The sequence below is a fragment of the Neolamprologus brichardi genome, chromosome 17 (genome assembly GCF_056152115.1).
Source record: "Neolamprologus brichardi isolate AB-2024 chromosome 17, ASM5615211v1, whole genome shotgun sequence".
NCBI lineage: Eukaryota > Metazoa > Chordata > Actinopteri > Cichliformes > Cichlidae > Neolamprologus > Neolamprologus brichardi.
Window position 1 is genome coordinate 22,895,532 of NC_142120.1, and position 60,948 is coordinate 22,956,479.

The window sequence follows — 60,948 nt, forward strand, 5'->3', positions numbered from 1 at the left end:
GTGCAAATGAGAACATTGTGCAGTAGTCAGCTTTATGAATTTGTCTCAGTGTACTGTTTTTCATTTTGTGGCTATATATAAATGATTTTTCTTTTTAGAAGTCTTTAAACACATGAAGCTGTGTTTTTTATTTCATGTTTAAAGAAAATGCAAAATTTATTGCACATCATCATAGATGGTTCTTTTTTTAAAAAAAAACATCATGTTTATGTTTTGGAAGGACATTAAATCCAGAAACAGGATTAAGTTAAATACATATTACATACATATTTGCAGATCTATCAGTAGAACCTCATGTCTGACTGGAAATTAAATCAGTAAAAAAAAAAAATCTCAGCGATGTCATTAAACACGTGAAGAATAGACACAAAACTTTGACGTGCGAAAAAGGTTTTTAATTTCAGTTAATTCCAGTTTAAATCCCCGTCACTTTTAATTTTAAAGAAGAATAACATGTTTTTTCAAACAGAAATGAAAGCACAAATAAACATATGAATCACATATTATCAATAACAATGTCAAAAACAGATTCAGTTAACTGTAAATTGGTCTTTGAAAATAAAAGGAAATAATAAAATAATAAAGGACAGTGTGACACGAGGTTTTGTGAACTCCATGAAAAATCTTTCAGTTTGGGAATTTTATTTTAAATTCCTAAATGTAAGTATCTGATATATAACAAATATATTAACTTCTTTGGTCAGATTGTGGCTTTTTAATGAATTCGGCAGATATTTTATAAACGTTATTTTCTTTTTTTATTAATAAAAAATATCTTGTATCTATAAAATTACCTTTGGTTTAAGCTAATGCTGTGTGTTAGGAAACGTTGCTCGATGCTATGGTACGCTGAACCTAATTCAATACTTTGTTTTTGAGGTTTCCTCGTGGATTTATTAATCAAGAATATTGATCAGTAAAGTGGAACGCTCTGCGAGGCTTCTTACCGAATTTCGGCGTACATTTACGTCGCCAGAAATCATCTTATCAGAAGCAATCTGCATAAAATCTGTTTTCCCTCAAAGTTAATTTTATCCGGGGTATAAACGCACGCCGAATTTAAGATCAATGACTAACCAATCCTTCCACGCAAATAGATCCCATAATTAACCACCATCTAAGCAAATTTTAGATTGTATTACCATAAAAAAAAAATTGAACGCAACGTGATTAGCAAAGACTTTGGTTCCGCCTGCTTGTTTCCACCCGAGCACAAAAACATAGAGCAGTTGAAAGGTAGTTGTACAGCTGACACAAAGGACTAGTTTAATGATGTGGAACTGCTTATTTTTATGAGCTAATTAGTCGGGTTTCGGTGAAATGGACCCGGCGCACAGAGCTGTCCTCCGAAAACACCGACTGGAGCTGTCCGGCCAGCTTCTGGTCAGCGAAACCATCGTTCCGTTTCTGTACCAGGAGGAGATTTTAACGGACGCGCAGGTGGAGGACATCGAGTCCCGATCCACGGAGAGACAGAAGACCCTCCGGCTCCTGGACCTCCTGCCGAGCCGCGGGCCCCGGGCCTTCCAATCCTTCCTGGGGTCCCTGCAGGACTTCAGTTGGGTCCGGGACCGACTGCTGCAGGAGCTCCAGACCCCACCTGAACCCGGACCCAAAGGTAAAACCAATCAGGGTGCGGGGGAATCATACCTCACTACATAAACCCGGGAGTCTTGTTGGCAGGTACTTTAGCCTGTTTGCTGACATCAGACCAGATCCAGGACACAGATCAGCCTCTGGGGCCTTTGTTTTAGGATCAGACGAGGGTCAGAGGTCACTGATGTTTGTCCGAGGAGACTACATCCAGTGTGACCAGGTCCAGATGTAAGACCACTTCTCTTGGACCTCTGTAACGTGGACTACATCAAAGACTCTGACCACTGTGAGTGGGTCACATTTAGTTCAACCAAACCTCGTGGAAGTATTGTCTGATTTGAGGACTGAACCATGAAATAATTTCCAGAAAATTCAAATTTTTGAAAATCGACAGTTTATTGACAAATTTATTTTAATTAATTAATTACATTTCAGTTTTCATATATGACTTTTAATTTGTATCACATCTGCTGCATTTGGCTTTTTTAATTGCTTAAAAATGGATAGTGCTATTTATTTTTAGGGGGGAAATCACACTGATGAAATCATCAGTGTGATTTCCCCCCTAAAAATAAATAGCAAGTCTAAAAACCCCCACAAAAAATATATGTAGCAAATATGATACACTATTTAACATTTATCAAAATCAGAGGAGTCAAAGTGTTCGGCAGAACAAATTCCCTACTTAGAAAAATGGGAGGAGACTGATCTGCTCCAAGGAGGTTTGGGATTATGCAGAATCAGCATCATGTGAATGTGATCCCAAACATCTGGCTGGGAAGCTGCTGCCAGGTTCCTGGAAACCAAGAGGGAGGTAATAAAAGGAGGAGGTGGACGAGGGAGGCCTGGGCAGGAAAACAAGCTCTTCCTCTTCCTCCTCCTCCTCTGAATGGAGGGTTTTCAGCCTCTCAGAATCCCCTTGTTTTATTTTTATCTGAGTTTAGTTTCCCAGAATTTTCCTGCTGCAGCCGTTCTCGGATTCCCTGATTTTGACTGTTTTTTCCAGGAAAGTCCCACGTCGTGCTGACAAAGTATTGATGCAGAATCCTGACCGTCTAATCCTGTCATCTCTGTCCTAATCTAAACTAAAATGTAAAGACTCAGATGTTTAGTGTTAAATGTAACTTTCTCTCTGTTTGCTCAATCCTCAAATACAAATCTTAGATTTGTATAGTTCACACTAATCTCATAACTTGGATTCATAAAATTCACAATTTTGTCACTTTTAATCCAGAAATTGTAAACTTCAGACACATGAGGTTGGAATTTTAAATTTGTTTTGACTTTAATTTGAAAATGTGGATTTTTTTTATTTATAAAATGAATCCAAATGAATCGTGCAGGACTTCCTGTAGGTTGAAGTCATCCCGTGAGCTGGAAGTCTGAACACGGAGCATTAGTCTTAACGAGCCTCCTGACTTTGATTAAAGCCCGAGAGGAAGACTGTCCTCTTCCTTCAGTCTAACCCGAAGCACATCTTCATCACGGGACTGTGGATGCTTTCAGTTTAAAGTTAATGAAACAAATAATCTGCAGCTTCCATCAGATGCTGAGTAAAAACCAACAGCAGTCATTTATTAATACAATAATGTGATCAACAGTTATCCACCTAACCCAACGTTTGTGGATTTGATACTCCATCATTGTCACAGCTGACGGTAAACTGTGTTTTGGACAAAATGAAGCTCTTTCAGTGATCAGACGGACAGACGGATGCCAACAGATGTTCTATTTTTGATCTGTAGGCGTCTGAGTCGTCTCACTACCCCTCAGACAGTCAGAGTTTGGCCATCACTAGTTACCTGGTGTGGGGTCGGTCTGATCAGCGGCAGCAGAGAAGCCTTCTCACACCTGTGGAGCACCTTCTTAACCTCCTAAGACTCGAACTCTTCCATGGCATGCATTTTTAATTTCTCTTTGATGCTTGGGCTGATTGGGACCCGATGAATGTAAAAACAAAGAATTACCAGATTTTTGATTTTTTACCTGATTTTTGTTTCTGAGAAAAATTAGAGCCACATATGAGGATATTCGTTTAGATTTTTGATAGAACAGTGGCAGTATAATGTCCTCGTAAGTGGATATCAGGCCCTTGTAGAGCAAAATTTAGTATTTTGGTCTAGACAACCCAAAATCTGATGTCCACATATGTGGAGGTCAGGTCCTAGGAGGTTACAGCAGCAGCAAACAAGTCTGGATTTTAAAGGTAAATTACAGGTTTTTTTAAATAGATTTTGGTGGGCTCACGCCTGCCGTGCATGGATTCAGTGATGTCGGCATTTGAAGCAGAAAAAGGCAAAAACATTCTACACTTGTTTGTGTTCTGGCCGTTTGAATAAACTTTATTTGTTCTGCTGTCACTGGTTTTTGCTGTAACTTCAGTTCTCAGTATTTTAACGTAGGTGGGCGGTGGTGGGAGGGCTGTGCCGTTTGGTCTTCATTCATTGGACGGCAGCATCAACAACAACAACAGAAAAAATACTATGAGCTGTTGGCGTCATGTTTTCCTGTGAGGTCACAGTAACCACGCTTCACTGTTTGTTCGACCCCCGGAAAGTTTGAATTGCTCAACCAGCTGAGGTTACAAACAAACGGCACCCTGCAGAGCACCAACGGGCTCGGAGAATCCAAACAGCCATTCACTTCTGTTTGTCCTTATGAGGGTGTTAAACTGAAAACGTCACAATCCTGACATTACAAACCAAACATTCAAACATTTGGAGATAACATTTAAAATAAAATGTTTACAAACCAAAGCAATGCTCAGATTTAAAACAGTATAAACTGGAAATCTGTTAGGTGAATTTGATATTATGAAATAAACCTGAAGAGGTCAAATGTAAATCAGTTGATCAAAGTCTGCTTTTTTTCTTCTTGAAATGTGAAAATTTAGTCCAGATTTTAAATAAGTCTGAATTTGTGATATTTCAGAATGACAAACTCAAAATTCAATAATTAGTTTAAAGAAACTTTCAGAATTTTAAAATTGAAATAAACATGTAGTCTAAGAATAAATTTAAAAGTAATTATTAGAAATTCTATTTAAAAAATCTTCAGTTAAACCAGAATAAGCAAATGTTTTGTTTTGTTTTTTTAAATGAAAGATTTTGATAAAAAAAAAACAAAACATAAAAGTACATATTCTGAGGTTAAACATGATTTTTTTATTATTATTATTATTTGTGACAGTTTTGGTTTTCGAGAGAAGTCTAAAAAAAAGTTTTAAACTGAATGTCAAAGAAACTTTTTTTTAAAGAAGTGTTATTGTTCATGTTATTGTTAGAAATTTGAACTCAAAGTTGATTAAAATCCACATTTTGAAATAAAAATTACAAAACCTGTGAAATAGAAATAAAAGTCAGGATTAAATCCAGAATCTGAAATTAGAACTGAGGTTCTAGTTCTGAGATGATAATGACATTATGATAATAAAAGAAGGTAAACAATGAATTTTTTTATATAGGTGAAAGTTTACAAAATTATTTTCTTTGACCTTCCTGTTCTCCGTCCGTCTGCAGACGCCTGTTGGCTCCCGGAATCGGTTCTACAGCGGGTTCCCTCAGATCGAGAGTTGTCCCAGCTGGCGTTGCGGCTCGGTGCCGAGTGGGAATCGGTGCTATTGGATCTGGGTCTGTCGGCAGAGGTGCTGTTTCGATGCCGGTCCGATCACAGCCTTAGTTCTCAGGCGGCGGCACTCGCTGGGCTGGTGCAGTGGAGGCGGGCTGAAGGGAAGCGAGCGACAGTGGAGAGGCTACTGCAGAGTCTGCAGAGCGCTGGCATCCATTCAGCAGTCCTGGAAGACGTTCTGAACGTTTCTTCGTAATGCAGAGAGACGCATTTCAAATGACGAAAAAGACTGAAATCTGAAATATAATATTAGGGAAAAATATACATTTTTACACTTTTGTTCAAGTTTTGAAGTGTTTTCAGGATATAAATCAGAAAAATCAAATTTAGAACAAACTGAAGCAGCCAAAGACTAAAATGTGCCTTTATTGCTTGTGTCTGTGGGGTTTTAAACTTTTTACATAAAACTGATGTGTGATGCTAGAATCCTTTTATTAAACTTTATATCCAGAGAACACATCTTTAGATGAATACTTTGTAGAAAATCAACAATATGAAACAAAAAGAGTAAATTTGTGGCATAAATATCAACTCATGACAGGGATTAAAGTTCAGTCTGAGATTAGATTATGTTTGAAGATAAAAAGTCTGGATTCTGAGGGACTTCATTTCAAATGTGGAAGCAGAAAGTCTGACAGAAAGAGCAGAAATGTAAAGACAGAACTTGAGACTTAAATCCTGAGTTTGTTCTGAAGTGTGTAAAGTGACAGGATGATGTTTCTTCATGGAGCTGAATCATCAGCATACAGGAGCATCCTCACCTGCTCTGCTTCATGCTTCACTCATTGTTGCAGAGGCCCAGGATCAGAGACGGAAGGATTACTGTGAAATGTGAGTCATGCTGAGCTGGTCTGTCAGCTGGAAGTGAACAGAATAAGTTACTGTGATGAAGCAATGCACTATCCCTATAAATCCTGATCAAATAAAGTTGGACTGAACTTTTTCCTGAGAAATTAAATCAAATGTTTCCTGTAAAAACTGTGTGTGCAGTGTTTGTGTTTCTTCCTCCACCACCTCCTCCTTCCTGGAAGACAACCCAGATTTGTTTCAAGAAAATCAATTTTAGTCCGAGGAAAACCTTCAGAGAGCCCTTTGTGCCTCCAAACACAGGCACGCGCGCACACACAGTAACGCACTCTTTAATACACGCATGTAATAAAACAGTGTGACTCAGCCACACACACTAACACAGTAATACACTCTAAAAGGCGTGTAATAAAACATTGTGACACACACAGGAAGCTGTTCATTAATTCCTCAACAGCCTGCAGAGGGACGGCTTTCTGAGTTTTTAAGGTGGACTGAAGAGTTTAACTTTGTTTCCACAGTGACCGTCTGAAAAAAGTGGTTGAAACCACGAAAAGTTCACATTTCTTTAGTTACTGAACTTTAGTGAATTTGCTTTTTCTAACAGTTTTTAAAAGACTTTAAAAAGTGAAACCAGATCCCGGGTTAACCTTTAACCTTTGAACTGGTGGTTCTGAGGAATGTTTACATGGGTTTAAACTCAGTATTTTCACCAAGCAGTGGAAATTTTCAGATTGAAAACTTTGATTAAAGTTAAAATGTTTCAAATGCGTGTGAGAGTTAAACATCTCACAACAAAATCATATATTTGTAGGATTTTCAGAAAAATACATAAGAAATCTGGGAAATGAAGTCAGAATTCTGGGTGTCTGAATGGAATAGAATAGAATAGCCCTTTATTCTAGATAGTGGCTGCACAGGTTCATCGTCATCTCACTGAAAATAACTTGTACGAACAATTTCAGTCCGGCTTACATTCATGTCACAGTACAAAAACAGCTCTAGTAAAAATCACCAATGATCTTCTGCTTGCAGCTGACTCAGGACTTATCTCCAGCCTCATTCTCCTTGACCTCACAGCAGCTTTTGATACTATCTCCCAGTGCATCCTCCTTCACAGATTAGCATCTATTGGCTTTACTTTTTATCATTTATCTCCTACCCCTAGGTTATATTTTTAGGAAGCATAACATCCAGTCTCACTGCTACGCAGATGACACCCAGCTCTACCTATCCTCCAAACCCACAGCTACTCTCCCACCCACATCCATTTCTGACTGTTTAAGTGAAATCAAGGTCTGGTTTATTCACAACTTTCTTAAACTTAATGGCAACAAAACAGAATTCATTTTAATAGGCACCAGATCAAAACTGACTACAGTTACAACCAGTCTTTCGTTATCCATTGATAACTCTGATGTCACACCCTCCCCTCAGGTTAAGAGTCTTGATGTCATCCTCGATAGCACTCTGTCTTTCACAGCACACATAGATAATATCACTCGGTCTTCCTACTTTCATCTCCGTAATATTAACCGTCTTCCTCCCTCACTCACACCACACAGTACCACCATACTTGTCAATGCTCTTGTCACATCTCGTCTGGATTACTGTAATTCTCTTCTCTATGACCTACCTCATAAATCCCTCCATAAATTGCAGTTAGTTGAAAATACAGCTGCTCGTATTATTTCCAGACCTAGATCCACTGAACATATAACACCTGTTCTTAAACAGCTCCATTGGCTTCCAGTTCACCTCCGTGTCAATTTCAAGATCCTGCTTCTCACTTTCAAAGCACTTCATAACCTCGCTCCTCCATATCTATCCGATCTTCTCCATATATACTCATCCCTTCGTACACTCCGCTTCTTCAGCTTCCCTTCTGTCTCTTCCACCTGCTCGCCTGACTACCATTGGACTCAGAGCCTTTAGTTGTTCTGCCCCGAGACTTTGGAATGCACTTCCACTTGTTCTCCGGACCACGCACTGTCTCACCACTTTTAAATCACGTCTCAAAACTCATCTATTTAGAATTGCATACACCTGATCTGTCTTAGTCCATTTTTACCTTGCTCAGTTTTTATACTTGTCTTTATACTTTTATGACTGTTTATGTCTAAATTTTATTTTACCATGTTTATTATATATACATAATTTTTTTTAATGTTTTTTATGCTATTGTTCACGTGTTCTTGTAAGGTGACCTTGAGGGTCTGAAAGGCGCCGATAAATAAAATGTATCATTATTATTATTATTATTATCATTGTACATGTATAACGAAATTATGGGTGCTCCACACCAACTGTGCAGGAATAAAATAGAAATAGTGGACAGGGGGAATATTTACAGAACAATAGAAAAGCACACATTAGAGAACAAAGTGCTTGAAAGTAGTGCAAAAAACTTTGTCTGAATAGAGTCTGTGTGTGAGTGACCTGAGTGATGGGGGTTACTCAGACCATGGTTCATATTTGTGGGTGGGGTGTGGGGGGATAGGGTTTGCTAACCGTCTGAATGGCCAAGGGGAAGAAGCTGTTAGTGAATCTGATGGGGTGGGACCTGTGAACAGAGGGCAGGGGGAAACCGGCAGGGTGCGAGGAGACACCTGTGACGGCCCTGGTTTACCTGAGACAGGAGGATCTGGCGATGGCCTGCAGGGGTGGCAGAGGGCAGCCAATGATTTTTTGAACGGTGTTAATAACCCTCTGTGCAGCCTTCCTGTTCTCAGTCGTGGCTCATGGGTACCGAACACCCGGGCAGGAGGAGGGCACACTCTCCACTGAAGAGCAGTAGAAGGCCAGCAGCAGCTTCTGGTCCAGGTTATTCTTCCTCAGAACACAGAGAAAGTGCAGCCACAGCTGGGCCTTCTTTACCAGGGCAATGGTGTTGTGGGTCCAGGTGATGTGAGTGCCCAGAAACCTAAAGGTGGAGACAGAGTCCACCCTTCTCCATTTATAATGAGAAGGCACCTGTCTGTGCCTCCTGAAGTCCATTATGAGTTCTTTTGTTTTAAAGATGTTCAGCTTCACTGTATTTATACCGTATGCTGTCTCATCTCCTTCAGAGATGAGCCACGGTGGTGTCATTGGCATACTTGATGGTGACATTGATTGGGTGGGTTGTGTTTAGTCACCCCTACTGTGTACAGGGTGCACAGTAGGGGTGCGGTGCTGAGTTGGAGGGTGAGGTGGGGGCTGAGTCAGACTGATTAAGGCCGGTTTGGTAGGAAGTCTTTAATCCAGGAGCAGATGGCACAGGGGATCTGAAGGTGAGGATGTCTGGGATTATGGTATTGAACACTGAGCTGTGCTCCACCAAGAGCATCCTCACTAGCTCTTCCTAGTCTCCAGATGGCTCAGCGCTCTGTGAAGGGTGATGGCTTCTGCTGTGAACTGATTTGCTCTTGATGCAAACTGGTGGGGGTCAATGGAGGAGGTAGGCAGTCTCTGATGTGCTGAGACACTATCTGCACGAAACACTGCAGGACTACATATGTGAGGTCTGTAGTCATTGAGGCTGTGGTCATGTTTTCTGGATCTTTGCTGAATGTTTGTTGGATGTTTTCTAGATGTTTATCGGATGTGGTGACAGCAGATGAAGCAGCAGTCTGGTAATGTGGGGTTTCCACCAGCAGGGGGTGGAGCAGGCTCATGATGCATCTTCAGGTCGTGAAGGCAGACTTTCACCTGAAGCAGACAAAGCTTCCAGTTCCCGTTGCTGTTTCAGGATCATGATGACTGTTTGCAACTTTTGGAAAAAGAATTTCTCCCTTTCAAATTAAAAATTATTTTCAGTCGCTTCAGCGTCATGGAGAAGGAAACAGCAGTGACACAAACAGCTGATCAAAGTCCGGTTGATCTGAAAGTAAGAGCTGTGTTTTTTTTTACTTTCCCTCACATATAGGGCTTTGGAGTTGACATCACGCCGCAATGCATTGTGGGAGCACGCCACCATTTTAGCAGGTCACAAATCAAAACAAACACACTGTGTTGGAAGAAAGTTTGCTATGAACCATACTTAAAAGCAGGTCCAAAGAAAAAGGACGATATAGAGACAGACTGCGTCCGGATGCAAAGAGACGGTACTTGCAAAAAATAGCGTGCATTGGAAATGTGGACCCGTATGAAATAACGCCAGTGGAGTAGAAACCCTGAAGACCAACCGCTATTGACGTAGCCTGATATATTTTCGTACCTGTGGAGTCTGCGCGTACACAGCGAACCAATTTCGCAATTATACATGTCTGAAAGCGCACATCCAATTCACCAACGGTTGGGTACAAGATTTGACTATTTTTAAGCCTCCACGTCGTGAATACGTCATCATTCAAACAAAGGTAAGTCAGCTTGAGTGCTGCGAGTAAAATGCGTTTGATTTCCCTCCAAACATTCACATTAGTGCAGCATAAATTCATTCATGAGGGGGAATTACAACTGCGGTCAAGTGAGCCCTCACTTACGAAGTCAAGTGAGGGCTCACTTGACCGCAGTGAATTACTGTGAGAACATGTGGAGGCTGTTAGAGGGATAACATAGTGAGTTCAGTGCACTGATGTGACATTGTCCCCAAGGATTTAGTCATTCTCTATGGTTAAAGAAATTGCACTAATTAATTCATATTTATTATAAATAATCCTTATTACACATCTTCTACACATTCTATTTTAGTTTTATACATTGATTCATGACCTGCAGAATCTCCTTATCACATTAGGTGATTCATAATTGTCACTTAAAGTCGAACTTTATGCTTTCTCCCTCTTGAAAGTGATTACATCCTTGCATTACATACTTTAGGTTCATTTTTTGCTGGCAGATTTAAAAAAAAAACAACAAAACAGGCAGATTTAGAATATAACATGCAGCGTTCTTTAGATGGATACATAAAAAGATAAAAAAAATTACATGTGCCAACTTTCTAAACACTTTGTTACATTTATGATAAAGTAGATAAAACACGTTTGTGTCGGCCTTGGCTCATAGTTCTTGTCTTTAAATTAACTTTGTCTGTGTGTGTTTCAGGTACTGCACTCTCAAAGACTGAATGAACCAGCATTGCAGCCATGGGTCACTGTGAGCATCACAGGGAAGGTTAAAGCCGCCCACTGCACCTGTATGGCCGGAGTCGCGGAGACCTGCACCCACGTCACTGCTCTTCTGTTTAATGTAGAAGCAACAGTGCGGATCCGTGGCACAAGGACTGTTACAGATGAACCTGCATGCTGGGTTTTGCTGGGTAATGTGACCAAGATATAGTCAGAGGTTGGCCATAAGATAGACTTCTCCTCTTCAGCTGCCCCAAAAAAGGCTCTCAATCAAAACATAAACAGACCATCCGTAGTGACGGGTAAAAGAAGTTCCACCTGCTACCGTGGAGGAGTTGTCTAAACTGATGGGAAAATATTTCTCCAAGCATAGTTCTGTTCTGAATAACCCATAATGTTGTATTTAGCGGTCCACATTTATGCCTGTAGTGCACTGCCATGTAAATAATTTGCATTTACTGAGCATGTACTTACTAATTACTACTGTTCAAAAGTTGAATAAAGAAACAAAGTAATGTTTGCCTCTTTTATTTTTTAAATTAAAAGCACTTTGTAGAACATCACATCAGTAGAATCAATGTCATGTATAGTTTACAAATGACAAAATGTTTACATAAAATCATGACAGCATTTAAATAATATCACCCACTACTAGCATTCTGTAATTTACTGTCTCTTTTGAAAACTTATAACTACATAAACAGCACAAGACTTAAGAGTATTTAACAAGAGCATTTTCCCTGGTTTTACTACCACACTGGGGCACATGTTCACCAAAATGCAGCAAACCTTCACCATCTTATCCAGGAGGGTCAGCTCTTCACCCTCACATGGAAGAAGTCATTGATTGGCATGGTGGTATGCAGCATGTAGTTTGAAGCAGGGATTTCGTAGTGCCGCATGTGTAGCGTTGGAACCCAGTCAGGATTTGTTTCATTCATTTCATGGGCTGGTTTGCCTGCATAATGAAAAAAAATTAGCAACTCTATAAATAGAACGTAAATCTACAAAATCACTCATTAGGATGTTTGTTCTAATTTGCTATGACTTCAGAGCGCATTGAAAATAAAACTAATAGGCTATAAAGAGTGATATGAAATTATGTAGAACTTACCCGAATGAAAATGTCTGGAGCACCAACAGATATCTGTGGATGGTAGAGAACTGGATATCAGCTCGTCTCACAGCTGCTATCCAGGCTAGACACCTTCTTTTGGTAACATCTGATACATGAGCTCCCTCATGTTGCTTCCAGGTGGGGAAAGAATAAAAAGAGAGCCAATTTTCCAGCTTGTTCCCTTCCCGATCGTGCGATCTAACATTACAACTGACAACACAGCAAGGATGAACCATTACTGATGCTTTCGCTCCTTTTGCCCTTTGTTTGGCCTGCTAAAATGGCGCCTCGGCAGCCTCTATGACATCACCGAGATCCCAAATGAGACAGTGTGTGAAAAACACAGTGTTTGGCTTGGTCTGCAACCTCCTCAGGAACAGGACACACGTGATCAGCTAAACTTTCACCCACAGATGCTGTCAGAGGGATAACCTGGATTTCTCATCAGTCTTCGCTGTCTCTGGTTCTAAGGACGCTGCCCTTAAAGCATTTATTCAGCTAGGCTTTATTAGTGTAGACCACGGCAGGTTGTCACGTTGTTTGTTACTGCCACAGGAGAGGGCGCTGTGGAGCTCCTCTGGTATCACACGTTTCACCTGACAGTGTGGTCAGTTTGTGGACATCCACAGAACTCTTAGGGGAGGAGCTATTTTGTGATGGGTCTTTGGTAGGTAACAGTTATTTTTCATCATGATCTTGTTTTTATATTGGAAGCTCTCACAGTGTTGGTCGTTAACAATGTTCCCTCTAAGCTGCGCGCATGAGCAATTGCGCACTGCTGGGACGTTTCTGCGCACAGAAAATCTGCCTTGCACACAGAAAAAAAAAAATCAAACCTGAATTGAAATTAAAATTAATACTTTAACAATTCTGATTTGCAGTGTTGATCAGTAAGTAACTGGCTGCTCCCGTATGGGATTAGAACGATGCCACCTTATCCCATAGTCCAGCCAATAATGCAATTCACATTCGTATATGCGCAGCTAATGAACGTCCTTGACAGGCTATGACAGCGTCTTTATGTGCCAACACCGGTGTTTTAGCTGGCAAAGCAGCGTGGCTGATATGGAGAGAAGTGTACAACCATTGGAGATGTGAGCAGGACAGATGGAACAATTGAGGGGAAAAGTGTGGACCTTATACCAGTTTTTAAATTGTGTTGATAATCCACGTAAAACCAGAGTTATGATTAAAAATATATGCAATGTTTGATTTTCTTCCTGAATACTATGGTTGTTTATAAACTCTCTCAGCCTGTGAGGAAAAACAAAACCAAAAAACCCCCACCCTTTCCTATTGGTGGAAAAATGTAACATGTCAATCAATCAAAAAATGATTTGGCAACATGGTATTTAGTTGTTTAGGAAGGGGGGAAGTTTTAGGAGGGACAGCTGTGTTTTGAGATGTGAGAGATTTGTGACGTTTAGCGCAAATCTTGTGTAGTTAGTGTGTTGTGTAGTCACTAGTTTTGTTGTGTGTGTCAGAACAATGAGGCGACTGCTAAATGTTACAGGTGTTACAGGAGTGATACATCTCCTGTTGTCAGGCCTGATCAGGCTGTTGTTCTCCTTTATCTCATAGTGGACAGCAATTTTTTTTTGGAGTGGCACAAATAATTTGTGTGGCATCAAATTTGATGCAGAACAGCTGATTGTTCTGTAAATGTTTATTTAAAAAAACGCCTTGGCTGCATTTTTAGGTAAACAGCTGCAAATAACGTTGTTGTTTGCATAACTGCATTGCATACTTTTTTGAAGAAGTAACTATATAATTATTGCCCAACATTGGTCATTATTTACTGTATTTTGCAGACAGAGAGTTACAGGACTCTCTCCCAGACCACAGACTCATAATACAACTCAGAGCTTTATAAAAAAAAAAAAAAAGGAAAAAAAAAAAGAAAGTTGTGTTTTCAAAATTGGAGTTCAAGTTATTTTTACTTCCTATAGTGTTAACATACTACACAGGTCATGAACAAGATTTCTTTTACATTTTCATTGTAAGTGGGCTAAAGCAGTTAATTAAAAGTAGTCTAACATAAATGTAAATGCTGTAATTTGATTATTTTAATAAACCATGTAACTTGGATGGATTCGATGCTGGCGTGACCACAGTGCACATGCCTGCTGTTGCTCACAGTGCTCCAAGGGTCCGCTCAGGGAGTTTGTGTGTTCGCTCAGACACATGAAAAATTAGAGGGAACATTGGTCGTTAAAAACGGTCATGGGGCCATGCGTGAGAGATGTTCTCCAGCTTCTAAAGACATACGTGTTTTTGTCTCTGTGCTTGCACAGTGGTTTGTGTGAGGACGCCTGGCTTCCATGTGGAGACAGCCAGACATGCTGGCTCTTTACTTTAAGTTACAGTTACTCTTGAGTTACAGTTGCTTAATCTGAGTTACAGTTACTTACTGTGAGTTATTGTTACTCTGAGCTAGTTACTCTGAGTTACAGTTACTCTGAGCTCTGATGCAGTGAAGAGTGATCACTGCGTCAGTGAGCAGCAGAGCGATGTGATTTTAATGTGTGATGTGACGTCACGTGACGGTTGTGTTTTCTTCCTTGTGTTTTTTATGTTTGCGGTGAAATAAAGTTTGGAGACAGGATGTTGTGAGTAATTTCAGTCTGAGCGCCTCTCAGAGGGAGCTGATGAAGAGGAGGAGGAGCGGCTGCGGGGCGCAGGGCGGGGCGTCGGCGCGCAGCAGCAGCAGCAGCTCCATCACCGACACCGTCACCGATCTGCTGGCGTCTGCGGGCTGCGGCATGGACCCCGCTGCCCGGCCTGTCTGTGAATGTGGGCCGGTCCGGTGCTGCTTCCCGCGGTTCTGATGGTGAAGGCGGTGCGCGCTCAGAGAAGCGGAGCGGACACAGACTTGTGCGCGCGGCGCGGCTCGCGCTCCGATGCAGCAGCAGCAGGAGGAGGCGCCATTGTTTGGATGCGCAGCAGATTGAGAGGAAGAAGGCCAGGGATCGCGCGCGCTGACCGGGACACGCGCACCATGCTGCACCTGCTGTTCCTCGCGCTCCACCTGCTCTGCTTCACCCAGGTAAGGAGCCGCACTTCCGGCCGCAGCGGCTTTGTTTGACCGCAGGAACCGGGGAAGGGGAGGAGGGAGGTGTGTGTGTGTGTGCGCGCGCGCGCGGCGGACACGCGACAGCCAGCAGCTCGATGTGTCTGCGGAAAGTGGGTCAGTCGGCTGCAGCATCACACACACACATACTCAGACTCACACACTCAGTCTCACACGCACACCACACAAATACAGACGGACTCACACACAAACCCCCCATACACACACAGACTATCACATTCAGTCTCACACGCACACCGCACACACATGCGCAAATACAGACTCACACAAAGACACTTACACACACAGTCTCACACACACATCACACACATATATACAAACTCACTCTTAGCTGGTGCATCTGGGTAAATCTACTTTACACTTACAGATATTAGGAGCAATGCCTTTATTACTGCCCTCCTGCACATGCTCAGTCTGTTCTTTGTAAAGTGACTGAGTGGTCATGTGTGAAGCCAGATGTTCCTGATGTTTCTGCTGAAGCCAGAGGTTACTATAGCACCCCCTGTGGGTGTAGTCCATCAGCTGTTGACAGCATCACACAGACACGTCCATTTGTGCTTGCTGTGTGTTGTTTTTGTGGGCACAGTAACACAAGTGAGGTTACAAAAACAGAGAGGTGCCTGACCAGTGGTGATGATGTCACTTTTGTCATGCAGCGCTATTCACCGGGGTGAAGATGACAAGATGATAATGGCCCTGTGACATGCCACCTGTGGACGCTTATAAAGTACCCGTCGGTTTCACGGTTAAAGTCAGCCTGTTGTGAAGGACCAGCGAGTGTTGCGCTGATGCTGGACGACTTCCTGTCTGCGAGTTTCTGTTTCCTGTCCCTGTAAAATCATCTGGAAGCTGCAGACTTTTATTTCCTGTTCAGTGTCGAGATAGTTGTGAAGTAACGTGGCGGGTTTAGAGTGTAACGGGTTCCCCTCCACCTCGTTATCCTCGCTATCCGCATGTGGCGTTAATATCCTGCTCTGAGCGCTATCTGATGCTCCAAGCTTCCAATTTCCTGTCCTCTGACAGCTGCTCTGATTCGAGGCGCTGAATGTAAAGAGTATGAAGAAGAAGAATTTATGAAGCATTTCCTGTTTCACTGACATCAGCATCTTAAGTTTTGGACTTTTATTTGGACATAACACGACGCACATTTTAACAAATGTAACCGTGTGAGGAACTTTTATTTTGAAGAATAAATGTTTTATCCAAATCCAGATTTGTTTTTATCCAAATCTGCTGCTTTGTCTCTAAAATGTCAGGTTTAACAGCAGCGTACTACATTGCCCACAATCCTGAGGAAGACGCTGAAATCACTGATATGTTTCAGCTGTTAGTAAAACATATTTAAAATCAGTGCCATCTTTAGACTGAATTTAAAGTCAGTGATTAGTTGGTCTGCTGAAATGCACCATGGGAGTCAGTGTTTATCAACTCAGTTCTTCACTGTTTGTACAAACAGTTCTGTGATTGGCTGATGGGACATTTAACTGTTTAGCAGTAACTCACCTCCTTGATTTGTTAGCAGGACTGCCCAGAAGGTGTCTGGATCCAAGAGTAGGAGATAGTCACTCAGCCAGGTCTGGTACTCCTGGGTCTTTTCGGTCTCCTGCATCCAGGGCCTCGGATGCCGTCATTCCCAAACTGTGGCAGTGGGCTGAAGACCTTGGGAAGATTTTATATGGCCCGTGATGAACAAAGACTGTTCATCCACTGCACCCATCCACTGTTCATGTTGTACGGTAGAATGAGACAAGCCTGAATCTCCTCAGTGCAGGTGTAATTTCAGGTCTGAACAGGAACTTTAACAGCTAAGTTAGCTAAGCGCCATGAGGTGGCACATTGAAATTCACTGTGCCACTGTGGCCACGCCCCCCAGTGAAACCTATGTCTCAGAGGTCCTTCAGATGAAGCTAACCAAAAATGGAGGCGACCTGATGAAATGTTGAGTTTGGCACCTTAAAACTTCAGAGAACTTCCTGTTTAGCTGTTACTTATGTATTCTGGCTTCCTACCACAGTCCAAAGACATGCAGTTAGGCTACGTCTACACTAGCCCGGATAAAATTGAAAACGGCGTATACGTCTAAAAACACTCCGCGTCCACACTATTGTTTTCATTTGTTTTCACAGAGTTGTTCATCCACATTGAAACGCAATACAGGAAACACGTTCCTGTATTGCCTATGCGTGAAAAGCAAGACGATTCGACCTGCCTCATTTCTGTCTGCTGTTTATTTACTTTCCGGCTCTTTGAAATGTCGCGGCAAAATGTTGAGGAAAAGCACAGACTTTTTTTTAAAACAATGAGGTGGAGTTGTTGCTGTGAGTAACACAAAAGTACAAAGTTGCAAAAGCGAGTGAGAGTTAAAGAATTTGAAGAAAAGCTATCTGGAGCATGTACAAACTGATATTAATCTTTAATAGGGCTGTCAAAATTGAGAGCAAACAAAACAACTGCTGTGTAATGCCCTCCACTCTCTTAGTTTAATTGGTCACATGACTGCATCACATGACTAAAATGTGTCATAGTTTTCGAAAAGGCTCCGGGTTCGCTGTCCACACTGCGATGCCAATATGGCGTTTTCAAATGTATCTGCTTTGGAGAGCATTTTCAAAACCCTCAGTTTTCCTTGATCGTCTCAGTGTGGACAGAAGGCCAAAACGGAGAGAAAAGATGTGTTTTCAAACGAAAACGTATTAGTGTGGACATGGCCTTAGTGGGGTAAGGTTATTTGGAAACTCTAAATTCCAGACAGCTGGGATAGGCTCCAGCGCCCCCGCGATCCTGAAAAGGATAAGCGGCAGAGAATGGATGGATGGATGGATGACTTTTGTACATGCGGGTGTAGAGGTGGGAATAGGGGGCGTGCTGTGGGTCCTATTAGTGTTTGGATGAGCTTGGAGTTCAGAGTTCAGAGGTTAGATAATAAGTTTTTTGTATTTTTAGGAAATTGTTTAATGTCAATCAGCTGTTCTCATTATTGTGGCTGTGACATCATCAGTGAGATTTATGGGTGATGCGTGAGCCATCACGTCCTCAGATCTGCATCATGGTTCTGGGGTCACTTCTGGACTGTAAGCCCACAGTAACCGTGTGGCGCCGGCTGTGACTCAGAGATCTGTTTAAGTCGGCGCTCCACACGGTCTCTGAATATTCACACATTCGTGACTTTAATGTGCGTCTTGGATTACGTTGGAGGGTTTATCCCTGTATGTGACAGAGGGCGATAATGTGAGGACATAATCAGAGCGGCGGAGGGTTAACAGAGGCCCGATTAGAATTTAATCAGAGTTAGATCTGCAGAGCAAACACTGAGCTTCTTCTTTGAGCCGCCACGTCGCCCATGTTCGATGGCTAAATGGGCGATTCAGCTGCAGCCGAGTGGAATAACAACGAGAACAACCTCAGACACCCAGAACAGAGGCTGGACGGGCTTCTTTAGGTCAAAGGTTTATAAAGAGCAAGTGCCAGAATGATCCAGAGCCAATCACCACACACGACCAGCCTTCATCCTTCCTTATCCTCTCTGTAGAACATGGAAGGTTCTTCCTGCTTCAGCCTCTCTTTCAGAATAACAGTTATCACAGCTCGACTTTGGTTTTTTATCTCCCTACTGATGGGAGCGTTTATTTTGAAAGATCTTATAAATAAGATATGCTTCCTGTTGGCTTTGATTGTGTAATCAGCTGTTGGACCTTTTACGTGTTGTTAGTCACATGATGATGGTTATGGTGAGCTGATGAAGAGAAGGTGGTTCGCCACTTTTCCTGCTGAGCTCTAATGAAACGTTTAGGAAGGTCACTAAAGAAGCTCCTCCACCTCCAGCTCCACCACCGTGATGAAGGACTGAAAATGATCAACTTCACCCTGAAGCTCTGTCTCATTTCAGAATCCAGACGGTGAGAACAGAAAGCCCCCATGGAGGGATGCATTGTCATTGATTGGTCCACAGTTTCACATGGGGCCATCTGATTGGTTGAATTGGTTGAAATATATATGGAGCTGCAGATCCTTCTGGATCTTTTCTAGTGACAGGCGATGAAAATGAGGTTCACTGAACCCCTCAGTCCACATTTAAGGTCAAGAAAAACATCACTTACAGTAACGTGTTGAATTTAATTCCAGAAGTTAACTTTTAGTTTCCTTCCTCGTGTTCTTTACCAGAGTGTCTTCACATGAGTTAAGACAAACTTCCCTAATGGACATTAGAGGAACTGCAGCTTTTGGAGTTGATACTTACTTACAAGAAGTTTCTTCTCCATTTTTTGATTACAGCAATGAGCCCCAGCCCTAAATGTTGGACATTTTACCTTATTGTGGTCACATTACCTCATTAGTCTTGTTATAGTACTTGAAATAATCAACCAATCAAGTCCCTGTTCCAGCTTCTTAAGTGTGGGAAAAACATTTTCAGTCTCTTTCAGTTTTTTCACAGACCTTGAGAGCCGTAAACTCGTTTCCCGGCGTTTGTACCTCTGCGTTCCGCTTCATTCGGTTTGGTTGTTGCAGCAGCTTCTTCTGTGGGAACCTGCTTTGGAGAGCTCGTTGGAAAGGTTCTCATTGTTCTGTGAATGAGGCAGAGAGCTGTCAGCCATCTTTTGTTATTCCGGTGAAAGGAAGCACCGCATGAAAAGACCTCTGAGCCTCACCAGGCTCCATAAAGAAAAGTGGAGATTTTAGTGTAACACTCTTGTAAGAGAGAGGCCAGAAACATGATGGAGGAAAGGCCTCAGATTGGATTTCATCAGAAAAAAACAACAAGCTGAACTTTTCCACACAGGAAAAATAGAGTCAAGAGGAATCTGCAGAAGTTGTGAGGCTCAGGTTGTTTTTAGAGTTATGAAATTTACCCTCACCAGACTACATTCAAAAAAGGGAAGATTTACTCTGCTCTAATCAAGCCAAAAAAAAAAGTCTGAGGTGAGCCATAAAAGTTTGAAAAAAGCCCACCCAGAACCCCCACCTGCCTCCACACAGCTTTGCAGGTTTGCATGATAATGCTGGCAGCTGCCTGAGGGTGAAGCCTCCCGACCCCTGGCTCCACCCCCTGTTGGCTGTCCGTCTGCAGCCATTCACAGGGTCACATTCATTCACTTACTCAGAATCACTTCCCCCTCATGAAAGGATGAGCTGGTGTCCTGACACAACACTGAGGATTCAGTGTTTTTAGTTTTTGTTTCTACGCTCTGTTTGCTTCTTTCAGTTCATTTTTATTATTTAGAAATTTTAGTTTTACTTTAATTTTGATCTTCAGAACTAGTTTTACAATAGAAACACTCATCAGGACCTGATCATTAACACAGTTTAATACAGGGGTGTCCAACTCCAGGCCTCAAGGGCCGGTGTTCTGCAGCTTTTAGACGTGTCCTTGATGCAACACAGCTGATTTAAATGACTAAATTACCTCCTCAACATGTCTTGAAGTTCTCCAAAGGCCTGGTAATGAACTAATCATTTAATTCAGGTGTGTTGACCCAGGGTGATATCTAAAACCTGCTGGACCTACTTGAGGCCTGGAGTTTGACACCCCTGGTTTAATAGAAGCCAAAACCTGCAGTTCCTCTAGTGCCCAGCAGAGGCTAAAGCAGTGAGTCAGTCTCCATAGACTGTAATGTTAAAAATTTTACAGCAGAAATAAACATGTTTACGGCCTGATACAGAAGTGTTGGGGTTTCTATAGATAATTTCCCCCTTCATTATACCTGTACCAAACTTTTGTTAAGGAATAAAGATAAGAGTAAGTAAAAGAGAGGAATGAGAAGAAAAGCGCCTCTATACACAGATGACACAGTTCTATATACAGGAGAAGAAGGAGACTTAACAGTTTATCTGGGGTTTATATCAGGAGTTAGAGACACAAACAACTGCACAAGGGGAGAATATTATTGTAAGTCACCTTATTAACTTGCATTAGAGCTTAAAGTTTGCATTATTAGAAGTGTGACCTCTACCTGCAACCTGCCTTATGTCAACTAATTTGAGTCTCTTAACTGGACCTCTGGACCATATTTGTGCTGTTGGAGCCTTTGGGAGCATTTTTAATTACTTTATCAGACCAATAATATGGCTGCTGTGAGATTACTGTACTAACAGGCTATCCAGGAAGTCTGAGCACCAGTTTTAGGAATTTATTTGGATGTTACTGATTAGCAGGCATCAGCGTCTGTATGTTGTTCCCATACAGTCTTTTCTAAGATGAGTCCAAAAACCAGTGACTGCTTCCATCTTTTATTTACAGTGTGTCGTTACAGACATTGAAAAATTGATCAGTGCTGACAGATCATTGATGTTGTTTTGTTCCTGTCTGAGTATGTACGGCAGTGCTTGACCCTCAGAAAGTCTGTGATCTGCAGAGAAATCGAAAACATTTCTCTTTGGAAAAGTGTAAGCGGTGCTGAGTGTGTAGCTCTTGGAGCTGTAGGCTCATTTGGACAGTTAATGAGTGAACAGTGGGTGAAACTAAAGATAACCTGAGGAAATGTGTTGCAGGTTTTGATGTTCAGGCTCTCAGAGGATCTTCTTATTGACCAAACTCGCTGATCAGTGAAACAGCTGGGGTCATGTGATTCTGGCCCGATGTGGGGGCTGGGGGTACATTAGTAGCATTGAGCCCCCATGCTCTGCAGCGTCTCCGTGGTAATCCTGCTGCGCCGCCACCCACCCTAAACGTGGTGCTCCTTTCATCACTGTTGCCATGGTGACAGCAGAGCAGTGGAGCCTTGAATGAGTCAGTGTGGATTTTCTCTTCCACTCTCACTCAGGCTGATGTCGATGGTTGCAATGTGGCGACAGCTCGGGTTGTCACGATACTTGAATTTCTAACTCATCACTGATCCCCAAGAGAGTATTGCATATATGGGAATACTGCAGTACCACAGGAAAAATTAGAGGCTTTGGTGTTTTTCTTTTAAATAAAGACTGGAACAATACAAACAACAACAGAAGTAACAACAGTAACTATGTGACCGGTACTTTAAGGTTGTTTCTGTGCAGCTTCTGGTCGACTTTTCTGCTTCGGTGATAAAGACAAACCGGTCTGTCCACTGACCTCTGAACTTCCTCCTGAAGCTGTGCTTAGTGTTAGTGATGGGACGGGTTCTTTCAACTCAGAATAACTGTCTGATCTGATTGTAATTTAAGTACTGATTAATATCTGAGTATCAATTTTTGCCATCTAAAATAAGTTTTCAGAACTTGATTGTGTGAAGCTGACATATACATTCAGCTCATTTTGAAACTTATTTTTACTCTTGGAATTTGAACTGGATATTGGTGCAGCCCCTTAATTGGTCCTCTGAAACAAGCTGTTTTAGCTTCTCCCTGAAAGCACACTATCTTCTGATTGACTAACTTCACGGGCATGCAGAAGGGCAGCACCCAGAGGTTATGAGGTGTACTACAGTGAAACAATATATCCATGACAGATAATAAGAAAATAAAGAATAGGTACCCTTTAATTTAGAAAGTAGAAAGCGGCTTGTGGATTGTGATTAAATATGTTCTGGAGGTTCGTGTTCCCATTAGGATCAGCTCATCTACCGCCTCCATCAGGTTATTGATTAAGCTCTAAACAATGAGAGCCATGCTCCACATATGAATCAAATCAAAACAAAATGACATAATAATAAATTAATTCTAAGGGAAAAAAAAGTTTTGTTTTTCAAAATAAGGGCAACCTCCACTAGGTTGTAGATAGCTAAGACTCTCCACATTTTAAGAACTAAAGAAACCTCTTGAATAAGAGGTGAAATGCCTTCAAGAAATTTAAAGGAGTCCACCTGCCACCTGCTTTCTTTCCAAGCTCCTTAGATTATTGTGACCTTAATGACAGAAAACCTAGAAAGACAGAAGAACAATTTCATTTTGAGGGATTTTAAAAATAAAAATAATCCTTTTTTTCACCACCGCCAGTGTTAGCTTTGAAGATGCCTACATGTTTTCCTCTTTTGTTTTTCTGGAGCAGATGTATAAACCTGTCAAGCATCATAATTTTTGTAGTTTTTGCCAAATTAAAATAAAAAAAAATCTTTAACACATGGATGTTCTCTATGAATCAGATTGAATTAAATCTAAAAAAAAATCTAGTTTGGGCTCAGAGCAAGTCAGAAATGATGACAGAAACCATGTTAGCCTTGCAGGATTAACAGACCACAGATTCAGCATTAAAGTCCCAAAGTGTTTAATTTTTGGTTGTTTTTACAGTATATTTCTTTTTAAGGATCCAACATCCTCCAAATACCCCGACTTCCAGCTTCAGGGAAGCAAAGAGGTACAGTTGAGTATCACCTGCATACAGGAAAAAGCTCAGTTAGATGTACTGTTGATGTAAGTACAGAAAAGAGGAGGACCCAGGATCGAGCCATGAGGTGCACCACACAGTCAGTTTTCTTTCTACAAACAAAGCTATGTTCTTCCTTTTTCTTTATCTAACTCCACAAATAGACCTCAGTACCTCCTCCCCCACCTCCCTTCCCATCTTTATGGACCTGCTCTGTCCAAATACCACAGCAGTCATTAAGCCAGAGTGCCGGCCTGGCATTTTAAAAGGCCAAACCAGAGTGGGCCGAGCTTTTATTTGCCTCCTTTCTATAGAGAGCGAGAGAGAGATTTATCTTCTACAGTCTAATGTGGAGGCGTGCTGTTAGAGGAGGTGAAGCTTCGTAGGCGGAGGTCGTTCACAGAGAGTTTTAACAGCAGTTGAAGGAAAATACAAAAGTTTTATATCAGGCACAGCAATGACAAAGATGGCTCTTTGATAAAACTGATAGTTTTATTTGATTCTGCATACATCATACAGAACATTTCCCTCATCTCTCTAATGGCTTTTTGAGAGAATTTGTGTGAAACACTGAATGATAACAGTTTTATCATTTTTAGATCATATATATTTACACAGTGTGTTTTTATGTTCTTTAAATAGAATTCAATTGATGTTTTCAACCTGAGGGTTTTTTTTTTACAGCGATCCAAATGTCTGTAAAGTCTAGATTGAGGTTTCACTGTATTCTTATTAAGCACAGTAGGGCTGTTCGATATAACGATATATATCGGATGGCTATCGTTTGTTTCGTAGTGTCGCAAAATAAACTGTTTACGGCAATATTTTTTCATAATTTTGATGGTCACTGTAGTGTCTATATTAATTTCTTAAAGTTCTCTCTTTCTCTTATATATAATATAACCATACTACAGACAGACAAGCGCCTGTTTTTATGCGTTGTCGTTAGCAACAACAACGGTAAAACCGCGGCGTGTCCGCTTGTTTATTTTCCACATAAACCTTTCGCAATAAAGCTCAAGATCCTGTTGAGACTTTTCAAAATAAACTGAATCACGTGAAAGATGCAGAGTATTTACGGATGAGAATAATTTATTGTGAGTATTTATAAAATAAATACTCACAAAGAAAACGGCGGCCGTTATGTCTATGTCTAAAAATGTATAGTTTCATGCATCGGTTAAAACACTTGACTCTAGGTCCATGACGTCCAGCTGGAAACACTTCCCGCAAGTCGAGCTGCTGGAGATTCACAGAATTTACAGAAAATGTTACATTTTTGTGATTTATATCGTTATCGGACGATAGATGTCTTAATATCGGGATATGAGATTTTGGTCATATTGCACAGCCCGAAAGCACAGTGCTAAAAAGACAATAAAACCAGAGCCTGTGTCCTGCATGGAGGAGCTGGGATAATGGCTGTTCTCAGTTGACAGATTCAGAAATGTTTCCTTCCTGGATGTAGGTCAGCTCCTGCTACACTTTACATTTACTAACATTTAACCCGCTTCGCTTTCTCTGTTTGTCGCTGAATATTTAACGTCCTCACGGCGTCAGGGTAGATTCCATCATGCCTCGGTGCAGCACACGTTCGTGACTGTTTGAAATGTGGGTCAGGTTCTGTGCGGATGGATAATCTGCTGCTCCGCAGTCACAGCAGGTCGCAGTGCTTTCATGAAGCTGCTGTAGGCAATCGTGTCACTGAGCTGCTGCTGATCCACAAACAGGAAACGCTCCAACCGACCAATCCAACCTCAGCCGGAGCGCAGCCGCTCCTAGATAAGATACATGGAAACTGATGGCATAATAAATACACAAAACCAAAACACACGAATCCAAGAATTAGTTTGACACTTCTGTATGGTTTTATCATCAGGAAAAAAAAAACTTTAAGGTGGAATTAGCTGACATCTCCTGTTTCAGACCAGGAACCAATCAGTGACCAGTATCAAATAGTGGGTTGTAACTGAATGAAATGTGTGGTGCTGTGATCATGTGATTCAATCAGCAGCGTGACCTTTATGCACACGGATGGTGCTTGGCGGGGAGTCGACCTCCTGATGTCAGATTTAATGAAGGCAGACCAGCCTGCTCAGCTCAGGACAGGAGAGACAGGAACACAAATCATCTTTGCGCTCAGAAAGAAGAGAATAGAATAAAACAGGCCGAGATTACGGGAACTCCGATGCTCAGTCTGAGGCTTCTCTTCACCCAGTCAAACGTGTTTAATATTGGTCCTTAATTGATCACCAGCCAATGGGAGCCCTCTCTGCATCCTCAGTGTTGTGTCTTCTCTTTCTTTTTGGCCTGATTCTTAGAGCTCTGGGGCCAAAGCATGATGGGAAATCATATTCATGGACACTGAGACTGCAGGGGGTAAAACTGACAGCTGGCTGTTGGCAAGTGTGAGAGGCTGTGCAGCTTTTCAGCTGTTTTCACTTTTGATTTCTTAACTTTCAGAAATAAATCGTGTTCTGTTCCATGTTTCTTCCTGGACTCCACCAGAGTTGCTCTGCATTATTCACAGTTAATAATAATCCTTCTTTATCTAAACAAAGCTGTCTCTTTAATAACCCCTTTCCTAGAGCCCATTTTCTTCCGATTGGCCTATTCTGGGAAGCCTGTTGAGGGGCAGGATCCAGTGCGTTTGGGCCTCACCAGAGCTCAGCGGATCAGAGTGAAAGGAGCTGCTTCATCTAAGCTGAAATAAATGTTAACCTCTTTGTTTGCTCACATTTTTCTTTTTCAGAGCACGACGGCGTTCCAGGCGACCGTAAACGACGAAGGTTTGATTGTGGCGACTTTGGATAGCTCAGACCTGCAGGAGAACGTCACGGCGTATGCGGTACAGATCTCCGGAGAACCTCGAACCATCCTGATCCAGTTCGTGAACACCAGCGAGCCTCTGCTGTACAACGCCTCCTTCCACGGCCTCTGCTACACGGTGGGGCTGCTGCTCAGACGGGGACAGGCTTGGTCCCGCCCCATGAAGACCGTTGCCGTGCTCACGAGTAAAAACCTCTCCAATCACAGGGTTGGGGGGGTGGGGGGTTCAAAATCACTGATTCTGATATTACAGGATCGCACCATGTTTAGCTGCTGGCCTTTACAGGAAATAAACCTGAGAGTCACTGCTTTCCATTTTTAATAACCTGAAACATCACTTTGGACATTTCCTCTGTTTTCTGATGTTTTTAAAACCAGTTAAACGATCAACTGAAATAATCAGCAGACTATTTTTACCTTCAAATTCTGTTAGCTTGATCATCATCGGTGACTGCAGAAGTCAACGCTGTAAAAGTCTGATTTATCTGGATTATTCTGTAGATTTAAGCTTTAAAAGTGGTTGAGGTTAGTTTAATTGATTATGTTTAATACAGGAGCATATATGAAGGAGAATTATCCTCAACATGAGGATAATTCTCCTTAAAAAAACCTGTTGTTGCAAGGATTAGGAAAATGTTATTATTTTTAAAATTTTGCATTGTTGACATGTAGTTCAAATAAAGGGCTTACATCTCTGTTCTGTAGTTCTGTGATTGTGATTTCGACTCAGTTTCGTTTGTCTCCTCAGAGCCGCTTCCTGTCCGCAGTGCTCAGATATTGGACTATAAGGAGGCTCCAGAGACTGGCGTGGTGTTTGAAATCGATCCTCCGACCAGAAACGTCTTTAGCAGAGTCAACATCAGCTACGCTGAAGGACAGGAGCGCCGATCGATGCTCTATAAAGGTAAAACATTTCATTCTGTTTGTATGAGTGGGTGCTATTTAGTGTAATTTAGTGTGTTTCGTAAACCAATATGAGCCTTCTGCCTGAATGTGAGGACAGTTATTGTAGTTCACAGTCTGACTGGCAGGTGGAGGCACCTGAGTAGCGATAGAGGAATGTGTCTGTCTGAATAAATGCCTGGCCCCTCCAAACTGAAGATTCTGATTGGGTAGAAATCCTCCGGGGAACTCTGGGGCGCCCTTGCCTTTCTCTGATGGAAAGCATTTCTGAAAGCACGTTATTCCACTTAAAGCGGCTTGAGACAACTGATATTGTGATTTGGTGTTATATATAAATAAAACTAAATTGAGCTGAACCAAGTTATTTCAAGTTTACTTGCACACACCTCAGTGGAGGCAAATATAAAGGAAAGAGGACCCAGGATCGACCCCTGAGGAACTCCATTTCAATTCAGTTCAATTCAATTCAATTTTATTTATAAAGCACCGCAACAACAGTCGCCTCAAGGGGCTTCATATTGTAAGGTAGACCCTACAATAATACACACAGAGAAAAACCTAGCAATCATATGACCCCCTATAAGCAAGCACTTTGGCGACAATGGGAAGGAAAAACTCCCTTTTAACAGGAAGAAACCTCTGACAGAACCAGGCTCAGGGAGCTGCGACCGGTTGGGGAGAGAGAAGGATGACAGTATAAAAGACATGCTGTGGAAGAGAGCCAGAGATTAATAACAAGTATGATTCAGTGCTGAGGGGTCTATTAACACATAGTGAGTGAGAAAGACCAGACCTGATTTCAGCTGCTTTGGTGTTCATGTCCTGACTGCTGACAGATGTTAACACAGCTCCAGAAATAAAGAGAGTGTTTTTGTGTTTCTTTCTGCTTGTTGTTTGTAGATTTCTACAGAGGGAAGACAGTGTTTAAGCACTGGTTACCGGGGATGTGTTACCGAAACATCACCTTCCAGCTGATCTCAGAGGCCACCGTGTACCAAACTGCACTGGTGACCCACAGTGACATCACTCACACACCGCTGCATCATCGGACAGGTGAGGCCCCTCCCACTGTGAGAGTCCAGTGCTTGCTCTGTACTGAGTAGATTAGATCGGCTCTGAGGCAGACCTTCCTGCATGAAGCTCTAAGTTCTGCTTTCAGGAATCATTGCCTTAGTAAATACAGTGATCAGGTCTGGAGAACATGGTGGCCCGGTTCAGAGGCCTCCAGCGAGGACCTGCTGCCTCATTTTTTTAAACAGTGATGTATGGTGAGACGGGAGGAGCTTCGTCTGGCGAGCTGACTAGCCATTTCCTGCTCAGAATAATTCACTCCCCTCTCTCCCCCCAGTGCCCCACCCTCCCCTCAACATCTCCTATAAGATCATCCATTTGAGCCAGAGGGCAGCTCCAGGTCAGCTCCCCGACATGCTCCCACATGATAGTGGGCAGCGATCCCCCCGCCAGGCCCGGGATGTCCCACTGATGGAGGAGCGGGAGGAGGAGGAGACCCAGGCTGAGGAGAACACCTCAGATGAGGTAATAGGAGTCACTTACGCCCCCTCCACAAAAGTGTTGACGGTGAGCGCCCCCATTGATGTGAACAACAGCCGCACGGAGGAGGCAGAGCCTTCGAGCTACTGGCTGGAACCGACGGAGCCATCTCCCACCGACAAGGATGAGGAGTTCGTTAATGGCGTGCTGCCCGAGTATGAAGACTCCAACGAGCCGGGCTCGGCCATGGCACTCCCTGCCGAGCCTTCTGTCCTGCCCACCAGGCTTCCTCCAATCCTTTTGGAACTGCGCTGGCTGCCGCCGCGCCCACCCACCAGCTACGACGGTTTCAACGTCTACATCTACAGAGATGGTAAGCAGGAAGCAGCTGAATAAAGAACATCTCAGATGTTCCCGTGTTGGCTTCTGAACCTCTCGCTCTGCTCCTCAGGTAACTCGACAGAAACAGCGACGGTGGACGAAAGCACTCACGAGTTCTTTACAGAGTTAACGGAGCCGGGAATATACCGTGTGCAAGTGACCACACTGAGCTCGTCTGGAGACTGCGAGTCCCGAGAGAGCAGTGGCGACACTGCCTTCACCTTCTACCTCAGTAAGTGTACAGGAAGTGATTATGGCGCATGCAGCGGCGTGTGGCAATGAAGGATGGATTCAATCAAATGCATCTTTGTTCTAGTGTTGTCATTGTTAACGTAATCCACTTCCTGTTGACCTGCTCCTTCGCTGGTTTATTAATGGTTACAGGTCCCAGCGGCGAGCTGCTGGAGGACCTGCGAGAGCGTCCTCAAGCCGTCAGCGTCAGGCTGCTGGACTCGAGCACCGCTGCCATCTCCTGGGCGCCATCGTCGCAGAACCACAATGGGAGCCTGGTGTCAGTGGTTTCCACCACCTGCCTGAAGCCCAGCCTGAGCCAGAGGATGGAGAACACCTACTGCAGCGAGGTCAGGCACGGCACTCATTACTGGCTGCGCACCGCAGATTGAAGCTCACACAGGGGGTCTTTTGAATAAATAATAAAAATAAATTTGAATAAAAATTCTATATATATATATATATATATATATATATATATATATATATATATATATTTCTCTTTTAAATGTCTTTATGAAACTTTATAAATGTTTTTGTTTTGAATAATTTTTTTGAAAATTCCAGCTTCGACCCTCGATTTGGACCTCGAGCCTCTGACCAAGGCCCCAAAGCCTTGGTCAGAGGCTCCTGGGCAGGAGGCCGAGTACGTTTAACCTTTTATTTTTTTAATGACAGGAAAACTCGACGAGTGACATTATCACCAACCTGACGCCGGGTGCTCAATACCGGGTGGTCGTCTATCACACCAATGGACCCCTGATCAGCCCGCCGTCGGAGCCCGTCATCATCGATATCGGTGAGCGTCACTTTATGCGTCTTTTTCAGTCCCACTTCCTGTTCCCTGCTCCTGTTCTTCCTGTTCCACTCTTAAATCCCGCCTGTGTCGGTGTGCTGTGTCAGAGCCCACCGGCGTGCGCGAGCTCACCGTTTACCCCCTGAGTCCAACGGCGGTGATCCTCAGCTGGCAGCGTCCATACCACGTTGCCTTCAGGAAATATGTGTTGCAGACCTTCTTCTTCAACCCCGTCACGCTTGCCTCTGAGTGGACCACCTACTACGAGATCGCCGCCACCGCCTCCGTCATCGCCTCAGTGGTAACCAGTCTGTCTCCGTCACAGGAAACATGTCATGGCACCACGCCGCGTCCACCTCACCGTATTTGTCTCTATTTCCTCTCAGAGGGTGACCGACTTGCTGCCTGCCTGGTATTATAATTTCCGTGTTTCCATGGTGACGTGGGGTGACCCACCGCTCAGCTGCTGCGACAGCTCCACCGTGAGCTTCGTCACAGGTAATGCCTCACCGCAGCAAGGACGCTGCGAGGGAGGCTGGGCCAGGATCCAGCAAACAGACTTAGACTTAAAAATAGAATAAATAGACTTTTTAGTTTTTATATAAAGAGACATTTAGACACATAATTTCAAGCCATTTTTTTTTTCATTTAAAAATAAATCAAAAATAAATTAAGAATAAAAACATGCAAAATTAAAACACATTTTAGTGTTTAACAGTTTAAATATTTTTTTTATTTTGTTTAAATATTACTCAATTTGGTCACTCCCTGAAATAATAAAATAAAATACAATTTAAAATTTATGCATAAAAATAGAAATAAATAAAATAAATGTATATTTTTAATGATCTAATTCATTTTGTTTTTATTTTATATCTTTTTCTGGGTTTACTGATAATGCAGCTCACAGATGAAGAACAAAACGCATGAATTTTTATTGTTACTTACGTTTTTTTTATTTTGGTTTTTATTTGCTGATATTTCTTGTGAAGATCCAGACGGCACATCTTTAATGTGTCTGCAAACGTATGATGCAGGTCTCCTTCTTCTTCCTCCTCTCAGCTCCCGAGGCGCCTCACATCTCCTCTGTGGATTACTCTCATGGCGTTCTGTACGTCCGCTGGACATACGGCGAGCTCTTCATTGACCTGTCACACTCAAGGATGCTGCACTGGCAAGTGGTCGCTGTCGGGAAGAAGGGACCGGAGAAGACGTACTCCGTTGACGTGAGTCCAGACACATCTGTCTAGGTGTTCACGACACTCTGAGACACGTTCTCGCTGTTTTAGGTGTATTTGTGCGTTTGTGCGGTGATGAGTGTGTCTCCAGCAGCAGCTCATTATTTCAGGGTTGAGCGGAGCTGTTATTGACTCTCTCCTTCGGGTTGGTTCGATGGTCTGATTAGCAGCAGAAGAATGACCTGCAGACGTCGCTGCTCTACGAGTCCAATTACCACCGTAGCCTGAGCTCGCTTCTGTGATCAAGTATCTGAGGGTCCCAAGCCATGTTGGAGGTTTAATTGAGAGCGTATACAGATGGCATGTAGATGTCAGCTATATTCAGGATGTTAAGCAGTCTTCATTTCTACTAGATTGCTACTGATAGTTCTGATAAATGTGTAAACAATTAAACCAGCTTACAAAAACACAACAAACAAGAGAAATGTAACTTTATTTTGAAGAATTTATGTGAAATAGAAATCTCAGTAATGAGCATTGACCTCGGGGACTGAAACCAAAAATTACACTTCCTTTTCCAAATGTGTATATAAAAGATGAGCATAGCCACCATGACATCATTCATTAGTTTTGTTAGCATCCTGGACGCCAGCTCGTTGTTTTCTTGTTTCTTAAAATGTTTGTTTTGTTTGGATAAGAGGGTGGCATGCTAAGTTATCATCTAATGCTAGCTAACTTGGTTAGCATTGTTTAGCAAAGTTTGTCTCTATAATAACCTCACAGCAGCTTTATTATTGGTCGGATAATGTCATTAAAAATGCTCCAAAAGACTCCAACAACACAAACACAGTCCAGAGGTCCAGTTTGCTGAATGTAACTGGCAGCTGGCAGCTACAGCCACCTGTCAGTCAAAGAAGCCACACCCCTAATGATGTAACCTGATAGTTTCTACGGACTCCATCACTGCTGGGGCCTCTGCTGGAGGTTAGAGGACATGGCTTTGCAAAGCAATGGCTAACGTTACATTGGTGATGTCCATCTTTTATATACAGTCTGTTCGGTCTTTGAGGTTGAATGTAATTTAAAATTGTATTTAGATGTAAGAGTACGAAGACTGAGGACTTGTTGTGTTTGCGGTCAGCAGGTCTGCAGAAGTTTAATAAAGCTTCCACACTCAGAGCTGATCATTTATATTTAATCGTTAGTTCGTGGTGGAAGCAGACGGTCACAGTGACTAAACGGAGACACAGACAGCTGTGAGGATTTACTGCAGGGATATTTTTAGTTTTATTCAGGGCAGATTAAAAAGATATTTTAGGAAAATACCTGCACTGTTAATCTTTCAGCAGCTCCGCGTGGGACAGAGGCAGAGCAGAATATGACCCCATCAGATGGAGGAAGGGGGCACTCAGGACTGACTGTGTGCACGCTGTTCAAGTGTTATTTACATGTTGTTTACGTGTTGTTTACATGTGGTGCTGTGTCAGGTGACTCGGAACGTGATGCGGGCAAGCCTCCCTCTGCCTCCCGGAGACATCTACAACCTGACGGTGACGGCATGCACAGAGCGCAGCAGGAACACGTCCACGCCAAACATCATCAAACTGGGTCAGCGAGTATTCACTGCAATTTAAAGATGCAATAATGATGCAGCTATGCAGTGTTAACAAGGTTTCCGCTACATCAGGGTTTCATACGTAAAACCTAAAGAGGCAGCCGGCTGCGCAGACTAACAGACTAACTCCCCCAAAGTTCCCCGAGTGCTTTTTCAAAAAAATCATCCCAGTTTTCTTGAGAAAGAATAAATGAATTATATTAGTACACGATAACTGAACAATATTTTCACCCCACTGAAAGACCGACCTTTAACTCTGTAATTCTCAGAGCTGTAAAATTGAGTTAAAGGGAGGGTTAGCTTCTGGATTACAATCAGTATTAAACTCCAGTAAAAGTTTGAGCTGTTGCTGAGAAAGCATCACGCGTTAAACCAAAGAAATCACTTTAGACCTGAGAAAAAGAATCAGTTATGCTCATAAAGCAGGAGGTGGATTTAGAAAGTTATCAAGTTATAATATTAAGTAATGAGGCTGCAGACTGAGAACAATTCCACTTCTGCAGAAGAGACACCTTCGTGTCAGACTGAAGTATGTTGAGGACGATCTGGGGACAGATCTGGAGGAACCTGAGAGGTTCCCCAAAGAAGAACGGGCTGGGATCATTTAGGAGATGAGTGTGAGACACTGCAGGCTGTTATCCAGCATAATGGACATAATGGACAAAATTCTGTCCTTGTGATAGGATGACGTGTAAAACCTGTTTGCTGTTTCTGTCAGTTTGTAGAGAGATAATTGAGAAAATGAAACTCTGGGCTGCAGGAGAAAACGTGAAGGATGTAAGTGGGAAAGACGTCTCGGTGCTGATCACCGAGCGGCGGCCTCTCTGCTTGTTAATCTGTGCTGTGGGTCTGAGGTCAGACTCACAGAGTGAACATGAAACTTCATTTTCTCCACTTCCCCTTCTGAGCGTATCAGACTATTTCAGTCCTCCTCAGAGGAAGTGCGGGGTCTTTAGCAAGCTTCGGCTCGGCTCAGCCCTACAGTTCACCACCACAGTTTGTCCTGCACTGTAAGCTCTCATGAAGGGTTTTCGCTGCTGTTTCCTGCAGAGCCGGCTCCTCCCAGATCGCTGTATGCCGTCAACGCCACTCACTCGTCCGTGACTCTGCTGTGGACCGAGGAGGGAGTGGTCGACTATTACCAGGTCCTCTGCAGACCCAGCAAAGCCAGCAAGGAGCAGCTCAAGGTAAAAGTGCTCCAGCCATGCTCTATATCAGCTTTCATTGCCTCAGCTGCAGGTCTGAGACGATTAGGAAAGGATTACAAAAGAGCGAGATTACAAGTTAGTTTCAGCTCTGCAAGTGTTTTTTGTTTTAACTCATACAAATTCATTAATTTCAAAGATTTTTCTATGTTGTTCAGACATTAAGTCAACCAAACTTTTGTTAATTGTGAAAATAAAAATGTGATGCGTAGATAAATCAATAATAAAGGAACTACTTTTGTGTTTTGCTGATGTGAAAGTTTCTGAGATAATCCCGCAGAAATGTGGAAGTTGTTAAACATGAGATGACATGACATGCTGATGAGAAATAAACCAGACTGATCCAGTGAGGATCGATGATCGATCCCTGGGGAACTCCAAGCCTGGCTGCTACAACCAAAAAGTTTGATTTTTGCAAATCAGATTTTAGCTGCTGTAGAAACAAAGAGGAGGAATGACAGAAGTCGCAGCCGTTTTCTTCGAGCATCAGCGTGAATAAATTCATTGAGGCTCTCTCAGGCTGGTGAATTTGTTTCATATTGGCCACATGGGATCTGTATTAACAGTTTTCTGATCATGTGACCCAAAGAATAATAAAATGCAGTAATCAATAATCCCAAACTGAAGCTCCCTGAACACAGTAATGAACCCGGACACAGACACAGGGGACCAGATTTGCAGCGATAACGAGCTGCTGATGCTGAACACGTGTTTTTACCTGCAGGCTTGAAATTTAGTTTGTTCCCAAGCTAACGAGCTGGATGCCGGCTTTAATTAAAGAACTGAAAGTGTGATCAAAGCTGAAAGCAGAATAGAGTGAGTTCACATCTAAGGGGAAATGATTGATTGTTTCCTTCTTTTATTTTAGCTGTTTAAAACTTGAGAGCAGACTGACTCAAAACAAACTCACACAAAGCCTGAAGTCTGCAGTAAAACATGATGACATGTCATGAAAGGCCTGGGTCTTGTGGTCGGGGTGTCCTGCAGCGAGTTGAAAAGCTTTCATGGCGTCTCAAAAGGAATCAGATTATATATAAAAGGATGAGTCAGCGTCAAATTATAGGAGGTCCAAAACTCGAGCTCTTCAGCACCATAAACCAGTTGAAACTTTTCACTTTCAGTCTGAGACCAAACTCAGATCTGTGAGGACTCTGATGTGATTGGTCGTATTTGACCTACACCAGCTGAGGTGGAGAGAGCACGATCGGCCTGATATTGTTGGGACAGTAAAACAAGATTATTTTTATACAGCTGGCGTATATCCCTTTAAGGAGTTAAATAATGACAAATGGCAAACGTTTGGGAAATCTGTTGATGTTTCGCATCTGAAAGGAAAAAAATCAGCTGATTTCTGATCAGAATTTTTGAGCGTCTGTCAGTCTTAAAGTCTATAGGAGAAGAGTTTAGAAAACATGGTTTTCTTCCCGTATCGAGCTTTCATCCCTGACTGTGTTTTGTTGTTTTTTAACGTCCTTTCAGTGTAATGGCTGGTTTACCGTCTGCAGGCTGAAGTTTTTTTTATCATGAAAGCAAAATAATGCCCCAAAGAGCCGCTCAGCACCTGTGTTTGGTTGGTGTTTATGTGGATCAGTTGCAGCTAATCTCATTAGAAAGCTTAAAAGTGAAATAAATCTTTTATTTTGGAAATAAATCCTACTTTACTTTTAAAAAGAGAGAATTTTTTTTTTCTGCCTGTGATGCATTTGGATGATTTGACCCCAACCTCTCTGGTCATCTGCACGTTAGAACCCAAAGCCTCTGATAGCAGGAAACTTACAGCTGTTTCCAGCTGTGCTCCAAAACAGCTGCTTTTGGAGTCATCAGACAGGTTTTTTCTGCAGATGATGAAGAACATGGTGAAGAAGGCGTGTATTCGTTGTGGATGGCTGTGGATCACATACAGTGGGGCAAAAAAGTATTTAGTCAGCCACCGATTGTGCAAGTTCCCCCACTTAAAATGATGACAGAGGTCAGTAATTTGCACCAGAGGTACACTTCAACTGTGAGAGACAGAATGTGGAAAAAAAATCCATGAATTCACATGGTAGGATTTGTAAAGAATTTATTCGTAAATCAGGGTGGAAAATAAGTATTTGGTCACCTCAAACAAGGAAAATCCCTGGCTCTCACAGACCTGTAACGTCTTCTGTAAGAAGCTTTTCTGTCCCCCACTCGTTACCTGTATGAATGGCACCTGTTTGACCTCATCATCTGTATAAAAGACACCTGTCTACAGCCTCAACCAGTCAGACTCCAAACTCCGCCATGGCCAAGACCAAAGAGCTTTCGAAGGACACCAGGAAAAGAATTGTAGACCTGCACCAGACTGGGAAGAGTGAATCTACAATAGGCAAGCAGCTTGGTGTGAAAAAATCAACTGTGGGAGCAATCATCAGAAAATGGAAGACATACAAGACCACTGATAATCTCCCTCGATCTGGGGCTCCACGCAAGATCTCATCCCGTGGGGTCAAAATGATCATGAGAACGGTGAGCAAAGATCCCAGAACCACACGGGGGGACCTGGTGAATGACCTGCAGAGAGCTGGGACCAAAGTAACAAAGGTCACCATCAGTAACACACTACAACGGCAGGGAATCAAATCCCGCAGTGCCAGACGTGTTCCGCTGCTGAAGCCAGTGCATGTCTAGGCCCGTCTGAAGTTTGCCAGAGAGCACATGGATGATACAGCAGAGGATTGGGAGAATGTCATGTGGTCAGATGAAACCAAAGTAGAACTTTTTGGTATAAACTCAACTCGTCGTGTTTGGAGGAAGAAGAATACTGAGTTGCATCCCAAGAACACCATACCTACTGTGAAGCATGGGGGTGGAAACATCATGCTATGGGGCTGTTTTTCTGCCAAGGGGACAGGACGACTGATCCGTGTTAAGGACAGAATGAATGGGGCCAAGTATCGTGAGATTTTGAGCCAAAACCTCCTTCCATCACTGAGAACTTTGAAGATGAAACGAGGCTGGGTCTTCCAACATGACAATGATCCAAAACACACCGTCCGGGCAACAAAGGAGTGGCTCCGTAAGAAGCATTTGAAAGTCCTGGAGTGGCCTAGCCAGTCTCCAGACCTCAACCCCATAGAAAATCTGTGGCGGGAGTTGAAAGTCCGTGTTGCTCGGCGACAGCCCCAAAACATCACTGCTCTTGAGAAGATCTGCATGGAGGAATGGGCCAAAATACCAGCTACTGTGTGTGCAAACCTGGTAAAGACCTATAGTAAACGTTTGACCTCTGTTATTGCCAACAAAGGTTATGTTACAAAGTATTGAGTTATATTTTTGTTATTGACCAAATACTTATTTTCCACCCTGATTTACGAATAAATTCTTTACAAATCCTACCATGTGAATTCATGGATTTTTTTTTTTTCACATTCTGTCTCTCACAGTTGAAGTGTACCTCTGGTGCAAATTACTGACCTCTGTCATCATTTTCAGTGGGGGAACTTGCACAATCGGTGGCTGACTAAATACTTTTTTGCCCCACTGTATATGTGCTGCGTGGTATCTGTGGGATGCTGTGAGCTTGTACAGCAGCTAACTCGCTAAGAGAACATTTTTGATATGAGTCCAGCTTTCAGGTAAAATAAAGGTGAATGACTGCAGGGAGGTTAGCAGGAACTGGTGTTGGAGGTCTGGACCTTGAAAACAGAAACTTGGTGACATCCATGGTTCCATATGAAGAGGTAGGCGATAAAAGGAGACTAACAAAAAGGATTTAGATAGGCCTAGTGCTGCCAAGGGTAATTTGGCAGCACGTGTGCAGAGATGCAGGTCAATAAGATGTCTGATCGTAGAATGGCAAGGAAAGCTTCAGGCAGTTGTTAATGATTCAAACTTGAGTGCACTGGTTTCTGTCCAGTGAGAAGTCTCTCGTTTGACCAAATTTAAAATTAGAGTTGCAGAAACAGGAAGTGCCACGTAACCATGGAAATATTTGGGAAAATTAAGACAGTACAATTTTCTTTAGCTTCTTCTTTTTAAACGTCTTGACAGATTTAGCAGTGAAGCACATACTGGAACTAGGGTTATAGTAGTAACAACAACAAAACACCAAAGAGTTTTGGAAAATGTGAAATATGTGGTCATAAACAAAAATACAGTTTTAGTGAGCACGAGGCTGGGGTCAGCAGCCGCTCAGCCCATTGTCTTTATCTGGACTTCAAATCTGACCTCTTCTTCCTCTTCCTCAGGCCCTTGAGCCGCAGACCTCCACCTCCCACGTGGTCACCATTTCTGGTTTGATACCATCGTCCAGCTACAACTGCACCGTCACCAGCTTCAGCTACAGCACGCCCAGCAAACCCACACACATCAGCGTCAGCACTGTTGGTAGGTGGCACCATTTACCTGCACCATAGGAGGGCAGTGACTGTCTTTATTTGAGCCCTGAAAACATCTTAAAAGTGAAAACTGAACTAAGTGCAGCTCTTTAATTTGAAGATTTAAAATGTTTTTAGTCACTCCTGCAGGCAGTAAAGTGAACTGCAGTCACTGAGGGTGAGTATGACATGAAGAAGATTTGTGCTGTGGAGCTGAGCTCAGTGAACTCTTTCCAGCTGCTTGCAGCGACTCAGTGAAATGTTTTGGTGCCGTTAGTCACAGAGGAGCAGCAAGCTCATTGGTTAACACCTTGTCATAACAGGTGTTAACCAGTGAGCATTGATTTACAGGTTGTAAATCAATGAGTAAGGATTGTGAGATCCACCCCTCTTTCAACACAACAAGAAGCTCACAATTTCTATGTCGGTCTTTTATAGTCTATGTTTGTAGCAAAGTACAGTTGGTGGCCACCCGCTTGATAAAAGAACTTTAATGTGAAAAGTACCATACAGGAAGGGTTCTGTGTTGAGAAAACTGATGAAATCGGCGAGGACTGTGCTGAGAGGTAACAACGTCTGTCTGTGCGTCTGTCTGTATATCTGCAGCCAAAGAGATGAATCCAAGCGTTGCTGCCATCTCGGCTCTGGCTGTCCTCAGCATCCTGCTCATCAGCCTGCTCGTTCTGTTCCTGCTTGTGCTGCGCAAGAAACACCTGCAGATGACCAGGTAACTCAAAGTCAGCACAGCAGCAGTGCCCTCTGCTGTCACACAGTCATCTGTTGTTCATTTGGCCTTCACAGCTTCACTCTGTGTGACAGTTATAGTGTATGAGATACAGTGTATGAGTTTACTGTGCATGAGTTGTAGTGTATGAGGTTAGTTTCTGTATGCATTTCTGCAGCAGATCCTGCAAAAAAAAACCAAGCATGTGTCCTAAATGTCTTATTTTTGAAATGCCCATTGAGATCAGTTTATGGACTTTATTCTAGTTTTAAGAAAAGTAATAGAAATAGAAATGATGGAATTTGGATTACAGTTATTGGAGTTAATGAGCATGAATAATCTTGGAGCTTCAGAGTGATTCACAGCTGAATTTCTGAGGAAATAACTGAGAGGGTGTCTGCATGCTGTACACTAATCTATAAAGCGGTCAAGCTGTGGTCTGCTGTGGTCAGCCGTTAATGCCCAGCTAACTGGCATTCATAATAATAACACCTTTTATTCTTAGAGTCATGACACGCACGAGTTAGGACACAAACTACTTCCTCTTGTCAGGAGGCTGAGCGGCATGGGTGGTGTTTACGAGGCACTTTATAGACCTACACGTTATTGAGGAAGCAATATTTACACAGTATTACACTGTGTGTACTGTAATATGTGTGTTTTACAGATTTATAGAATAATGGTATTCTCTTTTGTACTAAAATAAAATACTGATACTGATATAATACTTTTTGCTACATCTCAAATATAATGTGGAAAATAAAAAATACTTACATGTATGACAAAAATAAAAGATTTACTTTTTTAACATGAAAATTATGAAAATAAAAATCAATTTAATACAAAAGTTAAAATGAATACATTTTAAATCAGTTTCTACTTTCCACATTCAATTTAGGAGTTTTTGTATCATATTTATGCAGGATATAAATGCTGTGACATTAAAATGGTGCATTTAAAAATGTTGACGTTAATTTAAAATTAAATCATATAATTTTTACTCAACAGTTTTCGTTACACTTACGTTATAATTCAGGTTTTTTAATGTAGGTCATACTACAGAAGCACTAGAACCTTTTTAACATTGAGTAGTGTTTTTTAAATGTGTCAAAATAATTTAATGCAAAAGTTAACATTGTAAAATTATAAGTTAATAGTTCTACATTTAATTTTATGTGGCCAAAGTCGTTAAAAAATGTAATGGAAAGCATTAATAAACATCAGTAAGCAGAATTATTTCAAATTTTTTACATGAGCCAATCAGAATGCGGCATGCGGACTTTTACTAGTGGATCACATGCAGATGTTAAAACATTTAAATTTAAAGTTATGATTACCTTATGATCGTAACTTTACCCTGCATCATCTCTCCAGTTATTCTATCTTTTTCATTTTAATTTTTCACCTTTTTGAATTTTTATTTTTTTAAATGTTTCTAAAATGTTTGAGCAAAGAAAGTCATTATTTTCAGATGGCTTGATAAATTCTTTACTTCACTGTAAATTTTCTTTTCATACTCACTTCACAGCTTCCTCCATTTCCTTATAAGTCATCTATTATTTCTGAGTTCCTCAAACTGAGCTGTTCTCACCACATGTGCTTGTTAATTTCTGTTTCAGAGAGTGTGGCGCAGAGACCTTTGTCAACTTCGCCTCGTTTGAGAGAGACGGAAAGCTTCCATATAACTGGTACGAGCTTCGTCATGTGTTTGTTCATCTTCAGATCACAAATTAAGCGTTCACGCACGGGTGGATGTTGTTTTAGCTTGGATTTAGAGTAATCACACAACCTCGGTTTTGGATGTGCAAACACCCTCGAAAGACCCAATCAGAGGCAGATTAGCAGCCCGGAAGGGGGATTGAAGAGGCAGATTAGGGATTTGAACATATAGGCACAGATTATAGCTCATCTGTGGTGCTTTATACAGCTTGAGGTGACGATGACCATGATGATGATGATGACGACGACAAAGAGCTCAGCACCCTTGCCTGCTTTGTTTGGACCAGCTGAAATGGGGTGTTTGATGATGATGAAAGCTTTGAATTTCCCCTAATCTCAGATTAAAAGGACAAAATGTTGCTTTTTGAGTCAGTCGTGTTAATTTGTTCAAAACAAGAAAAGATAATTCAATTTTATTTCTCCTTTAAAATCAAGCAGAAGAGGCAAAAAGTGCCTGTTTTTAAACTGTGAAGTGGCTGATGGATCAGATTCAGTCTCACATGTTATTTCTGACAAACATTTGGAGATTTGTGATTAATATAACAGCTGAAAGACGGTCAGTTAAGGCAGAACCTTGGCTTCCATCTGCTGTTGTATTTGACCTTCCATCACTAAATGCACATTTCCATCAGAGTGTCTTCTTCTTCTTGATGTGATGGTGCAGTTTGCTTTTAATGTGCATGTGGACAGACTCACTGTGTGATGTCACAGCAGTGTGGATGTGATGAAAACGCGAAGCCCCCACTGATGCTCCAAAAGGAAATTCTGTCGAGAGCATTTATCTGAATATATCAAGTTTTAAAGAAGTAAATGATCCTTTTTTATGTTATATAACAATGGAACCACTTAAAGAAAAACAAAAACCACAAACAGCATAAAAAATAGAGCAAAACAATATAAATATGATGTACAGTTAGGTTATTTATAGTTGTAAAATATGAAAGGTATAAGCAAGAAACACATCATGATGAACAATTCTCCATATGTTTTGTACAATGTTATGTTTAATTCTGATTGAACTCTTTATGCCTTGAAAGCCTAATAGGAGTTCTTATATGAACTGAGTGATTTCTGCTTATAGTGCATCAGAATTTAGCAAAGGTGGTCTCTTCCAATGGACCTTCTCTTGGAGAAACCCAAAAATGACTGTAATTGTCATCAAACCCCCTCTTCATTAATATACACTGAAGTGTAGAAACTTGCTACACCTCAGGGGAGGTCGTCAAATGTCATGTTTGTGGGGGAAAGAGTTAAGGAAGATAAGTCTTAATGTAATTAATGTAATTTACCTTCTAATTAACCTGATTTTTATCTGAATTCTTTGATTGCTTTCAACAAATCCTGAAAAAAGCCCAAAGCAACCAGTGTAAACCAGTATGGTGTACCTCAAAGCTCACTTCCTGGGATATTCATTTTTTAAACTCACAGTTTTACACTGTTATGACATAGGTTAGATAATTTTATTTGCAAGAAGGTGATGCAAATATTTTTCAAAGATAAAAATTGGAATGAAACTAACAGTGTATTATCCAGTGTATCTAGCCGGCTAAATGTTTTCTAATTTTTATGAACAAGTCAGCAAGATAATTCATCCAGTAAGTTGTTTTAGTATTAGTTTTAGACTTAGTTTTATTACTTGATACTACAGAGACATTTAAGTCTGTGGCAATAAAATGTAGAAGTTTGACATGACTTAAATTTTAATGTTTGTGTTCCCGAGCTTCATCAAGAAAACTCAGGAAAACCCAGACGGACAAAGAGGAGTTCATAAATGTATCGGCATCAGTGGGGTCATTACTCAGGCACCACAAATGTAAATGAGATCATCAGGTTCATAAAGGTGGCTGTCACTGCCAAGTGACAAACTGAGAACTGTTTATACATGGTGTCGGTCCTGGCTGAGGGTTGCATTGTGGGATGGCGGGGAGGACGCAGTGATGTCACAGACTCAGGCTGGGGGGTTGTGTAAAAGAAACAGAGTGGCCATTGACGTCCAGCAGCATACAGACTCCTGTTGTCCTCCAGAGACACAACAGGACACTCTCTGAGCGGCTGCATGATGCATTAACTCTGTGTTCAGCACTAATGTGAAGCTCTTGACGCTCTGTGCCTCTTTACTAATGGAGCACCATGTTCTGTCCCCAACCTATCACCCCCCTCGTGTCTGGGTTTTTTTTTTTTTTTTTATTCTTGTTTTTATTTGAACCCCCTTCAGGCGAAGAAGTCTCTTTGCCTTCCTTACCCTACTGCCATCCTGCCTTTGGACTGACTATCTTTTGGCTTTTTATATTAATCCTTGGTAAGTAAGCACTTGCTGGCCAAAAACACTGCACTTCAGGGGCATGTCTAAGCAGAGCCACAGCCGACAGTATTGATCAGAGACACTGTTTTACTCTCAAAATTAACCAAAGTGAGGAGTCACGGATCACCTCTGGATCCAGAGTTCACAAATAAGTCTGGTGGTGTTTTGTATGGAGTAAAACAACAATCCATTTGTCAGTGTGATGTACCTCAGGGTTTTCATCATTCATATTTTCTACTTTTAGGTCAATATTTTTTTTAATATCAATTACAAAGAAAACCAAACTATTGCCAACAAATAAGTCCTTTTCATTGGTCAACAATGGTCCACATAAAACAAGAGAAGTGAGAGATTAATGGGTCAAAAGCTTTGATCCTTTTTTTGTAGCAATGAAATAACTTCTGATTGGCTATAGGTGTTTTGGTGCATTTCAATCAGGAAAACATTGTGGTTTGGGTTAAAATAACCACTTCATCAAGTTTAAAATAATAACCACAGAGTTAAAGTAGGGCAGTGACTGTTTTGGTGGTTGGTAGAAAACAAATAGCCATGTCCTGTTTAAAAGTACAACATTAATAGACCTATCCAACCACCTTGAGCTCCTCCCTCAGTTTTATCCATGCTTCTATAGCCAAAATACACTCATTTATCTTTTAAGAAACTAGTGCCTTCATTGCATACCACGACTGCATAGGGATGGTGTGGCTGAAAATGTCCTGTGATGGTTCTCTAATTCTAGCAAATTTACTTAGATTAGATAGTGAATTTAGTTTTTTACAAGGGTTAATTTCAAGGCCTGTGTTGTGTTTCCAGGACACACTCATTTAATATGACTGAATGAATTAGCCTAATTGCAAAGCCATTGTCTTCTTTTGCAAGTTTAAAGTGATCGGGATTAAAACCAAAATGTAACAGGTTTCTTCAATAATCCATGCTCCACGTCGCCACCAAGCTTCAGGATATTCAGTTTGGTACTTTTTGTGTAAGAACCACTACCTCAATTCAGTACAATACATAGTTTATGTTACAAATGCACCCAAGACCTATTTTTCTGTCACCAGGGATTTACTGTTTTATTTATGCATGGCCTTTAGTCCTCAAAAATACAATTTTGGGTGTGTGCTTATAGCATTATGTTACACTTAATGCTCACAAAAATTCTAACTCTAACTATTTGGGACTAAACCAAAAAACAAATGTGATCATTTTTAAGTTATCTAGTATAATCAGCTGGAATTTCTTACTATTCATGTTTACTAATTCATGTTTATATGTAGATAAATATCAAATAAAACAGTCAAATAACATAAATATTGTCTTTAGATGTATAAATAGATCACTTGCAATTCTGCTTCTGTGAATGTGAAATCTGGTGTTCCTCAGGGATCCATTTTGGAACCCTTTAGGTTTTTTTGTGTTATAAATTATTTTTATTTGTAATGTTTTCTTTAGTGTTAGTTGCTAGCAGGAGACAAAACTCAGTGTCGGATTGGACATGTGACTGTTTGTTGACAAGAACAAAAATATATCAAACTTAATATATAAAACATCACCAGACTGTTCTTTAGCATTTTGACACTTCATTTTGAAACTACAGGGAACTCCCGAGGTAAATAGGTAGTCAGATGTAATTTCTGACATGTTGAACTTTGTCTTGCAATGCTGTGTCTGTGGTTACACCTTCAAAGTCACATTGAGTGTATTTCTACTAACATGTTGGATGTACTTCAGCATGAAGCGAACTCTCGATGCTAACTCCGGCTTTGGTGTCTGCATGCTCCCTGTCTCTCTCTTTGTGGACTTTCTCTTTAGACGTCTCTTCGTTACTCAGTTGTGATTTCTGTTCTCTCATAGATTGTAGATGTGATGTGCATGTTGATGGATCAAGATGAACTAGCGGATTGTGTTTTAGCGTCTCCAGATTTCCTCCCACTTGATGTTTGAAAACTTGGTTGTAAACCAAGGAACTTTCAGGACATCATGAGTGATTCAGGGGGAAATTTGGCCCAATTTAACACAATTTGTGTTAAATGGTTGAATGTAGATACAGAAGTATGAAGAGCAAAAATTACAGAAGATGCATGATTGTGGAGAAACTTAATGGCTCAGTCACACTAGGGTGAAAATAGGACAGCAACCTCCTTGACCTCCTGGGTAATGCAGAGGTTAACTGTGTAACACCTTTAACCTCTGGGCAATCACAAGGTGACTGTACAGGTTGCCTGGTAGGAAGCAACCTGTCTTGAAACGGTCGTATTTCAACTCGGACTGACTGCAATCACTCTCAAAAAAATTGGAGAAGATTGACAAATAAGATCTTGATAATGTATAAATGCAGACAGATTGCCAATATACTGAAGTCTGAGTCAGTCTGCACTGATAATTGCAATTCGTCTACAATCCATCACTTTTTAATAAGGACCTCAACTCAATTGGTTGCCAGCTGATTATAATCTGATTATATTCCTACATAAAAGCAAGCTTGTGTGCACAGGTAAACTGCTGTGTTATTTGTGTTATTTTTAAATCTATGAGATGAATGTGTGTTTGTTTTATTTTCTGTGTTTGTTGATTGCAACAGATTTGTAATTTAAGCAAATTGATCCCAGTTAATTGCCGTATTATCACAGACAGATTGCATGTTATTGCCAACTTGACCCCATGTAATTGTAAACTGGTAGCAGACTGACTCCATCTTTTTGTTGTTTTAATGCTGTGTTGACACTTTGAAGCCAGCTGACTGAATGGTTGCAGACCTGGTCCCTTTTTTCCAAAGCAAATTTCCAAAGCAAATTCAAAAATTATTTCAGAGGCAAGGCAAGTTCATTGCACACTTTTGCAGTAATTAAGGTTGTGCCATGGTTTGTTTTCCTTAGTGTGACTGTAGCATTAAGCAGGTAGCAGATCTAGATGAAGACGATACTTGTGAGCATGACATTGTCTTGCTTTGATGGGTCGACTTATTTTGAAGTTCTGCTTTGTTGGGTTCGACCGATGCTTGGGTTCGGTACTGGCGTTATATGCAAAAGTGATTTGTGTGAATCTATCTTACTGAAGATAGACCCTAACCCTAACCCTTTTATTATTGCGTAGATATATGACAGAATAGGAACCTCAATAAGATTTCAGTTAGGCAAAAATGTCTAAAAACTAGAACCCATCATTTTATCTGGGACTAAATCCAAAACAAAATGACTTGGTGCTTTTATGCAATTCAGTAAGTGACTGGAATAATTAATGTACCGTTTAGTTGGAGATTATCTATCGGAATTTCAGGAGCAGGACCACGCCTCCAAACATGCTCCTTCCGGTTGTCATCTATATAGGTTCCCCCAATTCTGCAAGCTGATCATTCTCGTTTACGTGCCCCGCCCTCCTCCCTCCCTTCTTGTTCTCAATTCTTTAACTTCTTCATTTCTATTTAGTGCATGGGCATCTGCCAGGCCTGGGAGTCATCGCCAGTCCCCTTCGAGGCCTTCCCCAAACCGCAGCTCAATTCATGTCAAAGCATTCACTTTTACCCACTAAAACACTGTCAAACCTAAAATGAGGACGTGGGCCCAGCTAGTGAAATATTTTATTGTTGCCATGGTGCATCATAAAAAAAAAACCTAATACTGAAACAGGCAATTATATTTGCTCATTCATCATAACCTGGAAATTTTGTTCACGCCAAAAAATGAAATGTGAGATCTAGTCTAGAATAAAATAGAATCCAACCTGTGGCCCTTTGCTGCATGTTTTCCCCTCTCTCTCTCCTGCCGCTTTCCTGTCACTCTTCACTGCTTCTATCAAAAAAGGCCCAAAAAAGAAATAATATTTCTAATTTTTGTCAGTAAAAATGAAGTGATTATTGATAACATTTAAATACATTTTAAGAAAGATGTTTGGTGTTTTACGGCATCAAATATCTTAATATTTTAAGCATTGTGGCAGTTCACAAATTTGATCTAAAACAGACCATTTATTTCCACTTAAAGTCTGGATATATTTTAGTAAAGGCTTTTACTCAGCAGGACATGACTTAAAACTGAATAACTTCTCATGTTAATACTAACCACAAAACCATAATAATAATAATAATAATAATAACAAGAAATGTATACAGGAAATGCTTTAAATAGAATATTCTACCTGCCCATGACTCTTAACTGTGGAACTAAAGTCTGAACCTTCAGCCTCTGGGGCGCAAATAGGCACAAACACTGAAAACCTGCAGTTCCTCTCATTTCTAGCAGAGGCTGAAATCACAGTATTCTAACATGGTGAGCGAAAGCTCCAGGCGATCCAGGAGAGAAGAACAACTGCTGCCTAGGCAAAAACCCTTAGCGATCCCTTATGTGTCAGGAGTATTGGAACAGTCGACACGCATTTTACTGTGATGGCACAACACAGAAGAACTACCTCATCAAGCAGGACTTCACAGTCTGTTTACGCCTACAGGCCAGTGGACACTGTTTCAATGATGAGGATGAACACATCCTGGACAGGGAGGAATGCTGGTGTGAGCGGGGAGTCAAGGAGGCCATTTACATGAAAAGGGAAAGACCATCTCTGAATTGAAGAGGGGGCCTAAGGGTACACCTGTCACCATCTTACAATACTGTGATTGGTACTGATGGCCATTGATCAGTTGTCATTGATCAAAGGTCTTTGATCAATGACAACTGATCAATGGCCATGACAGTTTGGATATTTATCATCAAGAAACTACGCTACATCCACAAGAACAGAATCAACTTTTTAGACTCCCATGTTAAAACTTTACAGCAGAAACAAACATGTTTACAGCCTTATACACAAACTGTTTTCATCTCTATAGGTGATTTCCCCTTCATAACAACTGTATTAAACTTTTTTTTTTTTTTTTTTTACAGAATAATCACATATTGAAGAAGATTTTAGCAGCTTAAGTGGGGCACATATCAGGAGTCAGAGACAAATATGAAACTGTTAGGGGTGAAATTTTAAATGTTGTTATAACCCACATGTTTAAATTGTAATATGGCTTAAAATTTCTATTATTAGGGGTGTGGCCTCTTTGATTGTCAGGTATATGGAAAGATAGGAAGGTGTAGCAGCTAGCTGTCTGCTAGGCTTCACCTCAGCTAATTGGAGTCCTTGAACTGAACCTCTCGTGTTTGTTCTGCTGGAGCTTTTTGGGTTTAATAAGCAATTTACAAACGAACTGAAAACAAACCACATAGCAGGGGGAGATGCTACATTAAGGGGTAAAAACCTGCATCGGTCAAAGCCCAACATGAGCTAATGATGTGAATGAAGGAGGGGTCAGAAATCATCACAAGGACTTGACATGTTTGTATTTTATAGGAGCAAGACTGCTTTAAAGAAACGGAAGCTAACAAGGTAACGACGACTGCATGCAGCTTTCAGCCTGTGGGCTTCATCTTTCTCTGTGTGTGTGTGTGCGTGTGTTCACCACTAATACCATCCTTCAGCCAGAAAACAGTTTTATCCAGCAGTCTCCTGAGAAATTGAACCAACATTAACTGTGTACTCAGAGGGATTTCCGACTTTTGTGGGTGTTTAAAGGTTTGTTAATAAATTATTTCAGGATAAAATATTTATTGAAATTGCTCATGCTTTACCTTAGTGATGAACCCATTAATGCATTGCAAAACCTTCGACCTTTAGGTGGCAACAGATACACTTTTGCTCCATCTTATTATTACTATGGAGTAAGTGTTCCCTGTGTAGTGTAGTGACTATGTGTTAATTACCTGTTTATGCTGGTTACCTATAACAGTGTTTTAAGAACCAATGCAAAGTTTTTGGTGATCAACAAATGTAAAAGAAGTCTAAAGCCTGACGTTTCTGATACTGTCCAACTTTCTTCAAACTGCCATCTATCCACCTATCTTCTTAACCACCTTCCTAGTACCTATCTACCTATCTACCTAATTACCTCCCTACCTGTCTTCCTGCCTTACTATATGCCTACCTTCCTGACTCCCTTCCTACCTTCCTTTCTACCTACCTATGTTACCCTTTCCCTACCCAAATCCCTGTTATTCCCTTACTGCCTACCTAAGTCACTCCTTAATTACATATATCTGCCTGCCTACCTACCTTTGTATCTTCATTATCTTTCTACCTTCCCTTCCTACCTCCACGTATACCTCTCTACGTTTCTTCTCCTCTTCCTATCTACCTACCTGCCTTCTTCCGTCCCATCTTGCCTAACTGTCCTCTTGGCTATGTCCTTCCTACTTTCTACCTGCCTACCTATTTATGTTCCTACCTATTTATCTTTCTTTCTACCTACTTACCTGCCTACCTGTGAGCTGGTGCTGTATAGACATAGGCCCATCTATCTTTCATTCAGGGCAATAGGATTGTATTACAGCAGCTTGTTTTTTATTTTTCTTGACTAATTTATTTAAACTTACTTAATTTAAAATTTTCCAGTTTAAAAAACTGACATTAGCAAGCTAGCTGGAGCTTAGCTACTCTGAATCAGGCGCTGGTTATTCTCTTGTGATAGCTGAAAAGATGACACAGGGCAAGCTGGCCAGTGAGGCGCATGGATAAATGAGCTGACAGCATCAAGGCTTCTACACTGCTGCAGTGTGAGCTAAAGAAATGTTGGTGAGGTGAACTGAATATACAAGCCTGAGGGTTTCATAGAACCAGCTGCAGGTTGTTTGGGGTGAACAGATCTTCAGGTCCAACATTAGAGCTCATTAAAGGTTTTGTGCAGCAAACGTCTGCCCGTAGGACTTGGAGCTTTCGTTATCGGTGAGATTAAAAGCGAAATGTAAAGATGGTGGTGGGTGTCAGCCATTTGATAGTGGTTTTTTTTGTGCTTTCAGCCCTGTGCAGCTGGACGACTTTGAGGCCTTCTTCAAAGACATGAGCAAGGACTCAGCCTACAAGTTCTCCTTGCAGTTCGAGGTACAGCTTTAATCACGTCTTCTGAGACCAACAGGCCTGACATTTGTCCTGAGAAGCAGAGGGAAGCATCTGAAACCCTCTGTGTTTTTTATATCATTTAACTTTGGTTCTGGTGATGTTTCTGTAGCAAAAACCGAAAGAGGAAGTGAATAAATGCGGGTGGCTGTAGCTCAGGTGGGAGAGCAGGTCAGCCACTAATCAGAAGGTCGGTGGTTCGATCCCAGGCTGCATCCTAGCTGCATGCCAAATATCCTTGGGCAAGATACTAACCCCATGTTTGCCTACTGGTGGTGGTCAGAGGGCCCGGTGGCGCCTGTGTCCGGCAGCCTCGCCTCTGTCAGTGCGCCCCAGGGCAGCTGTGGCTACAACGTAGCTTGCCATCACCAGTGTGTGAATGTGAGTGTGAATGGGTGAATGACTGAATGTAGTGTAAAGCGCTTTGGGGTCCTTAAGGACTAGAAAAGTGCTATACAAATGCAGGCCATTTACCATAAATGTCCCAAAATGACCTTGAGAAGCTTCTAGGCTAGTGAGTGATAAAGTCTGCAGGTCAATTTAGATCAGCAGGAGTGAATGCTGCTCTAATACATCACCTGACGTTAGCAAGTGAGCAGGATCTTACATGTTTCATCAGTTCACATATAACATTTAAATGTTTACAATTTAAATGAAATATGTCTTTTAGTTATATATTTATTCAGATGCATGGGTGTGCCTTTCAAGGGTGTTGGGCGACACTTCCCCTTACTTGGGAAAACAGCGAGATGCTTAATTATCATGTGGCGCCTGATTTTGTGTTTTTCTTTACATAAATAAATACGGTCTAAACTGAAGCACAAAAAACTAAAACTCAGTAGAAATGAAGGCAATCAATTTTTTTAAAATGTTCCTCTAGCACTCAAACTGCAGTGAGGCTTAAACCTTTTTCTGCACGCTATAGTGGGTGTGTCATCTGATTTTTAGAGTGCTTTAATCCACAGCCGTTCACGAGTAACAATCAAAACATGTCCTGTTAGAGCAGATTCGTGCTGGTAGGTAGCATGGCAACAGTGGTGGCTGCAGACGTGCTCGCAAAAGCATGGGATGGGTTTTCCTGTCGTATGGACACGTGCCACTCATTTGGAGGGAGACACATGCAGACATTATATAAAGTTTTCTATGTAAAACTTTATATTCATCCAGGTATTTTAAATTTTGAATTCCTTAAAAAATACAGCGTTTTAAAATCTGATTAACTTTTGATACACCCAGTATTATACATTTACTCAAAGTGGATCCATTCCCCTTATTTCCACCTGCATTTTTTTACTGTTGTCTGTTCAAGCAGCTATGCATGATTCACACTTCAGAATAATCCTTCTTTATCTGATGCCAAGCTTCAGTTCATTTGCTCTTTGAAACAACCCGTTGTAGCTCCTCTTCATTTAAACCAGCTTTCTTGTAACACTCACAAACAGAAAAAAATCAAATCACTTGTTTTGAACTTGAACAGGAGGTGGGTGGGGCTTCTGTCTACCCTCTGTTACATCATACAGTTCCAAGAGTAGGAAAAACTGTGATAAACGCTGTTTAGAGAAGGCTGCAGGGATTTGTGTACATGCACTGAGCTGATTATTAGACACTCTGGTCATTTTTAATATGAACATCCAGCACAGGAGCAGGAAATGAGGAGAAGACCCCTGGGTCCATTTTACATCTCACATAACCTCGGAGCTTTTTAACCCTTTAAAGCCGGTCGGAGCGGGCACGCTCCGTTTTGCGTAACTATTTTTAAATCCCGGTAGCACTGCAACCACATAAGCTAGCACAATAATTTTTTTTGCATATGAAACCGGAGGAGTTGTACTTACATCTTATGCCATCAGCTTGTCCTAGGTCACGGTTTCCTTCCACATATAGCTTTGCAAACATTGCATAAAAAGCACTTGCAGCAACAAAAACATAATATTCCAGAAACACGCTTTGCCGATCCGAATCAGCTGTTCGTAACACTTCCCATGTCCATCAGCGCGAACTATCACATATCCGCCATGACCTGCCCGAATCCGGAAGTGACGTCATTTTCGCAGAAATTTAGTTTTTTACCATCAGGGCCTTGTAATGCTATACTGGTGTTTTTAAAAGTTATGTTTGACTTTATGACTTTCTCTGTCGTTTCTGGGATGCTTAGAAGTCAAATTGCAGTGCTGGAAATAGTTTATTTTGATGCATATGCTGGTTTTTTGCAAATTTGCATTATAATACTTATTTTCGTTTTTCCTGCAGTATATAAAAATTGGTGAATTTCAAAAATAAAACTATGAAGACGCTCGAAATAAATTTCCTGTGGTGGGAAACTGTTTTGTGCAACTTTTTTGTATTTACAGTTTTGAGGGATAAGCCTCTTAAATTTCTCTAACTAGAAATATATGTTAAAAAAAAAAAAAAACGATTTTAAATTTTTTTTGTAGTTTATTGCACTTTTTTGCAATTTATGTAATTACTATGCACTTAATGCATACATATTATTCAAATCTGGGCTATTATTGTTGTATTGATGTATAGCAACTTGAAATGCTCCCAAAAATGGCACTACAGCATGTAAAAATATAATATAAGCTCTGGCGGACTTGGTTCTATGGTAGGTCTTAAAGGGTTAAGAGCATTTTAATTTTAAAATCTGACTCAGATTTAAATGATCCTCATCCTTCATTTTAGTACTGATGTTTTTTTTTTCCAGGATCTAAAGAGCATCGGTTTGGATCTTTCCCATGATGCTGCTGACCTTCCCATCAACAGGCCCAAGAACAGATACACCAACATCCTCCCCTGTGAGTCTGCACTAACATGTATATATCTAGATTTATTAAAAAAAAAAATACACAAGATCATCAGAACAAAGAGGAAGGTGGGGCCGGACTGAAAGCAACCCGCTGATCATGGGGAAACCATAAAATCAACCGTGAGCCTCCACTTTTACTGATTTATTGCCCAGAGAAAATTTACTTTCATTAGACGGTTTGTAATAAATGTGTAAAATGGAGCTTTTTCTCTGACTGAAAAATCCAGCTCGTCAGAGTTGTATTCTGAAACCAGCGCACACCACTACAGTGAAGATGCCATTATTAAGTGCCTTTATAGAAATGGAGAGCTTTCATTTTTTCTGATTCTAAAGTCACGTGAGCGTTTGTGCTCGTGTTCCTCGGAGTACGAGGGCAAGTTTTACTGTTTGGTGACGACCTGTAGTTTATCTTGGGACTAACGAGAGAAAATCTGCTCTAAGATGACTTCAGTCGGGTGAAGCTGATCTCGATGCACAATGATGAAGGTTCAGACTACATCAACGCCAATTACATACCCGTGAGTACATCCACAACACAAACGTGAGGAATTAGTATCCATTTGTTTTTCATCTCTTTTATAGTCCATGTTTTGCATGAATTACTTTTTTCTTCTGTAAAGCTGTGCTTGTGTTTGAATTCCAGGGCTATAGACACAATAAAGAGTACATCGCCACGCAGGGTCCGCTGCCTGAGACCCGCAATGACTTCTGGAAGATGGTTTTGCAGCAAAAATCCCCGATCATCGTCATGCTCACACAGTGCAGCGAACGGCGCCGGGTGAGACTTTAGGTTTAATCAGTTTAACTCTTTGTAAGTGGAAAATCTGGAGGTTTCAAGCCGCTTTAAATTTTATACTTAAATCCAAAAAATAACAGACACGTAAAAATAGACAGACACGTAAAGATGATTCATTAGAATAAGTATTAAAAGATTGATTAATAAATAATGTTTTGAAGAAAATTTGTAGTAGCAAATACTTCCTAAAAATGGTTTTTGAAGGATTCTGCTTTTTTGGTATTTATTGGTGTTTTATTCAGACTGAGCACAAGTAATGTGATTAACACAATCAACAGACAGTCACATTACACATATCCACCTACGGTTCAGCACAGTATCACCATCTTCACTTTTCATCAGATCAGAAAATGATTCTTTTTTAATTAGAAGAATAAAAACAAATAAGATGTTGGGTTTTTTATTTGCATAATGAAGTTTTTAATGTCATATTTCTAAATTTGTATAAATAAGGGGAAAATACATACACACAAATATTTTGTGTTTGGGGGGGAATCTGAAGACGAAAATTTCTTTAAAAAAAATTAGTGTGGGAGTAAAATGACAGAGGTTGCGCAATTCTGCCCTCTGGTGGTCATTGTTAACTGTGGCCGTAATTTTCTTCATGTTTTCAGGTGAAGTGTGATCATTACTGGCCCTTCAATGAGGACCCTGTGATGTACGGTGAGGTCAGTGTAGAGTTGCTATCTGAAAGCGAGTCTCCAGAGTGGATCATCAGGAAGTTCAGACTTGGATATGTGAGTTTCTTTGACTTCCAAACGGCTACTGACAAAAGCGTCCAGTTAGTGCATTTATCGAACGTGAACTGTTACTGCCACCTGCAGGCTGATGAGAGTCAGGACGTCCTCCACCTGAACTACACCTCGTGGCCGGATCACGGCGTCCCCACGGTAAATGCCATCGAGAGCATCCTGCAGTTCGTCCATATTGTCCGCCAGCAGGCCAACAGGACCAAAGACCCTATCATCGTCCACTGCAGGTAAGGCCACTCCTTAAAAACATCTGCAGATATTTTATCTTGCTGTGACTCATCTGCTAGCGTCCTCTGGTGGATACATGGAAAATCTAAAATAAATCACCATTATTGAAACTTTTCGTCATTCCTGCTCATTAAATGAAATAAAATGAAACGGCGTACCCAGTGGTGGTGCAGTCTGATTATTTAAACAGAGAAGCAATGCGCAAATGTCTTCAAAATAAAACATTAGTGCACAATATATGTCACTATTAATGGTTCTACAAACATGGGCTGGATTTTCTGGATGGTTGCAAAGATTCTAGGATCCTCGATGGAATTGGATCAAGTAAAAAACCGAACACAGGTCCTAGCGCCTGTAACCAGTAAGCGCAAGAATTAGTGATGTGGCAAAAAAATTGGGGTTATTTAAAAGGAAGAAAATGGTGGTTTGTGGGAATGTGTGAATCATTGAAGAGGTTCTTTCTGTTGCCCTTCCCTGATCTCAGTGTTTCTAACTTCAGGACCAGTAATCTGTGGAGCTGTGTAGCCATCTTAACACTAGAACCACGGACTGGATCATTTAGACTCCCTGGTATTTTAAAAATTGTGTAAATCTGTCACATTCAAACTCCATCATCTTGTATTTCATGGGTTTTCCTAAAACCCTCAATCCACCAACTTCCTTAGATGTCACTTAAAACTTTTAGAGCCGTGGAGCGTTTCTTTGGTAGAAATACTTGGAACCATGTGGACTCTGACAGATGGGTATGTGCTCGACAGATGTTTAATGGTTTTCTATTGTAACTGAGACATAAAAAGTCCCCCTCTTGGTATTTTCTGGTAGCCAATGAGGTCCATTTTTTTCATATTGCTTCTGTATTAGAACCAGAACTGAGTCCGTTCTCCGTTAGTGGAAACTGACCCACCTGCCATTAACGTCCCAGTTTGCGTTCAGGTTTTATGAGCGGTTGGGTAGATGTCCTCATTCTTTCTTGGAGGGAATCTATTTATCCGAGTTTGATTTCTGCAGGTTTGATTTTCTCAGAGCAGGAAGGCGACTCGTTTCCTGACAGTCGGAGCCATAAAAATGCAATTAGAGAGATGATCTAATGGCCATTATGATGTCCATTAGTGGACTAGCGACAGCAGCGATTCGGTTTCTAATGATGCCGCCTGTCTGTGTCAGTGCTGGAGTCGGCAGGACTGGGACCTTCATCGCTCTGGATCGCCTGATGCAGCACATCAGAGAGCACGAGTACGTGGACATCCTGGGTATGGTGTCGGAAATGCGATCGCATCGCCTGTCGATGGTTCAGACTGAGGTCAGACACTGGCACATCACACCAACACATACATGTATAAATAAGACAGTTACTTGAAGAAGTCATTAAGTGTCCACACTTTAGAAACCGTCAACTGGATTGTGCCAACGTGTCCTCAATGACCTGAATTTGTGATCGTGAGTATCAAAGAGTGGACGATTAGTTCAAACGTGTTTGTTGTCTGCAGGAGCAGTACGTGTTCATCCATCAGTGCGTCATGCTAATGTGGCAGAAGAAAAAGCAGCAGTCCATCACCTCGGACGTCATCTACGAGAATGCCAGCAAGACATAATGAGGACACCTCCAGACGTGAGTCCAACCCGAAGTATCAGGGCTCGTCCCGATTCGCGACATGCTTTATGGTTATTCACGGTATAGAAAATGATTTAGAGCATCCATCCATCCTCATCTTTGTCGCGGGGGCTAGACCCTTTTCCAGCTATCCTAGGGCGAGAGGCGGGGTTTACCCTGGACAGGTCGCATGTCTTTGGACTGTGGGTGGAAGCTGGGGTACCCGGAGAGAACCCTGCTAATCTTCATTGCTACCAATGATGATTAGCAACAACTTTCTAGAGGAAGTGGTTAAATATCTTGGACTAGTTTCAGTGAACCCTGTCAAGCCAACCCTAAAGTCTGTTATGAAGAAAAGTTTTTTTTAAGTGTATAAATATAAATGCCATGGTCTGATAGCTGTCTACCTCAGAAACTAATCTGTGATAAAAAAAAAAAAGTTTGACCTTAAATTTAAATTGAATTTACCTCTGCATCCATCATCTTCTTGTTGATTCCCCCTTTGTGCTTAAACCCTTCTGCTTGTCTTGCAGGCTGTGAACACACCCCAACCTCCTGTGCTTCAGGCATCCATTCTCTGCAGAAGAAGACTCGCTTCATCATCAGTATCAAAAACAAAAAAAAACACAACATAGAACATCTGGGCGAGAGAAAACTATTATCAGTCTCTTTCTTTGAATTGGTGTTAAAGCATGGGATGGAGTTTTGCCTTAAGGAGCCTTCACTGACTGACCAACATGTTCAACCACAGCCCTGCCCTCTGAACTGGACTGACTCACACCAACGTGGGCTCGGAGGAGCGTTGACAAGCTGCGTCTGTTGAGGCAACGAGTCGGTGGAACGGAGTCAGTGGTTTTTCATTTTTATTTATGTTTTTAATCTCAGGAGTCGCTGTAAAACCAGCAAGCACACTGGCCTCTTTCTCCCCTTCAAACCTTTGTTTTAGGTTCAGGTTTTGTTTTGCCCGTCGTCTTGCACGGTGCAGCTTTCCTGGCTTTTTGGGGCGTAGGAGTCGGCGGCGGTAGATTTCATCGTTACGCACTGCCACACCTACCGCACACGTCGATAATTAAAAACCCCAATGGCTCGAGCTCGCTGTTTAACTGCCAGGACTGCTACACAGGAAGAACCCAGCAAACATTCACTAAAGAGCGAACCCAAGATGAGCACAAATCGGATGTTTGGAGACACTTACATCATCTTTCCATCATGGCTGCATATGCCAAACTTCAGAAGTGAAAAATGAGGAACTTTTCAGATTTCTGCTCCAAATTACGGCAGAAAAATATCATCATCATAACACTATCCGAACTTTATCGTGATCAACCCTAGCGGTGTGAATGTTTGCTAGGTCTGTACAACAAGAGGGCACAAACGAGTCGAGGGGAACGCCGTCCCCACGGTTGCCATCCGTCGCCGCTTGGCGTGTTTGAGGCCAGTTTAGAAGCTAGAGACTGTGGTTGTAGAGCTGTAGTTTGTATTTGCACTGAGGCCTCTGAGCTACTGAACAAGAAGGGAAGCATTTTGCTGCTGCTTCCCACCGTGGGCGATCAGCACGCAGTCACCATGCTTGGAGCTGTAGATTAACGTTAGGACTACTGTAGAGCTTTGGACTGTCCGATCGGGCTGGCAGAGAAAAAGGACCGTATCCGACAGCATGGACATCGGAGACAGAATCTCTCAAGTTTCCCCGTTACTGGCCCGAAGTCACGGAAACATATCTGCTCAGCATATCAGCAGAGCTCTTCTGGGTCCCACATAAATAGATTTTTCACCGTCTAGAAGTGCAGTCAGTTATTACACAAGTACAAATTATACCTTTGAATCTGGACTAGAAAGTATAAAGACATAAGTTACAAAAATATCTGCATTTCAATGTCCCGATGCAGTCAGTGGTTTTCTTATATATGCCCACAGTGACTTCCTATAAAGAAGCACTACACCGATAAACGTTTAGCGTACATTTCACTGGACATCACGTGTGATCCAGCGTTTGTAGTGCAACAAAACAGAATGTACGCATCCTGTAAGTATCATTGAAAGTTTAAAAGAAACTTCCTTCACAACGGTTTGTTTTTTCGTTCATTTTGAACTCTAAGCTTTTCTATTTTAACTTTAATTACAGATTTTTTGTTGTGTTTTCAATGAGTAAAGCACCCCAAATTTAATCATTAACATTTTATGTAGTATTTCCTACCTTTTTACCATGTCACATACTACAGTCTAGTATGTATTAGACTAAAAGTATTTTAAACATGTGCGTTTCACTAAAATGCATTTTGTTGGGTTTTGTTTTTGCCACAGTTTAACATTTTGAAAGGATTTTTCGGGCATTATAAGAAAACCAGTGAGCACGGACATTTAATAAAAAACACCACAGTTCAGGTTTTTGCTGGTTTTGGGCCCCTGGTGTCGGTTTGCGAATGGCTGAGACCGACTCATCAAATTCGATCTGTACAGAAAAGTATTGAAGCATCAGTGTCTGCTAGTTAGATCAGATTCTATTCAGCGATTTAGTTTTCATTGTTCATCTTTCTACTGAGTATTTCACATGAAGGGCAGAAGAATATTCACATTTCCATCATTCCTCAATGATTGTAGAGAATGTCTACTGAGCAGATGAGTGGTCGACTTCAATGAACCCAAAGTTTTACACTCGATTCAGGACATACAGGGTGTCGTCAAAATAAGAGCTCAACTCTGGGGGACGGGGAGTATAATCATTTGGAATAGCTATGACTTTGGAATGAATCACAAAAGCTGGTTGAACAATCCAAATAAAAGATTTGGTAAAATGCTAAAAAATTTCATCAAGCTTATAAAATGTATAACCCAAACTCTGCACTTCCTACAGTCTACAATCAAAATGTATTTTAGAAAGTGTACTGCAACATACGTGGTGGGAAAAGTGGAGCACATTTCAGATGAATGAAATCAAAATTCAATTTGATTTCATACCGAACTGAATTTTAGTTTTTTTCCCATAATAATTACATTTTGGCACATCGAGCAAAGCTTTTAAATTGCTTTGCTAGTTATTCCCATAATGAATACTAAACCAGGTAACTCTCACTTAATGCTGAAGTACAGATTTTTATTTTGACGACACCTTGCATTAAGTTTGTGCAAATATTTCAGTAATTAATGAATGTTTAAAAAGGCCACTGGCCACTTGTGAAATGATTCATCTTTGTGGCCTTGTGCTTACCACACCTGAAGTCTTTACCTGTCAGCCGTCTCAGATCCTCGACGGTTGGGTACTTCGGTTCAGTCGCCGCTCGATCTGAAATAGTTTCCATGTCACTCTTAGATATCAGATGTACTGTACATACTACTACTACCGCTTAACTATTCTGTTTCTACTCGTCATTGCAAAGTTATTCTTGTGGAGATGTTGCTTTAGAAGTTTGTTTTTTAAAAGTTGTTGTAAATGTGAATCATCTTTCTCTGAGCTCGGAGCTGAATTCTCGCCGGCGCCGTTTCTTAAGCCTCAGCGTTTAGAAGCGTGATGTGGACGTGGAGGATGCATTTGGGGTCTGAGAAATGCACTTTGGTATGACTGTCAAAAAAAGATTTTTAAAAACTGACAGAACTTGCAGACAGTTTTGTGAAGCCCAGCACTGAAACTCTTCTACAGTTCTTTCTTGCTTAGTGTGTGTCCAGTCGAACTCGTACGTCATTAGTGCCATTATTGTGCATTGTGTCACTTACAGTTTGAAGGATGATCCCGAGCTCGGGTCGCCGTCACAGAGTTTTACTGTGTGTGTTGGAACAAAATAAAAATGTTGCAGTAAAAACAGTGTGTGCTTTACTTTTGTCACTTTTACGTCTGTCCCACAGCTAAAGCTGGGACCAAACTGGGTCATCAGCAGGACAAGGATCCAAGCACAGCAGCAAATCTCCAACAGACGGCTGCCGGAGAGCTCAGAGAGCTGTGCAACCTCAATGATGGGGTGGAATCACACTTTACGATTGTTTAAAAGAAAAATTCATAAAAACAAGACTAATAGTTCAATTCATCTTCAACGTTATCATGCATTTTCAAATTATTTAATCTCACGACAGAACAAAGTATAACTGTATGATCTTACATAATAATTTAGGATACCATCATGTTTGTTGGCATAATGGCGATATAATTTTTAAATACAATAGTTATGAATACATAGATTTACATAGCACCATGAATATAAAACAGTAGCTCTTTTGAACAACAGAGTCCTGAGTACTACTTGAAGGAAAAATAAAATCAGAAGGTCGCCAACTGAAACGACTTTGGTAAGCTACGAAACCGGACCGGTTGATGGATTGTCGAAGCATTACGGCTACCGTAGTCAGGAGCCTCGAGGACTCTGAGCAGTGTTGCCAACTTAGCGAGTTATATTTAGCGAGTTTTCAGACCCCCTAGCGATTTTTTTTAGAAAAAAAGTCGCTAAAAAAGACGTGAAAGCGCATATCGCTTTTACTCTCGACAAGCAGCGGGTGCTGTAACGCAGTCAGTTCTTTTACTCTTTTACTCTTATGCTGTTTTGTGGATCACAAGGTTTAAAACTACTTATAAACACACACA

The 60,948-nt window shown here is 41.5% G+C and overlaps 2 protein-coding genes across 3 annotated transcripts; both read left to right on the plus strand.

Annotated features, from left to right (window-relative positions):
* Positions 1-1,219: 1,219 nt before the first annotated feature.
* On the plus strand, positions 1,220-6,251 carry cradd (CARD and death domain containing adaptor protein). The gene is made up of 2 exons (XM_006781064.3): positions 1,220-1,618; positions 5,115-6,251. The coding sequence occupies exons 1-2, from the start codon at positions 1,321-1,323 to the stop codon at positions 5,417-5,419; spliced, it is 603 nt and encodes a 200-aa protein (XP_006781127.1). The 5' UTR covers positions 1,220-1,320; the 3' UTR covers positions 5,420-6,251.
* Positions 6,252-14,862: 8,611 nt separating this feature from the next.
* Positions 14,863-60,175, plus strand: ptpro (protein tyrosine phosphatase receptor type O). 2 transcript variants are annotated; one of them, XM_006781065.3, is made up of 27 exons: positions 14,863-15,241; positions 26,314-26,575; positions 27,139-27,294; positions 28,194-28,346; positions 28,642-29,157; positions 29,236-29,397; positions 29,550-29,746; positions 30,075-30,195; positions 30,300-30,493; positions 30,579-30,690; positions 31,255-31,418; positions 32,858-32,978; positions 34,036-34,172; positions 38,402-38,540; positions 39,137-39,257; positions 40,874-40,942; positions 43,189-43,272; positions 48,607-48,642; positions 50,109-50,190; positions 52,910-53,000; positions 53,453-53,529; positions 53,655-53,789; positions 54,422-54,544; positions 54,632-54,786; positions 55,952-56,087; positions 56,275-56,396; positions 56,912-60,175. In XM_006781065.3, exons 1-26 carry the CDS (start codon positions 14,987-14,989, stop codon positions 56,377-56,379), a joined length of 3,903 nt encoding a protein of 1,300 aa, XP_006781128.2. In that variant the 5' UTR covers positions 14,863-14,986; the 3' UTR covers positions 56,380-56,396; positions 56,912-60,175. The 2 variants fall into 2 exon arrangements, with proteins under 2 accessions (XP_006781128.2, XP_006781129.2); XM_006781066.3 differs by lacking the exons at positions 43,189-43,272; positions 48,607-48,642.
* The last annotated feature ends 773 nt before the right edge of the window (positions 60,176-60,948 follow it).

Coding starts and splice junctions, on each gene's coding strand:
- ptpro (XM_006781065.3), top strand. CDS start 14,987: ATGTGGGCCGGTCCGGTGCTGCTTCCCGCGGTTCTGATGGTGAAGGCG. Junction 27,295..28,193: donor CCGATCGATGCTCTATAAAG/GTAAAACATTTC, acceptor TGTTGTTTGTAG/ATTTCTACAGAGGGAAGACA. Junction 54,787..55,951: donor CCTATCATCGTCCACTGCAG/GTAAGGCCACTC, acceptor TGTCTGTGTCAG/TGCTGGAGTCGGCAGGACTG.
- cradd (XM_006781064.3), top strand. CDS start 1,321: ATGGACCCGGCGCACAGAGCTGTCCTCCGAAAACACCGACTGGAGCTG. Junction 1,619..5,114: donor ACCTGAACCCGGACCCAAAG/GTAAAACCAATC, acceptor GTCCGTCTGCAG/ACGCCTGTTGGCTCCCGGAA.